The sequence below is a fragment of the Saccostrea cucullata genome, unplaced genomic scaffold, assembly GCF_032062105.1.
Source record: "Saccostrea cucullata isolate Sc308-1 unplaced genomic scaffold, CSIRO_AGI_Scuc_v1 ctg3866, whole genome shotgun sequence".
Taxonomy (NCBI): Eukaryota; Metazoa; Mollusca; class Bivalvia; order Ostreida; family Ostreidae; genus Saccostrea; species Saccostrea cuccullata.
In genome coordinates, this window is record NW_026932616.1 from 1 (window position 1) to 51979 (window position 51979).

Genomic DNA, 51979 nt, shown 5'->3' on the forward strand with positions numbered 1-51979 from the left:
TCTGGTATTCTGTATTTGTAACTCTTTCATAATTAGTAGAAGGATTAATGCTATCATAAAGAAATAATAATTATTATTTTATACAATATACCTTTAATTCACAAAAGCACTACTTTTCATTTTTTTTTCAAGTATAATAAATATTTCTATAGCTAAAACACTAAGCACGTTGGGAGATTAGTTTTGTTCTTTAAAGCTGGTGGAAATACCGACTCGCGGCCTCTTTGCGGGCGGTATAGACATGCATGGTTGCAGCTGGAGAGCAGGATCCATGATATAACGCTGCTTATATGAGCAGATTTTTAATTACCCAGGTTATTTTTACTTTCTTCTTCCTATAAATTTATAAACATAGCCAAGCGAATTCTCTCATTTGCAGCTTTGATTACACTCAAGCGAGCTGTCAGTATCGAGTCTAACTTTAATTTGAACACTCATCCACGCTAAATCTGACGTAATAAAAATTCACGCAGTAATCATCCCAAACGAAATCAATGATTGTCTAAAATTGTTAAAATCTGATTGAATGTTTCAGGGGTTTTTTCGATGATAACTGCACCAATCTTCAGATGAAAATTACACAATACCCATTAGTTTGTGCACATGCATGTGTAGAAAACGAGATTATGAAACTATGCCGCCCCGTCTATATAAATAGAAAAATATTTAAAAACATATCTGTACTAAAATTATAAATATCTCGCAGATAACAAATAACTGAATAGAAAATTGTTTTCTGTTACCGACACAGTTAATTGTTTATTTTCATTTGTGTATCAATCTCTCGTATATTATGACCATAACCATATTATGACATAATCTGTGGACTAATCATCGTAAGACATTCATAACAGGTCACAGGTGATCGTCTTGTAAAAACAATCAATCCGGCCAGTGTTTTGATAACAATTATCACCCAGTTCAGGCGTGAATGTCGACAAGAATGGAACTTGGAAGAACAAATTAAAATTTACCGTCCGGATAAATGAATCAAATTATAAAGTAAAAATACATTTTGTAGTAAAAAAAGAGCCGTCCGGATACGGAACGCGGAATTCCGGTTAAATGAGTCAAAATTACGTTGAAAAAATCTGTTCCCGAGAAAAGTCGTCCGGAAGGTGAAGCGTCCGGATACCTGGCGTCCGGATATCTGAAGGTCCACTACAATCTGACTTTTGGTCTTATACAGTATAAGGTGACCTCTGGTCTCCTTTCTGCTGTACAATATAAAGTTGACCTTAAGTTTCATTACTGAAATAAAATATAAGGTGACCTTTGACCAACCTATTGATGTATAATATTAGTTTACTTCTAGTCCATCTAGTGACGAACGTAAAACAAACCTAAAGGTTCTGTCCCCCTAGTGATGTACAGTACTATGTAAGGTGTGTCCCCTACTCCCCCTCCTGATGTACATTAAAATGTTACCTCTGGTCCCCCTGCTGATGTACAGTATAAGGTGACCTCTGGTCTCCCTACTGATGTAAAACATAAGGTATTGACCCCAGATCCTCCTACTTATGTACAATACCGTAAATCCGGAAATTTTTACGTCGGTTTTATTTTGCGAATTCGAGTCAAAATGCTGTTGATTAATTTTTACGTTTCAAAATTTTGCGAATGACAACTGCATTGTTTACATTTTCTCCTTGGTGATTTATTCTTAAGAAAAATATTTTTGCGAATGCAATGAACTCGCAAATTTGCTTAAAATTTTTCTACAGCAAAAACTTCCAGATTTACGGTATAAGATGACCTCCGGTCCACCTACTAATGTACAGTATATGGTGACCTCTGGTCTCCATACTACTGTAAAATATGAGGTGACCTCTGGTCCCCCTACTGATGTCCCCTCCTTATGTACAAAATAAGGTAACCTCTGGTCGCCCTAGTGATGCACAATTTAAGGTGACCTCTGGTCACCCTACTAATGTAAAATATAAGGTGACCCCTGGTCCCCCGACTGGTGTACAATATAAGGTGACCTCTGGTCCGCCTAATGATGTCTCCAACTGATGAACAATATAAGGTGACCCCTGGTCCCCCTACTGATGTTCTATACAAGGTGACCTCCAGTCCCCCTACTGATGTACAATATCAGGTCTTCCCTGGTCTCCGTACTGATGTACAATATAAGGTGTCATCTAGTATCCCTACTGATGTACAATATAAGGCGATCTCTGGTACGCCTAATGATGTCTCCAACTGATGTACAGTATAAGGTGACCTTAAGTCTCCCTACTGATGTAAAATATAAGGTGACCCCTGGTCCCCCTACAAATCTACAATACAAGATAACCTCTAGTCCCCTCTACTGATGTACAATATAAGGTGTCAACTGGTCCGCATACTGATGTACAATGTAAAGTGACCTATGGTCCCCCTCGTGATATACAATATAAGTTTACCCCTGGTCCCCTACTTATGTACAGTATAAGGTGACCTCTGGTCAACTGATTTACCCTACTGATGTACAGTATAAGGTGACCAATGGTACTCCTACTGATGAACAATATAACGTGACCCCTGGTCGCCCCACTGGTGTACAACATAAGGTGACCGCCGGTCCCCTTACAGATGTACAATATAAGGTGTCCTCTGGTCCCCCTTCTGATGTACAATAAAATGTGTTCTCTGCTCCCCCTGCTGATGTACAATATAAGGTGACCCTCGGTTCCCCTACTGATGTACAATAAAAGATGTCCTCTTGTCTCCCTAATGATGTACAATATAAGGTGACCTCTGGTCCCCCTACTGATATACAATATAAGGTGACCTCTGGCCCCCCTACTTATCTACAATATAAGGTGACCTCTGGTTCCCCAGATGATGTACAACAGAAGATGACATCTGGTCTCCCTTTTGATGTACAATATAAAGTGACCTCTCGTCTTATTAGCTTTTTGTTACCTCTCGTATCCGCATAAAGATTATGGGAACAAGTGGAAGGCTTATATTGTACATCAATATTGATTTCATACTTCACAAATTGTAGTACATGAATGAGACAAAGGTTATCTTAATTTAAATATAAATCAAAATAATAATAAAATAAAAATATAAAATAAAATAAAATATTTGAATATAATTAATTATTACGATGTGAACGTTGTAAGTAGGCAATAATTTAAAATTATGGTATATGTGTAGAATTATTTTTTAAATCCTCTCCAAAAAAAGTTGCGACCCTATTTTTTTGACGGGGAAAAAGTGCAAAAATTCTCTAAATGTATCTCTGAAAACAGCGGTTTTTGGAAGACTAGTAGACTTGTTTGTCTTCAAATACAGTATATGTATCCCAAAAGTAAATAATAATTGGACCATTTTTTAAAGTTTTATTTTTTAATGTAGTTTTGATTGGTTTACGAATTTGATGTGTTAATTCCGGGGAAATTGGAGGAGAACTCCATGCAGCCCCAAACATCGCAATACAGGGGGTACATCTTCTTTGTAAGATAAATAAAATTAGGGGTTTACTAAAAAGTGTTAAAGTGATTCGGTCGCTTATCGAAGCATATAACCTCATAAGGAAGACAATGAAGACATGAAATAATTTGTTAACAAATATTTTTTACCATTGTCTTAAAGGATTGGTGATCCCTTGCCAAATGAAAAGGTAGGGATGGTAGGGGGCAAGATCTTCATCCTCCTCCTGCTTTTTAGAGATATGTGAATGCAGAGACTGGACGTCGTTTACTCTGAGTCGCTTACTTTTAATAAGGAGATCAGAGGTAAGGCACTGTGTTATATAGAATCTATAACCGTACATGGAACAGTAAAATCATAGAGGAGACCACAGGTCACCCAACATAATCCATAAATGAGAAACTCTTATATATCACATATCATAATATTGCAGTTAATGTTGCTCAGCCTCCCCCCTTTTTCTATTTTAATACCTATCAGATTGTTATTCCTTGGACGAAAATTAATCTTCTGGGTTTTTTTTCCACTGTAAAGGCTTCACTGTACTACGATTTATTCTATTTTCACTTTACGTATCCAACGCACTACATTTTGTAGCGGTGTAAACAGGCCAGATAGTCGTGAACTGAGCATGGGACCTGTGAGGTCCTAGTTGAGAGTACGTTTTATCCTTCTGCACATCACACTGTGTTGCGTCACCCATTATCATATTTTTGATTAAGCACCACTCGGCACACCTCGGCCGATTCCCAGTTCATCTGATAAGGCGACGGAATCGACCAAGGTTTACCGAATGGATAGACCACATGCTGTAGTTTGGTGTGCACTGGATTAATTCAATTTGTGTTATACTTGGATTATATTTCATGAAGCTGACAGGACCTATGACAGTTGGTAAGTACAAGTTCAAGTAAAGATTGGGGTAAAATAAACCGAAATGATTAGGTTAAAGTTCAAAAAGGGTCTAAGGTCATCGCATGCCACGCTAGACAAATTTCATTGTAAAGTTATCTCCCGTTGATGATGTGACATTCAGTTACTGCCAATACTGGTGCAGATCCAGATTATTTTTTTCGGTAGTGGGGAGGGGGGTTCACATCTCAGTCAAAAAATTCAAGCCCAGAATTTCCTGAAAACAGGAGAAAAAAATGAAAACCAATAAACAAAATAAAATCAATGATAGTGTGGTCCTGGGGTCAATGTTTTCTAAGTAAGGGGGAGGATATCAATAGTAATTTTTTATCGGCTTCATTATATAGTCTTATTTAAACAACAAATCAAATTCCAAGGGATGGGATTAGGGGTGGGGATGGGGGTTGTGGGGGTCCTAACCACTGCCTGTCCCTGAAATAACAATCTATCTTGTAACTCCAAAAAAGTAGATTTTAACCTTGCCCATAAGTTTTAAGTAGGTTGGGATATACACATATGGCTTCCATATTTTATAGGTTAATTCCTTGTGATCGCTTGACCTTGGAGTTGTAGACATTTTTACAAGAAAAAAACCAAACTTTAAACTTGGTCTTAATTTGATCAGTAGGTGCTAGGACTTTCATTATTTACATTTGTATTCATTGTGAACTTTCAACAGGTATAAATATAGTTGACCTTGATATCAGAGTTTGAACCACTTTAAAAAAAAATAAAGCTTGGCAATTAACTTTTGAAGAGGAAGTGCTAGGGATTGCTTTTGTCACATTTGTATTCCTTTTGACAAAGATTCTTCTGATATCAACAATTTCAATCCTTTGACCTTGACCTTTGAGTTTGACATATATTTGCGAAACTTCAACCTTCACCATAAGCTTCCATACGATAGGGGAGGGGGGATCATGTGTTCACAAACACATCTTGTCTTCATTATTATTTGGTGGTTTCTCTTTATGAGGGAAAAAACTCCCAAGAGAGATGTTTTCATAACAAACAAACGAATTACTAAAGAAAATATAAAAACATGAATATATTGGATATATCTCTGCATGAAAAAACAGCCTTTCAAATATTGTAACCATTGTAACCCTTTCAAAACACTTATTTGAGCTTTTCTAGTTTCCTTTCATATAACGTCTGTTGTGACGTATATCGATTGTTGTCCATCTGTTTGTCTGATTTATTTTTTACATCTTTAACTTCTATAGAACCACTGTGCCAATTTTACCCAATTCACATAGAAATATGTACATTTGTATGTCAGCCTGTCCATCCGTCTCATTAAATTTAACATTGATCATCCCGGTCATATCTATTGAATGAGAAAAGACGAGGCATTCATGTGGCGATTCACAATCGCACGGAAATCTTCTTTTTATAATTTATTATGACGATTAAAGGCAATAACAAATCCACAAGGGTTAACAATATCAATACCACATTGGCTAAGATAATCGGATGGTTTCTGATATGTATTCAATATTTCTTCAATGTAAAATCAATACAAAATCGATAAACTCAATAGTAATCGATCACAAAAACTCTCATATATATAGTATCGAAGAAACATCTAGAAATAGAAACTTCTATAACATTCTAGGTCATCACATTCTTAAATATTCTAGAGACTTCTTGATAATTAGTTCACGAAACATTTAGAACATTCTAGATTATACCTGTACATCATTCAATTTCTAGAAAACAGTTATAATTGCGACAGTTCGCAACACTCCCAAGGCCAAGGAAAGTTAATAACGAATATAGTTCTTTTGTCACTTCTGATTCATCAGTCCACACTTTTTCCCGAATCTTCTTTGAGAACAACATCCAGTGTCTTGAAATTGTTTCTTTCAAATTTATAGGATGTTTTTTCTCTCCATGGACAAGTAATTCGATATCTGCTATTTTCTGTAATTTGAAAGTTTTTCAAGGTCTTTTCATCATCTGTCGATTGAAAATGGTCTTCAGTTACAGTTATCAGATCCTTTGACGAAAATTTCAGGGGTAGACATTTATCAATTGACGAATCAAGACAATATTCTGTACTACAGTTGTTTCTGTTAACAATTGGTAACTTATGTAGCTTATCTTTGGATGCCTCAGAATTTTCCTGTATTCTTCCAGTGAGAATCCATCCTACCTTTGATGAAAGTAAGTATAATCCTTGGTTAACTTCAATTTTTTCTGATAATATCAAATCGAGGTAATGATCATTTCTAATTAGGATATCGATATTAGAATTTTCTGGAGTTTTTGGCAGGGTATCAGCAAATTGAAAATGTTTATATTGGTGTTGTACTTTTTCAGAGATGTTAAGTGTTAACGGTCTTCGTTGTATGGATCCAGTAATTTGAGGCACAACATTCGCATAAATTCTCATGAAGTGTCCATCCTTTAGTTTAATTCTTAAAGAGACTTTCGGTGTTTTCATTGTCTTGGGCTTCTTAACTCCAAATGTGTTAATGGATATTTCTTCTGTTTCTTTCCTCTGCAAATTTAATCTCGTAAACAATTCTTCGGTAACATATGTCCTCTGAGACCCAGAGTCCATCAGAATTCTAACAGATTCAATTCTCCTACCTTTCAAATCAGATGCATCAGTTCTTGCAGTCTGCATTAGCACCATACTACTTGAGGAGAATAGACTGTTTTCTGGAACATTGTTAACTATTTCTGCATCATATATTTCTGATGTTTGAGGGAAATGTGTGGATTCTCTCGAAAGCGGGATCTTCTTATTGCAGAGGCTTAGGTGATGTTTCTTTGTCTGATGGCAGTGAACGCATGGTTTGTCTTCTTTGCAGTCTTTGCTAAGACGACCTGGCCTAAGACAAATGTAACATCTTCCTCTGATTTTCTGTTTTCTCTCATCAATTGTCCTGAATGCTGTGCATTCATCACCCCAGTGATTTTGTTCACAAAAGATACGAATATGATTTTTTCTTCCATATTTGTTCCTTGTCTGCGATCCTTGAAATAATGTTGTTAGGGCTTCTGCAGATGTATGTGTCCTTTCATTCACATAAGACATTTCAGGTGGAGAAGTGTTTCTAGCAGGTTGTTCTTCATGACCAGCTACGTTTTCTGTATCTGTAGACTCTCTGGCTGCTATGTAGTTATCAAGAAACATTCTCAGCTTTTGCACAGTCCACTTATCTTTCTTTCCTTTCTATATTTCTAATGGTAATCTGGCTTCTTTTGGTAACTTTGTAATAATCATGGAAACAAAGACATCCTGGTTTACATCTTGTTCCAGTGCTTCTAGGCTGCGCATATGCTTTTCTAAATCATCAAATAGTCTACGGAGACTGGAAGTATTATTGAGTGCAGGCTTAATGTTTATAAGGTCCATGTAATGTTTGTTAATTACAGACTGCACATCTCCGAATCGTTCCTTCAATATGGAGAGAGCTACATCATAATTTTCATGAAAGAGCATGAGGCCGGAAATAGCAGATTGTGCCTTTCCTTCCATTTTACTTTTCAAGTAGTTGAACTTTTCAACATTGGAAAGTCTTGTGTTTTTGTCTACTGAAGCTTCAAAGGAGTCCCAGAACTCTTTCCACTTTAATTTGTCTCCGTTGAATGAAGGGAGCTCAAACTTTAGTAGTTTAACTACTGGAGTTTCTTTCTCTTTGCATATCTTCTCTTTTCTGTGCAGTTCCTGAATTGGGAGTTCTTGGAAATGCATCAGTTGTTCCTGCATTTTTGTCTGCAGATCGATCATGTGGTCGATTCGTGGGTCATTTGGTGCTTCAATTTTCATATAAGGTATGTCCGCTTGCTCCAATCTTTTTTCCAATAGTAGAAGTTCTTCTGAGTGCTCTGTAACATCTGTGAGCAATTCAAACAACTTCTCACTGTCTTCTGTAATTTTTTCAATTTCAGACTCATTGTCTTGTTTTGCTTCCAAGGCAATGGAAAGTTCTTTCATTGATTCTTCTAATTTATCACCAAAGTCCTTTAACCGTCTCAAGGAAGATTGAATCTGCCTTATCCTGGTTGTCAAATCCTCTTCTTCAGCTTCTGAACAACAATTCATATTAAACCTATGTATTAGTATTTACCTGTGAGAATGGTATGATTTTTTTTACCTGTGACCTAGAAGTTTGACCTTGCAAAAAAATAATTACATTGTTTTAAATTCATCATTTTGAACATAATGAAAGGGAGAAGTTAAGGCATTCATATTATACTTGAATGTATATCATTACCTGTGATAAGTCTTTCCAAATAGATCATGAATTTTAACTCTATGACCTTGACCTCGAAGCCTTACCCACTTTTCAAAAATGTTGCATTTAATTATATCTTTTGATTGAGGAGATATGACTTTCACATTTGACATGTACATTAATTACTCATTAGAATTCAAGATGTTTCCCAGCATACGATGCCTTTTTACCCCTTGACGCTGATGCTTTACCACATTTTTTAGATATTTAACTCTCCTAAGAGTTGATTAGGCTTCTGTGTAAAATGTAGGAGGAGTTCAGGGAAGACCGAGCCTTTTGCTTGAAAAACATCATTTTCGACCCCCAGGGCAAAATCACAATTCCGAAGCCTTACTGCACATGTACATGACACCAACAACCATCTCCCAAAATATGATTAGGCTACTGTGTAAAATGTAGGGGGAGTTCAGGGAAGAAAAGTGTGACAGACGGAAGGACGGATATGAATAACAACAATATAATCGAATTTTCTTTCTTTACTGTGTAAAATGTAGGATGAGTTCAGTGAAGATGGGGCTTCTTCATAAAAAAACATCATTTTTCGACCCCCATTTGATCTCCCGGGGCAAAATCAAAATTATGAAACAATAATGCACATCTACATGACGTCACCAACCATCTCCCAAAAGATGATTAGGCTACTGTGTAAAATGTAGGAGTTCGGGGAAGACGAGGCTTTTGCGACACTCATTTGACACTCCGTGGCAAAATCAAAATTCCGAAACCTTTCTGCACACCTAAATGACACGACCAACCATCTCAAAATAGATGATTAGGCTTCAGTGTAAAATCTAGAAGAAGTTCAGGGAAGATGGGGTTTTTTGAGTAAAAAAAAAATATAATTTTTCACCCCCATTTGACCCCCCAGTGCAAATCTACATGACACCAACAACAATCTCCCAAAAGATGGTTAGGCTTCTGTGTAAAATGTAGGAGGAGTTCAGGGAAGAAGGGGCTTTTTGCATAAAAGACGTCATTTTTTCACGACCATTTGACCCATCAGGGCAAAATCAAAATTCCGAAACCTTACTGCACATCTACATGACACCACCAACCATCTCCCAAAAGATGATTAGGCTACTGTGTAAAATGTAGGAGGAGTTCAGGGAAGAAAAGTGTGACAGACGGACGGACATACGGAGGACGGATATGAGTAAAAACAATATACTCGAACTTTCTTTAGAAAGTGAGAGTATAATAACAACCCCCTCCAAAAAGCGTCACTAATAAAGTATATTTTACGTTATAAGCTCTTCATAAATCTCTCAATGGTAAGACCAATGACCTCTAGCTTGGCTTTCTGACAGAAAGGTTATAAAACTAAAAAGGAGAATATTCCCGACAAAAATAAATACCGCTGCCGCCCGACGAAGAAATAAGGGAGGTAACTAGAAATTCAGATCCGATGGTGTCTCATTTGCTAATTCTACACCTAGGTCACAGATAAAATAATACAAATCACAGAGCTACAAATTCGAAAATAAAAATAGTGTGCCGCCACACTCAAAATCACACAGACGCTCAGCTACAAAGTATAAGACACTGACTTAATATGCTAATGTGTCATTACAATCTCATGTGACATTTGTCTGCAATGTACCACAGTTTGGGAAGCTACAAGGTGAAGGTAAAAAATCAAAAAGAGAAGAGTTTGAAGCCAAGGAAGATAATCACCGAGCTCTCCGCTGGAGCACATCTGGAATAGCTGGATGTATAGTGTGTTCCCACGACGTCGTCCATGCTTAGCCGATCCCTCGAGGCAGCAACAAGGAAAACAAGCAACATTAGACGTAAACAACAGACGTAAACATTAGACCCAAACTTAAGTCGTCAACATTAGACATCAACATCAGAAATCAACATAAACACTAAATTACATGGCACTTTAATTCTTTACACACAAATCAATTACTGTATCTGCCCTTTTATGAATAATTTTAGAGCAAATACTATATACTAAGCATTATTATATCTTCCTGGGAAAGAACAATGTAATTAGTATATTTCGTTAGAGATGCAGCATCCATTCAACCGGGGTAATATGTGACTACACAGATATATACATGTATTGATGATATTCTGTTACTGTCCACAACCTGATGTTTTAAGCTACAAGGTTGTGTAAATGTCTGATTATAAAAGCTGACTAGCCGCCACAATAAAAAAGCTTAACACAAACATGTTCATTTTCAAAGGGACTGTTCTCTTTTTCTTCACTCTCTTTCTGACAAAATTCTTCGTAACTTACATCAAGAAATATGTTGAAATTTGCCAAAAAGATGAATCAAGAACAAAAATAAACATAATTGCAAATGAAATTGGGATATTTCATGAGTATTTTACAGGAATTTTTGAAACTATTAAAGTTATGTCAAAATTACAAAGTTAACATATTTGTGTTTTGCTGTGAGTGGAGTATTACGCTGGTACTATATGTGCATGGGAGGGGAACCAACCATCCTGTCCCTCGGCGGATGAGGAAATCATGGGAATCGACACGGCAGAGGAAGCAATGGTGTCGTTAATCCTGTCCCTGTACGCCAGATAAAATAAAAAGCCATGCCATCATGACAACATACACAAATCGTGAACAAACACAGCTGATTCACGTAACAAAGGAAAAGTATAGCAATGCCCTAATGGGACAGGCTCAGTAAGGCTGTAAAAGTATTTCTGAGGAAATGGTTCCTCTATCTAACCTGGAGAATAGTTCGAGTTCGAAGCTGTACTTGTTTTTTTTTTTTTGTGGGGGGGGGGGGATGAGAGTTGAGCCTTTTTTTCTCTTTTATTGATAACAAACAATGATATAGATATCACACAGATAAACTACATTGCACATTGACATTTGATGATTATTTTTACATAGAATAAAGGAGATTCAAAGAAATAAATTTAAGTTTACTTAAAAATTTTTATTGTAATCAATAAGTGTCCTCCTTGAATGTGAAAGTCTGAAATACTGTAAAGCTGTGCTTTGTAATGTTAATTTTGTTCCATGTCTTACCGTGGTAAGAGAGGCAGAGATTGACCAATCAAAATCTGACCAATTAAAATCTAACAAATGAAATTCTGACCATGCGGTGCGTTTCTCTGCCTTTTCTCCCATCTACATCCTTGGAGGACGGAAGTTGTTTCAAAGTTTGTTATTTAGTTTGTTATTTATTTTATCAAGATTTTGGTGAGTAAATTTATTTCATTATGTCTTCTATGAGTAAAACTTCAGTTGTCATTCTTGGACACTCAATTGTGCGTCGTTTTCATGAATTCTTGAAATATGGTGACATTAGGTATTCTGCGAGCCTTGGTCTGGGAGAAACGCATTCCGTTCTGTAGAGTGGTGTGGGTGGAAGAAAGGTTCGTGATGTAATATCTAAGGATATGGAGAGCGTATTTGCTTTAGGTCCAGATGTAGTTGTTCTAATGATTGGGGAGAACGATATTAGTCCTAGTACCGACGCTACCTTGTTAGCTGCAGAAATTGAATCTGTGGTATCGGTAATGCATCGCCGCTATAAAGTTGCAAAAATAATTGTTTGTGAATTATTGCCACGATTTGGTGTTCGTTTTGGGTACAATAATATTGCAGACAAAGTAAACGCAATATTGAGAGATGCGTTGCCAGCACTGGGTTACTGCGTAATTTGGGAACATGGGAATTATTTCGTTTCTCCCCGTGAAGGAGACTGCAGTCGTAAATTTGTTCACGACGGAGTTCATCTGAACAGTCAGGGGAATGTTCATTTATATAGGAGTATAAGGGAAGCTTTAATTTCAGCGAGAAAATAGATATACATCTAAGTTATAAAAGTTTATCACCATTTTGTTACTTTTATTGTTCGTCAATTTTTCAGATAGATATTCTTTGAAATTATACAACATTTTGTTATTTTAACATTACGATAGGCATTTAGGATGTCTAATAATGTAAAACGGATTTATCCTTTTTCTGTGAAGAAAATTCGGTTGGAAAAAAGTATCAGCAAATTTGATTGTTTCGTTGTTGGTTTAATTTTTTACAGTACTTTAGGCAGATACTAAGTACAAGTTTCAGGCAGTTTTTGGTACCTGCCAAGTTTCAACCCATTTGGGTTTTTTCATTTTGGTTTCGGCTTTTACCATGCAGATGGCGATTTTTTCCATCGTTTTTCTATTTGATATCAAGGAATGTATTTTAAAGCATTCCAGATTTATCCTTTTTCTGTGAAGTAAATTCGTTGGAAGAATGTCTGCCAATTAGTTTGTTTCGGTATTAGTCGATTACTAAAATATTGTGAAATTTTACAGTACTTTAGGCAAGTCCTAAGTACAAGTTTCAGGCAGTCTTTTGTACTTGCCAAGTATAAACCCGTTCGGGTTTTTTCATTTTAGTTTCAGCTTTTACCATGCATATGGCGATTTTTTCCATCGGTTTTTATTTGATGTCTATAAATGTATTTCAATGCATTCCAGATCGACTTATCCTTTTTCTGTGAAGGAAAATCGTTGGAAATTGTCTGCCAATTCGTTTGTTTCAGTATAAGATGATTACTAAAATATTGTGAAATTCTACAGTACTTTAGGCAAGTCCTAAGTACAAGTTTCAGGCAGTCATTTGTACTTGCCAAGTTTGTACCCATGCGGGTCTTTTCATTTTAGTTTCAACTTTTACCCCGGCTATTTATTTTCCATCGCTTGTTTATTTGATAAGTTTGATGTTGGTCTTAAGACTGATTTTCTTGTGTTACAATAAAAATTAAATATTAATCAAAATATACTGAAAAAAACTCAGTAAGAATTTTATTTAGGGAGAAAAGGCACCGGATTGGGGGGGGGGGGGGGGTAATTATACTGAATAGCAAAAAATATATTTTTAAACATGTTAAGGTACGGAGAAAGAAGGAATTTTTCTTTTCAATGATTGACTATTTTAAACAGTTGGTCTTTTCTAATATTTAAAACCACACCATCAATTTAATTAGCTCTAAAGATATTTAATTAACTGAATATTTGCAGTACAGGTCATAATTTTTAAACCTACATGTAGTTTAAATACGTGTTACTGTAGGAATAATTTCTTTTATGTATTCTTGTCCTGTAAAAGACTTGGATTAATTATTATACATCCATTAATAATTTGTCCTCTTTAAAATTACTTCAAATCGATGCCGTGCATGAAGCATTTGTACATTGCCCTTTTTTTAATTTAATATTTTAGCATCGTTTTACATACATGTAGGAACTTAATGTATTAATTATTTTGCAGGGAAAATTCATGAAATAAGTAAAAGCTGAGTTATAATAATAGAAATATGAATATCATGGATAAATTTTTCAATGAAGTAATTATTCTTTAAAAACGATATCTAAGTTATTTAACTAAAAAAAAACGTGTAAAACTTTACCATCAAGAAGATAAGTCCTTTCACTTTTGAGTTCCGAATGACAATGCAGACTGAACGATAAGTGAACGGTGAACGCAAGGTGAACGCAAGGTGAACGCAAAGTGAACGCAAAGTAAACGTAACGAAGAGCGAACGGTGAACGTTTTGTGAACGGTGAACGCGAGCGCACGGTGAACGGTGAACGCAATACTGTGAACGAAGAGCAAACGGTGAACGCACGCTGAACGAACGGTGAACGAATGCTGAACGAACGGTGAGCGAACGGAAAAATGGGAAAGTAGAACGTTTCAGGAACTGTAACATGCCTACATGTACTGACCCTTAAAAAGATTTTACCTAACTCGGATGTGTAGTTTACAAGATCACTCCAGGACAAAAAAGTACCCAAGAAGAAGAAGAAGAAGAAACTGAGTAAAATATGTTCCCCAACTTCGTTTGGGGAACATAATTGACATAACGTAAAGATATGTTCACATCACGAAATGATAAATTGACATCATAAATGCATAGTAAGTTGTATGCTATAAGGCAGTGATGGCGTTCCATAGTTTTCAATGTAATCAAGTGTTATTCAGTAAATAAACTTACCAGTCCTTGATCATGAATTTAAGACGTTCACACATTGAAGGAAACTGAATCCCAATCTTTAAGACCTGATTCCAGTCAGGATGATCATTGCTGTACATGATTTTAGATTGCATCTGTAGTAAAGAAATACTGTGAAGTTACTGCCGTGAATTTAGATTGCACCTGTAGTAAATCAATGCAGGACAGTATTTACATTGCATCTGTAGTGCAAAAATGATGAACTGTAGGAGTAATTCGTCATTTTTGCACTACAAAAAAAAACTGTAGAAGTACTTTTTTCTGCACGGTATAAATTTACGATATGTACGCGATCAAAGATTTTCCGCTGAAATTCTACCATCGCAATAAACAGAAATAAAGTTTCCTTGGAATTATGACCCCGTGGAAAAAAGTTCTTCTACAGTATGTTGTAAGTACTTCAGAACATGATTTTAGATTGCACCTGTGAACAAATTACTACAGCAAAACTCGTTTAGTACGAACACGGATATTGCGAATTTACGGATATAACGAAGTCATCTTGGATCCCCAACTATATGAATTTAATGAATTTCTTACACAGTTATAACGAACTATGGATTTAACAAAGTAATTTTATAGGTGCCAGTGACTTCGTTATAACCTAGTTTTGCTGTATTAGTAACTGCAGTAATTAAAAATTGTTAGATTATTTTTGAAAGCTTCATAATGACTCTTTTTAATTCCCGTACGAAACAGTTTGGGCTGCTTAGACACGGCTCAGACAAAGAATCCGTCTGCAGAAACCCGTGCTTTAGCATTCCGTGCTCCTATGTGAACTTTGATTTGTATGGAAAGCCGTGCCTAAAAGTGGTCAAGGCACGGACACGGCACAAGATATTGGCCGAAATATTTAAATGAGATCACACGGTTTTACAAAACCCGTGTCAGAAAGCCGGGCTAGTTTCTATATATGGACTCACGGATTCTGTAAACCCGTGTCTGAAACCCGTGTCCTTATCTATATATGGAGACATGCATTTTTTGGAAACCCGTGTCAAAAAAGCCGTGACGTATACCATATAAGAAGTCACGGGATCTGTGCATTTGTTTTGATCTAGGTCATGGCCTTTAGAGAACCCCAGATGTAACTGTGGGTACCAAAATGGTGACATAAACCAAACTAATTTCACGTTGCTTTACATTAATGCTTAGTTTTATAATTTTTAAAGTTAAAAATCTTATATGAATATGTCCATTTACTTTCTGTTAAAGATATACTTTATCAGTTACATCCATGATAGTTTATAATTTTGATTTTAATGATAATGTACAATATTCAATTGTAATTTAATCTAGTGCCTAAGTTAGCACAAACCGAGAAAGAATTTAGATTAAATAAGACTTTCACTAGCTAGCACAGTGATGTCACATAAAATATATACTACAAAGGATTAGTGAAAGTCCAATTAAAGTCATTCAAATAAACCTAAACTATTTCATCATGTTCATTGTCAACATTGCAATACCGGAAGATCACGAAAAAAAATGACTTATTCATACTAGATTACACTAACTGGATTTTGTTCAAAAGTGAAGAAATTATCCGAGACTGACATAAATACAATTCCAAATGACATCTTTTAGTTTAATATCCTTTAACCACTGTTAACTTGAGCAAAAAGACTAATTCTTAGCTCAAGACATGCATGAATCCCTCCAATTTAATATTCAAATAAAGGAAGTTATGATTGAGCATGCTCAGTAAAGCGCCATCAGATATAAATGAAGAGTTTGAAGCAAAATCCGCGTGAATTAAAAACCGTCTCCCTGGGACACGGATTCCGTGCCTCCACACGGGTTTTTGTGAGTGAGGATTCCTCACTTTCAGACACGGAAGCTGTGTCCGTGTCTTGGACATGCAGAACCGGTGCGGCTTTTTAAAAATCCGTGCGAATTCTGTGTCTTAACCTTGCCAAAGTCGTGCCTAGTCCGCCTCGAACTTTTGTACGGGTATTTATCCTGTAAAACAAGCTTGCCTCTTTTCCTGCAAAGCTGAAGACAAAGTAAGGATCCACAAGTTCTTTTTGTTTGTCTCCAACTCCAAACTCTTTCTTCACTCCTTGCATAAAGAATGAGTCCACAGACAAAGACAAGATCATCCATATATTATTACAAATCCAAATAACCCAGGTTTAAATCAATTGAAGATCTAGCCCCGGGATTATGAAACATCTTAAGCTTAAGTTAAAATCTTTATTTCTTAAATAAAATTTAGAAGTCAAGCAGACCACAATTAAAATATTATGAATATTATTTCAGACAGGTGTCGTTATCTGCAAATTTCTAAAAAAAAATCATTGAATGAATATCTTAAGAGGCGATTGAAAATTTGACTTCAGTCTCTAAGTTCGTGTCATGATCTCCGGGCCAGGAACATTCGAGTGAAATTTATAATTAAGATCATTTATCTATTAAAAACTAAAGTTCTATATCTGTAATATAAACACTTCATGTGTAAGAAAAAAAATACCATTTTCCTGCTTCATACTAGCATAAATCTACATTAGATTGATTCAATTTTGTATATATAATTATTCATCTTCTTAAAAATTAAAAGACAATAATTAACGACTATAGCTCAAATGAAACTATCCTGATTTTGCTATAGTAATGGTATTTTAAACAAATTTTTTTTTCATAATGATACTATATTTTAACAACATCTGCTTACTCCTTGGGATATCCTCTGCACGGTAAAGTTTAAGGATGAAGGCCGCGGGCTGAAACTTGACGCCAGTTGGACGGAGTAAGTTACTAAAATAAACAGAGATACAATGTCAAGACAAACGTGGGAAACCAATCATCAAAAATCTGAACTTCAAAGAAACTACATGTACTACCTTTGAACAGCACCACCCTCTTTTTTATCTTTTTTTTTTTTTACAAATTGAAACTTTTTTATTAAAATCCAGGTACACTTGAAATAAGGCTTTTACGATGTAAAATTTAATGAAATCTAAATTGTTACCTTTCAATGTCATCTGTTTCTTCTCCAGCCACTGCTTTAAAGCTCTGAAAAATAATCAGAGTAAAAAACAATTGGATAAGACTCAAGATATGAATACTATGGATACTTTATCACAGGAATGGATGGGGAATATATATGCCTGTAACTAATAACATCAACAGTACTCAATCTACTCTTATATAAAGGAAGATACAAAATCACCTCCTGCAATTCAAGATGATTTGTTCAAGGAATCACATCAATTTTTTTCAGCAAACTTGTCAAAACTTCTTTTTAGAGCAGATTTTAAAACCCTAAAGGATTACATTGTTTGTGACTAGCTGACGCTTTGCTTGTCGAGAACTTTTAATTCATCACATTCTCGCCACATCAGAGGAAGTAGCCGAGATAGCGTCTCCCCAACGCTAAAGGCGGTCAGCTGCAATGCACATCACCGAGGTTTAACGGGTTAACAAAAGGGGACAGAAAATGCAAATCTTATTAAACAGTTAAAAAGAGCATTATTTATATTATATGCATTTTTAGAGTCGATAATAAATTAAAGGCCGTGAAAATTTAATTTTATAGCATTTACCGTTTGTGTATGGCACGGTATACATGCGATATAAAATGATGTACATGATCAATTTAAATTGCTGGATTTAAAGTATTTTCAAATTACAAGTACTGTTGATGTGAAATGTTTTTTTTTTATTCTGTGGAAAAGAGAAATATTTCGTTTATGTGTCAAACCATGAAGTGAAAGACTTGAGAACTAAACTACGCTTGTATACATAGTTTTTTTTTATATACATGCATACCCCAAACAATCGTAGTATACCAGTATAATATGTACTTGTACTTTAAGTATCCATACATAAAAGAACATTTCTGTCAAGAAGAGAATTAGGCCTATTCACAATAATTCATTATTATTATTTATTGTCAAAAATTATATCAAAATACTAAATTAGAACGGGTGCAGAGTTTTGCTTCAAAAAATACACACGTATAATAGCTCTCTCTCTCTCTCTCTCTCTCTCTCTTTCAATTTCTGTAATCAGTCCTCTCACCAGGTGCCTCATTTTCATTTAGATGACTTGTAAATTATAATTCAAAGTGTTTGTTTTGTGAATATTGTTTGATTGTTTAACATCCCTTCTTAGAATTCCCCATTCATATTGAGACATCACTACTTAATTGCTGGTGGAGGGCTGGAAGTTTTAAATTTGTACTGGGCTTTCAGAAAATTATTGAACAGTGAGAGATCTGTTTTGTGTCATCATTATGTTCCCCAAACGAAGTTTGGGAACATATTGTTTTTACTCTGTTTCTTCTTATTATTTTTCTTCTTCCTGGGTACTTATTTGTCCGCGAATGATCTTGTAAACTGTTCATCTGGTGTAGGTAAAACCTTTTTAGGGTAAGTAGACATGTTCTGTAGATTTGCGGAATCAAGGTCATTTTGCGCGCACGTGCTTGCAAGAGCGCGCACGTGCAACATGTAAAATGACCAATATAATTGATATAACCGTAACTTTTCTATTTTTTGATGAAATGTGTTGAAACTCAGAATATAAGAATATATTTGTATTATAGATAAGAGGACATGGTCAATTTATCATGAACGCACGCGCATGCACGTGCGCTTCGATCTGATTGGCTGAAACAAAAATCTCAATATCTTATTTGTTTTTTGACAAAATATTTTGAAATTTAAAACATAGTCATACATTAAGATATCCTACGATATGATATAAAATAATTTTCATGAAATCACGCGCATGCACGTGCGCTGCAATTTGATTAGCTAAAACTTTAAGTGGCTATAACTCCCTTGGTTTTCAGCCAAACAGAATGGGATTTAGAACATAGATTGTCTTAATGGACCCCTATAAGAAGTTATGGTCATCATGCACATGCATACACGTGCGTGCACGTGCAATGCGTATAATTACAAATGCACTTGATTTAGCGTATTTTCGAATACTTTTTGATTAAATGATTTGATATTAAGTACATTAAAATAAATTCATAGTGTATATACAATGATATAGTCATTCCGCATATGCATACAAGTGTGCGCACGTGCAATGCAAAAATTTGCTATATACTTCGTATACTTTCGGAAAAACGTTGTTTAAGTTTAAAATGCATAGAGTTTAGTTTATTTAATGAAGCTTAGAGGGAATGAGGCACCAAAATGAAGTTGGGGGAGCGTTTGGGGAACATCTGTAACGGTTCCCGTTACAATTAGCACTAGTTTATTGTGACATAGTCCTCAGTCAGGCGCGTGGCACCGTTTTTGAAAGGGGGAGCAGCCAGAGATTTTTTTTACTTAACTGAAAAAGTTGACAAGCAAAAAAAAAAAACGGGGGGGGGGGGGGGGTTGGGGGGGTTTCCCAAAGTTGAAAAACCTATTTCGTGCGGGGAGGGGGAGGGAGGTTAACTTTTTCTTAGTGTCAACTACTTTCAGTACCAATTCTAATGCTACATTATCGCACTGAGAAGTGATAAAGAGGACAATAACATTTGACTTACTATATTCAATTTCTTCTTTAATTCCAATTAAACAGATATGAACTGATTCGGAAACAGCAAAAAGTCTAACTATATTCTTTTTTAAGAAGTTCAAATACGTTGGAACCGTCCTATATTGCTCAAGTAGTGTACATGTATACAGCCGTAAACCTTTCTTTTTCTGCTTTTCGTTTTCTGTGGACTTCTTTGCTTTCAGGAGAAATTTATCAATTTTACCACCAAAAACAAATGTTTAATTATGTCCACAAAAATAAAATGCCCCTGACTTAAATCCATCAAAGTGACACGACTATCTTCATACAAAGATTTTTGAATCGCCTGAAATGAATCTATATATTTTGTTTGAAAACTACTCACTGTAAACCGTCACCTGACAGGTAGATTTTACCCCGAGGGTATAATTATCATATCTGGGCCTGTACAAAATGGCAATAGTCAGGGTCAAACGATCCTTATCTTGATTCAATGATAAGAAACAAACAAAGATTTGTAATCAAATAGACAGAGACACAAAGGGCTTAATTTCTCGTGTGAAGCATGTTCTAAGCCAAGGAGAAAAAGAGACTCTGTTTCGGGTGGGGATTGGGGGTTGGGAAAACTATCCAAGGACAGCTTATTTATTTTCTTGCTGGTCGAGGATAGATTACTAGTATTTATTTTTAATTTTTCTCGAGAACAGTCTATTTATTTTCAAAATCTGCCAGGCCCATTTCTAGGAATCAGAAAATACATGTGTAATAAGATTTTGGCTTTATAGATATAGGCGTCGGAACCGGGGCTAGACTTAGTGTAGACATTGAACATTGCTGCGTAGGCATACGCACGAAATAGGATTTTCGTGTTTGGAAAATACACATCCCTTGTTTTGTTTTGTTTTTTTTTTTGTGTACGGTTTTTTTTGCTTCTCGGGTTTTTTTGTGAGGTCTAAAAATTTTTCTTACCCTTAACCCCCCACTTTAATTTGCTTCCGACACCAATGATTGATATTTTCCGTCGTTTGGTAATAATTATCCTGTACATACAACATTCGTTAAAACTTAAAAATAAATTGAACTTCAATCGATAAACTTTTAAGGTAAATGGACACGTCTTCCCAGGCCTTCCCTCTTTATCTTTTCTCTCGAATATACGCATAAAAAGGGCTACCATTTTTCACCAGTATAGTTTGTACCAAATTGCAACAATCTCAGCATGCATGACTTGGGTTGATACGTGTAACTAATAAATCCAATGATCAATAAATCATGCACTACTCGACTTTTATACTTGTATACGCAAATATGAAAAAAAGTAAATTTTGCGATAATAGAATCATGGTTTAAAAAAAACTTTTTTTTTAAATTCAAGGTTAAAAAAATAACTTTTAACTTTGCAGGTTACATTCAAGAAAACGATATCGGGACTGTCTACTCCATTTTTTGAACCCCGAAAACAAGCTGTATTTTTCAGCTGACGACTTTAGCGTGGGAGAGACGCGATCTCGGCTACTTCCTTTGATGTGTTTAAAGTTCTCGACAAGCAAAACGTCAGCTCGTCACAAACAATGTAATCCTTTAAGGGTTTTGAAATTTGGTATATTTGAATTCAAATGTTTTGGTACTAATAACTTAATTTTTCTTACTACACAAATTCAAACTAAGTTAAAAAAAAAAGATCTGAATACAGCTATATATACATGTTTATAGATATATAGGTAACGTACAGGTAACCCTTGTGTATAGATATGAAGGTAACTTACCGGGGCCTCGTCTCCTGGCCCTATGACACAGACGCATACTTTCAGGTAACCCTTGGCACCCGCCCTTTGATCCTTAGGGTCGCTTAGCAACAGCCATTTTTGGAGGAAAGCGTGGTTTTGTTCTTGATACACAATACCAACATCAAACTGTCAAAAGTAATCAAAGTACTAAAAGTACTGAAAGCTGGGCGGTATCGTAATGGTTAATACATATCTTACCTTTGGAAGGAAAAAGTTCTAGTAGATCAATGTCTTAGGCTTATATCTGAGGCAGTAAAGAATAAAATTTGTCCCAACTCAAGTTATATCCTAGCTGTTCCTCTTAGCATAATTTCCTTTCTCTTCAGGCATTTATTGTGAAACTTGTAACAGTACCCTAGTAAGTTATTTCTTATTTATACAGTAATAAAATGTAGATTTCCTATTTCCTTACCTTATAGGAGCCAATTAATGCATCCGATATCAGCTTCTTGGAGTTGAAGACCTACAAAGAGGAAATGTAAATGATATATTTTTGTAAATCATTTTAGATGTACAAGAAAAATATGAAACCTGGTTTGAATGAAAAAAAATAAACCATTTGACCAAACCAAAGTTTGAAGATCTGTGCTTTAAATGTAATCACATAATAAAACTTGAACACCTTTTGTTTTGCTAAGTAAATTGATCTTAACTTTTAATCAAATGGACAACAGTCTTAAATTCTTTCTTAAAAACGTGCAAGTATTCTTGTTTTCTGAATTTTTATGGATGAAATTTTGTTTATTTAGATAAAAAAAATTATTTTAACCTTGAATTCCACCAGCTCGTGCTTAAGTTCTTCCAGGGAGATTTTAAAGTTGAAGAAGAAAGCCTCGTTCCAGCATGGACTGTTGGTCGACTTTTTCACTCGAGTGTGCTTTGTTTGGTTGGCAACGGTTACCCTGGCAACAGGCTGGATGTTTCCCCCTTGTAGCCGTCTGGCCTCTATAACCTTGACCCTGATCTAGTGACAAGAGTCAAGAATTCTCTTACAAGGTTCAACAATTTAAGCAAAATTAATTTGTGAGAACTTTATTTTCGGGTTATTACAAAAAATGCATAATAAGAAAACGAGCTATAAAGGTCAAGGTATACATAGTAAAGGGTTTTGGTAAGGGAAAATGTAGTTTTTAGACTGACAGTGAGACAAAGGAGGTAACTAAGCAGTAAAAAGGTCAAAAATAAAAATTGCTATGGGTCTCAACTATATAAAGAGACCAAATTATAAATTTAAATCTGTTACAAGTGTCAGTTGACAGATTTTGAAAGAACAGAACAATTTGACGGGAATTTTATATAAATTGTCAATATTATCTTACATTATCTTGTATGCATTATCTAATCTTGTTAAATTAACCACACCAAAAACTGCATCAGCAAACACAGATTATTTGTGATTCTAAGTACATGTAAATACTGCCACAAATGCCACTCCCCTACAATCGAGTGGTGACTTTTATACGAGTTAATGATTTCTCGATTCAATTCACCAACTGTACCCAGGAATCGATTATCAGTGTATTATTTTGGTAGCAATAGCCGTCACCCTTGTCCTCGCAAGACAAACAGGGAACGTAACAATCTGTCATAACTGAATCATTATGATCAATGGGAGGCAGCACGTCCCCGTGTATACATGCTCTGTACACATCAGTCGTAGGACAAAAACTATGTACTTCTCAAAAAAACCTAGGAGTCAATAACTTGTTTTGATGTTTACCTTTGTATAGAAATTCAATTTTCATAAAACACACAGCTGGGGCAGTCAAAACAACTCTATTATTAAGCCTTAATTCATTTGATAAGAGTAAAAATTTGGTTCAGTTTTAAGCTTACATTTTTTAAGTAGCAGACATTTTTCTATCCATATTCAGTGGAAAATCACTTTGTTTGTTTTAAGGGGGTGTTTTAGTTTGCTACTTAAAACCTTTGAAGATCGGGATGCATGTGAATCTCTAAATGATCGAAAATTGACAGTAATAAAGGTGTTCTAGTGATCAATATGCTGTGTACTTGGAAGTCATTTTGATTGGTGGAGAGATTTTCCAGCAGTTTTCCGCGTCCCATTTTGTTTCCCCGCTTCTTTTTTCGTTTGGTTATGGGGATGGCGTGTCCGGTGGCGGGGTCAATCTGAGGAAGACCGGTGTCCACTTCCTCTTCTTCCTCTTCCTCACATCCCTCCAACAGGGAATCCCCCATCACCTTAGCTATAAATAACAATCATAATGTTACTATAAATAGATCAGTATCCCTCTAAAAGGGAACCCCCATAACCTTTAATACCTAAAAATAACATAATAATATCATTTTTTTACTATAAATACATCATTATCCCTCCAACAGGGAATCCCCTATAACCTGATCTATAAATAACAATCACTTTACCATATATAGAAAAGTATCCCTCAACAGGGAATCCCCCATAACATGACCTATAAATAACAATCATAATGTTACTATATTTGGATTAGTATCCCTCAATTAACAAATAAAAATCATGTTATTATATATCGGTCAATATCCCTAAAAAGGAATTCCCCATATCTGACCTGTAAAAAACAATGATCATAAAGTTACTATATATAGACCAGTTCTCCTCAATAGGGAATCCCAATAACCTGATCTATGAATTACAAAAAGTAACTAAACATATATCAGTCCGCCTAAAAACAAACACTTCCATAACTTGACCTATTAATAATAATCATAAGGTAACTCTGTTGTTCTCCAACAAGGAATCTGCCGTAACCTGGCCTATGAATAAAAACCATAATGTATATATATATATATATATATATATATATATATATATATATATATATATATATATATATATATATACATATACATATACATATATATATATATATATATATATATATATATATATATATATATATATATATGCAGGAACAGCGCCCTAGACCGTTCGGCTATCTACGCAAGTCAAAAAACTTGCTTTTTCGATGCCGATGGTATTCTCGCGGCGCTGCCCTACACTACACGGTTATTGAGAATTGAAGTGAGATGCAGTTATTTGGACATTAATTTTCAACGGAGGATTGTTACCAATACATTGTTATGAAATTTATATATTTTAAATATAATAAAAAACTTTAAAACACTAAACAAACCACTAAACACTATAATAACTCGATAAACCGCTACCTTTTGTAATTAAGAAACCATGGCGGTATAACGAATTTGGCGATGATTTGAATTTCCCATCTTATAGGAAACAAGAAGTAAAGTTACCGTTCTTAGAAATACCATTTAGCGTTTCTATTCTTATTTTTACATGTACATGTATATAGGGCCATCCTTAAAAAATTTATTTTTTGCGGTAACGCGCCTCATCATTTTAGGTGTGGGTAGGTAGGTAGGCTTATTTTTTTTTTTTTTTTTTGGAGACAAAAAGTCAGAATTAAATTTCGATTATATAGAGGTATTAACTATGTCTTAGACTTCACTTTAAGTTACTAATCAAACAAGAAAATTAGGGCATTCTTAATGAATCCAATCTTTTATTGTTCAAATATCAGAACACATCAGTTCTTTTTTAAAAACGGCGTCTACAGGTGCAATGGGGACGTAAAAAAAATGTCAATAGGATAAAATTAGAAAATGGATATGTAAAAAAAAAAAAAAAAAAAAATTTTTTTTGAACCCATAAAAAAAATCCAGTAGGGTGGATTTTGGTGAGTCGGTCGTGTTACCGCAAAAAAACAATTTTTCAAGGATGGCCCAGAAACATATTTCTGATTGAATATACTTCAAGTATTTTTTATATGCAGAAATATGTAAAATTTCACTAAAACAAAATGTTCAGATATGAAATAAAGATGAATGTAAATCTACATGTCTGAAATTGAAAAAAAAATAAAACATGCGCGGTCTATCGTCGTGATATATATTGCCGGTAGTACGTAAAATGAATTCTTGAATAAATTCATTGTTTATGGCATCATTGTTAATGAAACGTTCACAATTTATGCCGTATAAGTATTTTGTCAGCAAACTTTGCATTGTTTAGAGCGGAGATCGACAAAATAATATCATTATCGGCATACTTTAAAACAACCACTTTCGTGGCAAAGCCGTGACTAAATGATTTTATTAAACAGAATACAAAATTATTATAACAGTTCATGTTGATATTATTGTTTATTTAATTCTTGTGTAATTACTTAATTGCATGTACCTTGTCTGCCTTTTTGCATGCTTTACAACAGGGATAGCCTCATCCAATTAGCAGCGCTTCACTGACCACACGCACCTGTGGCGGTATATCGAGATAATTGACACTTAAAAATGAATGTTTTTTGAGAAAACAGCGGATGGCGGAATGCGAATTCGGCGTTACAGTCCCTGAAACGTTCTACTTTCCCATTTTTCCGTTCGCTCACCGTTCGTTCACCGTTCGTTCAGCGTGCGTTCACCGTTCGCTCTTCTTTCACAATATTGCGTTCACCGTGCGCTCGCGTTCACCCATCACAAAACGTTCACCGTTCGCTCTTCGTTCCGTTTACTTTGCGTTCACCTTGCGTTCACCGTTCACTTATCGTTCAGTCTTCATTGTCATTCGGAACTCCGAAGTGAAAGGACTTATCTTTTTGATAGTAAGGATTTACATGTTTTTTAATTAATTGACTTAGATATAACTTAGGTATCGTGTTAGAAGAATAATTATTTCATTGCAAAAATTATCTATATATTTATATTATTATAACTTAGCTGTTTCTTATTTCATGAATATTCCCTGGAAAATAATTAATACATTAAGTACCTACACGTATGTAGAACGATGCTAAAATATTAACTTTAAAAAAGGGCAATGTAAAAATGTTTCACGCACGGCATCAATTTGATATAATTTTAAAGAGGTTAAATTATTAATGGATGTATAATAATTAATAAGTCTTTTACAGAACAAGAATAAATAAAAAAAATCTAAATAAAAAAACTATTTCTAGAGTAACACGTATTTAAACGACATGTAGGTTTGAGAATTATGAACAGTACTGCAAATATTCAGTTAACTAAATATCTTGAGAGATAATTAAATTAACGGTGTGGTTTTAAATTTTAGAAACTGTTTAAAATAGTCTATTATTAGGGAAGGAAAATTCTTTCCTTCACCGTACCTACACATATGTTTAAAAATATGTCTTTTGCCATTCAGTATAATTAAGACCCCCCCCCCCCCCGGTGCCCTTTCTCCCGAAATAAAATTCTTATTTAGTTTTTACAGTATATTTCAATTAATATTTAGTTTTTATTGTAACACAAGAAAACCAGTCTTAAAACCAACATCAAACAGTCATTAAAAAATAGTATTTTAGTATAAACTTGTGCCGACAGTAGTATTTTAAATTGGCAGGGAATGTGTTTCACATTCAATTTAAAACTTAATCCTTCTAAGTATATATTCGAATTATTTTTTTTTTCTGCAGGAATGCAAAATTCAGATCTAGAAATGATAGGGGAAAATATTAAAATTTCTTGGAATACTAAGTGACTCTTTGCCTTCGGCATGTTCGGTGAAACGCGATTTCCACATCTCCACTGTGTCGAATTATTTTGATTGACAGCACAAGCACGCTACTACAAATGTAGCACGGACTTCCTGTGAACTGTGTGAACTTGATGATGGAAACTAAAAGCCAATGATTACTGTCAAATTGATTTGTTAATCTAAAAAAAAGATTACCTTTGTTGCTTGGAATATTTAGGAAAAATAATAAGAATTTTTATTTGATATAATATATATCTGAGAATCGAGGGGGTTATCTCTCTCTTACCCTCTCTCTCTCTCTCTCTCTCTCTCTCTCTCTCTCTCTCTCTCTCTCTCTCTCTCTCTCTCTCTCTCTCGTACATTTCTCTGTTCAATAAAAATTATGACAACACATTGCTTATTTAGTTTTAAAAATTATACGCATGTATTACAAGTAATTTGAATGCCTCTTTCCAACATCTTGACCGAGTATAATCACGGCCGGGAAATGTCTACAGATACATGAAGAAGTTAGCTAAAATAATCCTCATAAAAGAATAAAAAGGCACATAAATATAGAATACATGTATTTTGCAGTAGAATTGAATTAAAACGAGAGTTTTTATGCAGTACGATAACAGTCAATGTCAGCAGATAATTGTGAATTAAAAAACAAAGTTCGTTATTTTACTCAGAATCGCTTTGGCACGGAAATATATGTACGGTTGTTTCAACCCGGTAAAATGTAATTAATTCATTCTATAAGTAGTAGTTTTATCTTCAGAAGTCCACATTATTTTATTAGTGAAAAGAATAAGCATAATTATTTACTATATAAGTAGAATAATTTATTTTTTAACCACACGCGGTAACAAATACACGTTTGACGGCGATCAAAATCATGTTATTAAAATATCGATTCAAACATAGGTATGTGCAGAAAAAATGTTTTTATTTATTTATTTATTGATTAATTAATTAATTTATTTATTTATTTATTGCTTATCTCAATAGTAGTTTCATCTTCTAAAGTCCACATTATTTTATTAGCTAAAAGAATAATTATAATTATTTACTATAGAAGATTAATTTATTTTTCAACTACACGCGGTAACAAAAACATGTTTGACGGCGATTAAAATTATGTTATTAAGATATCGATTTAAACATACGTATGTGCAGAATTTTATTTTTATTATTTATTTATCTATTTATTTATTTCCCTTTTGTTTATCTATTGTTTGTTTATATTTATTTATGACATTTGAATTAAAGAATAAAAAAATAATTTCAATGCAAGGAAAAGACCAAAGGCATTCCGAATAAATCGTTCATCTTGCGTTCACCGTTCGTTCACCGTTCACTTTGCGCTCGCGTTCGCGCTCCGTTCGCGTTCTGCGTTCACTCACCGTTCACCAAGTTGCGTTCACTGTTCACACATCGTTCACTCACCGGTCGCTCTGCGTTCGTTCAGCGTTCGTTCACCGTTCGTTCAGCGTTCGTTCACCGTTCAGGTGGGAAAGTAAAACGTTTCAGGGACTGTATTAAGAGAATTTTATATAGCAGGAAAAAACGTTCCTGAGAAATCATAGTGGTGTTGGGAAAATGGCGATGAATCCAATGGCGATAATTCGAGAATTGACTGTATATTTACAAGTGTTTTAAAGTTTTTTTATTGTACCGACAAAAAGAGATATTGGATATATATATATATATATATATATATATATATATATATATATATATATATATATATATATATATATATATATATATATATATATATATATATATATATATATATATATATATAACACAAAAAACCAACAACACTGTATATTCTAAATGTCGGATCTACCAAGTAGATACAAGGTCACGGATGGAAATTTAGATAAAGCACTAAAATGACTAATAAAAATTGTCAAATTTTCGGGACGCCCTGTCCCTTCCCCAGGACACAGAAAAAAGTTAAAAGGTCATAAGAACAAAGGAAGAAGAAAAATGATACATCAGGGATATTTTAAAATATGAATTATGATCTATCATAAATTTCTAAATATTTTAGGACTGTTTTAGGTCCTAAAGAACCTTAGCGGTATCCTTCAAAAGAACCTACCAATTCTCCATTCAAACAAACGAATGGCAGAGGTCTGTAAGGAACCCCCTATTGGCTGCATACAGACGCCCAAGGAACCTTAAAGACATGGTAGTAAGAACCAGACTGGACAACCCATTACCTAACGGGGGTTTTAAAACTTGCTCTGACAGAAGATGTCTTATTTGTAAGCACAGCACTGACATGGAGAGTTTTAACAGCCCTGTTACAGGCCGCAGCTACAAAAAGTGTCGAGTCAAGTCGTACACAAACTGAGTCGTACACAAAAAGTCAACTCGTACACAAAAAAGTCAACTCGTACACAACCTAGAAGTCAACTCGTACACAACATTTATATACAAATGTTATGAATTAATCCTAGACAAATAATGGTTAATCTATAAAAAAGTAATTAAATAAAAGCGAAGAGAAGTTTTAATTTTCTTCTTTAATTCTTAATTTTGATAAATACTAAATTAATTCAACTTCTTAGGGTTTTATTTACAACTGTTAGGAATCAGTTCTATGTGAATAATGTATGATCCAGAAAAAAATAAAATGAAAACAAAGAAAAATGTTACTATTTATTTTTTTTCAAAAGCATGGTTAGTGGCTTGACATTTTAAATCTACCCGATTCAACCGTGGCTTCTCTTATAAGGTATTCATACAGTTATTGTTAAACCAACACAAGCGCTGCGGTTTCTTCGATCTGTTGGATCTGCGGCAAACGCTCATTATGAAATGCTCCTAGTTTGGCCCAAATTTCTTCATTTCTTAAGAGATGACGATAAACGTGTTTATCCTGCCGTATAACTGTCTTTTTAATTAAAAAAAAATAAAATTGATAGTTTTTAGAAATTGTTTGCAATTGTATACTATTAAAATCTTACAATGTATTTTGATCGCATTTACTATATCTAGCCTAAATTATGGATATAACGATATTCGTTATGCTGCCATAAAAATTCTAACTTTCCTATCTAAAGTATATCACGCTTTATTTATATCCACAAATAATACTTGCATTGATAAAAGAAGACTAATGTTAAATTTTCATTTCTTGTTGCGATGACGCTTATTAATTCGAAATTCTTCACACGTACACCCAATCAATAATTAATAAATTTTAAAAACAAAATTAACAGTCATTGATTAAATTAGAACAGTTATCTGTTTAGTTTAAGCTTAAATTTATCAATGAAATATTGTTGTTTGGTCCGCCGTAACCGTTCATTTTTCTCAGTAACTTTATAAAACGGAAAGACACTAAAACGTCCTTTACCGCATTGTTCAAAATGTTTGCTGCACGGAGTATTTCTTACGGAAGGGTCCCTTATCTGCTGTTTGTGTACTCTAACACGGTCGGATATTTTATTCCCTGTTTGGCCAATGTAATTTTATCCACAACTACGGCAAGTCATGCAATATATGACGTTCTTGGTTATGCAGGTCATAAGATGTTAAAATCGCAAGTTCCACAGCGTGGATCGTCACATTTGGAAACTGTAAATATTTCCTTTGTAGAAGTGGATTTGGCTTTGGTGAGGATTTTTTCGAATTTGGGGGTTGTCTTCTTGTCTAATCCGACACCTGAATAATCCGACACACTGTGAATTCCGACCTTAATTTTTTTTTCCCATTTTAGTATTTGCCTTGTTTTATACACTGTGCAATCCGACACCCTGTCTATTCCGACACAAAATTTGTCTCCCAGTGCATGTCGGATTAGACAGGTTGCACTGTATATATATATATATATTACCACTAGTGACAAGACGGTAACTGAGGCCATTTTGCGAATCGGTGAGGTCATCGGTAGGAAAAAAATTGTAGTTAAAATTCAGCGATGTCTCCAACGATGCGTCACATCGCTCCTCACCGGCAACCCATCATTAACGCATCTTTCACGGATCGGCCGTTGTATGGCCGAGCATCGTCCAATATCCATTGAATCTGAGGTCATCGGGGGTTTGAGTGGTGTTTAACGAATAACAACCAATCATTGGTCGATGTTCGACCACACATTGGCCCATAGACGACCTACGTATGAACAATATTCACCAATGTATGAACGATGTAATATGCATCGGTCGATTATCCTGGAAGATCGTTTTGTAATTTGCAATGCATCGCTGGGCCTTTGTAAGTCCGGCCGGCAACCTCACCATTTATATCATAAAACGCATCGGTTGTCCATCGTATACCCATTTCTGGATAATGTGACTGATACTTTAAGGACTACTAGGCAGATGTGGACCGATGTTGGGGCATCGTTAACACCACGGATTACCACGCAGCACAGTTAAGGTTACAAAAAGGAGGCAGAGCCTAATTTGTACGGGAAAACTTGACTATGACATCACACAATATACGTCATACATTTCTTTAAAATACCACAAAATGAGTTAATCTGCTAATTTAACCAGTAAGAAGTCATCAAACTACATAAAAACTTACTACAGCGTGTTGTTTTGTCGTGAGTTAAATCCCACATATCAAGTTATAAACAAGTCACTGATCGCAATACACTTGTCAATATGACGTCATTTCTTACAATATGAAGTAGTTTATATGCAGTGAGAGACAGATCAAGTAATATTTTCTCAACAAAATATGTATTCTCGGAATAAATAAAAAATCATTTACAGACATTCTATGGGCCAAAAACTTGAATTTAATGTCTTCTTCACTATTTTATTAATATATCTTCTGTACATTAAATATTGAATTGACACTACTGTATATTTGTATGCAAGTACATCGGAGGGTAATGTGGGGGGTCTTAATAAATCGATCTAGTGCAAGGGCATACACTCTATGGATCAAAGTAAGCTTTTACATTCCAACTATGGAACTATTAAGGTATCTGAAAAGTGCTGCTATCCTGATGAAATCTTAAAAACAATTTAATTACATCAATATTTCATGCCGCTGACCAGCAAAAAATATAGCATTCCGTCATACAAGTATAATTTTAACAATGAAATTGTAGAATTTAGACAGGACCGCAGCAATTTTTAAAAACTATAATGCGTATTGAAAATATTTATATACTAAAGTTGGAAATTTAACTTGGTTATGCCCTTACACTAGTGATATTTATATGTAACATCAATACTTCAAGTCAATGTACTAAAATTGCGTGACTGCTGCATCACGTGACTAGTCTAAATATAAAACATAATCGTCCTCGATATGTAGTTATTAATCATAATTACCATTAACCAATATAAATAATGTACTAAAAATAATCGCCATCCCGATTACGAATACATTTTTAAATACAAAATTTAGTCGATATTTCCATTGCACACCTGAACTGTACTGTTCACCGATTACCACCGGTCTACGGCTACCGACAGGGAAATGTGACCTAGGCATTACCTGGCCTATAAGTAACAATCGTAAGGTTACTGTAATTGCACTTTTCCTTAAAAGAGTTCCAAAATAATCTAACTTACAAATAACAATCATATATTACCATAATGTATATAATAGAATCCCTTTAAAGCTGTATAAGCATTTGTATTTTTTATGTAATAATTACATGTGCACTTCATGTGTGATATGAAGTGTTTATGCAGGTAGACATCATGTAGATTACCTGATTCAGTATTGGGTCACTAACTGACTGTGTAAACATTTATCCTCTGAACACCTTTTTCAATATCAAAAAATATTTGTGCATATTTTAAAAATATTAATTTTTAATTCAATAACAATCAACATAAAATATCGTTAGGGTAATAAGAAATTTAACAAAACTACCGATGTAAACTGTTTCTTAGCCGATATTTTTATTTACAATAACAATGCTTCGAACGTAATCGCATGCCCGATTTTCATAGTACTCTTCGACGGAGATGTTATACGGAAAAATTCAGAGCGTCATGTGATTAGCTTTTATCCAATCAGTAATCTACAAATTTGTAGCGGGATAAAAAAGAATATAACTACCGTAACTTTAATATTCTTGAAAAAATTCAACAGAGAAATGAAATTAATCGACGGTTAACTCCAGATCTTAAGAAATGATGAAGGCAATATCAATAGAGATTTAAAATTAACAGTACATTTTTCGATTGACCGTTAACTGTTTTTTTTTTACTACACTATTTAAACTAGAGGTTTAATCAAATATTATTTAAATATTATAAATAAAATATTAAAATAATTAAAGAGGGGGCTTAGTCAGGACCCCGTACAGCGTCCCTGACAGCTTCCCTACATATCAGCTGTACATTGCGATAAGTCAGGGGAATAAGTGTTTGGAAAAACTAATTTATTTTTAAAACAACCTTTTTTAAAAAAAATATCACACTGCACAAAATCTACTTTTTTTAAGATGTGTTTTTACCGTTCTTTTAATTTAATACATGTAAACATGTAGTTGGCCGTCTACAGACGAAACAATTTTTCATTAATAATATTTTGTTAGACATTACTGAAGCAAAAATGTTTATCTCAACAATCTACAACTATATATAATGATTTTATTGTCGTTTTGTACATAATAAGAAACCACAAGGGACAAAAATGCTAAATCTTTGACGCTTTATATCTCAAAAGTGGGACATATTTTGATAAGTAATATTGAACAAAAGATGTTCAAAATACTGTTTTTAATAATATGCAACCTTTCATTTTTCGCTAAACGTCCCTATTAAGGAGTTAAAGGGTTGACCTCTAAATGTTTCTTTTGCAAAGGGTCACCGGTCGGGGAATGCGATAAAGGCATTAGCTATATATCTCATATTAATAAAAGATAGAAAATTAATATTCAGTTACTCTAAGTGTGATCTTATAACCATTTTTAATGTCGAGTTTAAGAAAAATGAGCAGTTTTAAAGAAGAAGAGGAAATTCTTGCTGTCAAAGAATGTTGTTTGAATGTAATATCTATGTCCAAAAATGACAAGATGATGTTGATCTGATTGTCTTATAAATTGTGCCGAAGGTACGTTAGGTACCAAAATCCGCCAAGTCCCAAAATCTGGTGATAATATCAAAATAGTGTGTCTTGGATACCCCTGTTTAAAATCAATTTATTTTTTGAAAATATGTCAAACCGTTTTCCCTACACAACTCACTAGAAATGCAATGTTTTCTCAAGAAAATAACTTTTACGACGTCATGAAGTTCATATGGCGCTATCAAATTTCGACGTAATGATTCCGGTACAGCGTAAAGAATTGTACATTTCTCAACCTTAAAATTAATATTCTCTTAAATAAATTCATATTTAAGTCTATTTCACTTTATTTTTTTATTGAGTCTGTTCTAAGCCTTTCGGGGTTTTTTCTTTACATGAATTGATATTTACACTAACCGTGGGCCATTTAAGGAGATAATTTTATGAGAAAACTATTTCACCAAGAAAGCGTACTTATTGTAAGAATTTTTCCCCTCTCCATTTCCCCAAAATTCATGATATTAATTTAAATACTAAATTAAATTTTGAAAAACCAGTATACCATACAATCATACTTACCTTTTATTTACTTATTACATGTAGGTAGAATAAACATACATAATTATATGTATGTACGCTTGAAAGTGCAAGATGTGCTTTTACTGCGTATAAAATCTTGACTGCAACATAATTATCACATATTTTATGCCAGCATTTTCCTTGAATTTTTTTTCCTATTTAAGATTTATTTTTGATTAAGCTAAGGCATTATCTATGAATTACTTTGTTTCAGTTTTATTACTAAAGTATAGTTCTTTTAAAAAGTATATAATCATTATTGATATGAAGCTAAATAAAGTTACATATTTAAAAAAAAAAAAATAAAGAATTGACAAATTTATTTATCTTACGTGTCTGAAAGAGAAAATATTCCCAACAAAAAAAGCTATGTCACACTCTATCCTTTTGACAAACACGGATAATCTGTATTTTGTATTTGTGGTTCTCGGATCTGTTATCATCCTCTATAATAATGTACATTGCACATGTATTATTGTAACGTGATATAGTCACCCATCCAAGGGTTAAACAGGCTCGACCTTGCTGAAAACCTGACTCACTAGCGAGGCAGTAAAATTTACATATATAATATCCGCTACTTCCCCCCCCCCCCTCGCTTGGGGAAGCTTCAACCCTAAGCTAAGCATGAGTTCTCCCTGCGTGTCTGGACCTCTTCAGTACCGGCAAATAATGTCGTCCACGAATAAAAAGTCCGTACATGTACCTGGACACAAAGTCCTAACCTTAGAGCTTCTTGATTCTAGCTCTATATTATTGTTTGCAGTCGACTGTAAAGTTTTCCGTTACGTCACTATCTCGTTTGACAGCTCGCTTAAGGTAACATGTACATGCCTTCTAGAAGCAAGCTTTATGATCTGTAGTTTCTACTTATCCCTGATTGGTTGCTCGTGCAACAGACAATGAAAAACAAATCATGCACAAACAGGAAAAAAGTTGGACAAATGCCATTTAATTACACGTTTTCACATGTACATTTAACGCCTTTTCTTAGGTGGCACAGATTCATCTGAAATAAAAAAAACTTGAAATTATCAATTGGTAAATATAAAAGATTGGGTTTTTTTCTTAACATTAAAGTGACATGATTAAAATTATGTAAACTAATTATTAACTCACCCCAGGGACATGGTTCGTTTAGACTTGGGAGCCTTCCTAATGCCACAGAAAACCGCCTCCAGAATGGGCCGAGCTGGATTTCCTATGTTAATATTCCGAGGTCTGGACGTCCGCCGTCAAAATTCTTTATCACTGTGGGAAACGTGCGCGATATCTGCTCCAAGTTATCTGGTACCTTTCCGTGAAAATGTTTCTCAAGTTTTGCCGTATCGATGTTGACAATGCCGGATCTTCGTACGTATTGCCCGTTTGCAGTTTTAATTAAGGTATTCAATCCCTAATGGGAACAAATTCAGTGAAAATGAATACATAACTGATATGTAGGCACTGAACACTCAGTTTATTTAGACATTTTTCCCATTTATTACTATTAGGATGTATAGTGGGATGTTTCCTAATATATGACTTTGAGTTTTGGTGAGAGTTATCCCCCTCTTATTTAATTAATAAAGAAAAAATCAATTAAAAAATTTACCTGGTAAAAAAATTGTTTTCAACTGCCATTCTATTTTTAATATTTCAATGCATCTTTCCACCGCAGGGTTTATTGATATTCAAATTATTTGAATTTTTATTTTGAAAAAAAAAAAAACAAAACGTTTTCCCCCTAGACTTCAATGCATTTTTTGTTAATTAACTACTGCTTAATTAATGACATTTTTAAAAATTTCTCGCGGGTAATCCTTTTCCACTATAACATACTTTAATATAATATCAGTGTATTATGTACTTGACGGACATTTAAGGGAAGGGAATTAGGTCCCATTAGCGATGGAAATCCTTACGTAAATATTTTCCTTTGTCGCTGTTAATTAGATATCCCCTAATTTTCTGACTGAAAGGGTTTTTACATGTAACAGAGTTAATTGCCTTCACTTTTGTCTCGTGTTCTAACCTTTTATCTCTCATTTTTTTCTCAAACCGTTTGAGGTTTTCATTTAAACTTTCAACAATTGATTTCTCTTCCTGATGTTTACTTTTATCAATGCATTGCTGATTTATAACACATTTTTCAATAATGCACTGTCTTGCATTGTGGTCAAGTCGCAGATGGCAATTTCCGCATTGGTAACGGGTAAATTTTCCGATATTTGGGAAAGGGGGGTGTACAGTATTTTTCTTGTATAATACTCAATCCATAGTTTCCGAGTTTTAGTAAAAAATTTATTTCTTTTGTTTGTCAACTTTTTTTCAGGTAAGTATTTTTTTTTCTGCCCCCTCCCCAATTTTAAAAACGATGCTATAGAGTTACAACAATTCAAAAAAGTTTCGATACCGATATCTCCTCTCTATTTATACCCTAATATATATACCAACGACTGCAAATTGTTTTAATTGATTTTTTAGACTTGTATACCCCAAAATGCGACTGACTTCCTTTATCTTTGAACAGTCTGATTTTATGACCCGATTCTACAGGGTATAAAGATGCATTGGGAATAAATTTCAACAAAGCGAATTATTAAATTGGAATATCTTCTATCAACAATGTAGTTATTATTTTAATTTTGAATTTCAGAGAGACCATTAAGTATTTTTTTCCGGGACAGCGCTTATACAGGAAAACTTCTCTAAACCGGCCAGCTGCCGGACTGAATAAAATGGCTGGACTAGAGTGGTGGCCGGTTTCGCGAGAATCTAACATATTGAAGAAATGCAGAACTATGTGACAGATGCTAGGAAAAATATTTAATACTGGTTTCTGTTATATTTATCTGTTAACATGTTATTAATACATGTTGATTTTTGTAAAAAGAAATTAAAGAATAAAAACTGAAAAAAAAACATGAAAAGTTACTTTATTAACCAATTTTAAAAGAAGAAATAAACCTGACCCTTTATCTTAAGTAAACTCTATACACTGTAAAAAATGTGTTTAGATGATAGACACTTTCCTAAGCACTTTCTTGTCACACTTTTTGGGATGCGTTGAAATTCTAAACACATTGAATTTCATTACGTGTAACGGAAAGTGTTTAGAGCCAAAACACTTACATGTTTAGACTTTAAACACTTTACAAAACATGTTATGATACATGTTTACAAATTAAACACTTGGATGTTTTCGTTGTCTTCCTGCAAGAAAACTGAAAAAATAACAATTGTTTACATTTTAAATTTTATTCAATGAACATTCAAGCATGGATTTTTATAAAGAATTTTAAATATACATTATATTTTTTCACGCTGGTTTTAATTCTAACCAGATTAGCTAGCAGTTATTCCTCATGTCTGTATCAAGTTTAACTTCCAGCAATTTTTCACTGAGCAACACACGCATAATTTGTTTTCATCTGTGACCGTCAGTAGGTAATCCACTTGTTATTATTTGAGAATATTTTAGGTTGTTCAAAGCTATAACGAACAGCAGACTTCACAAAACTCAGTTTCCCCTAGAAAGTAAGAAGTGTGGACTTGGAGAGTCAGTTTCTCTGATACGTGTATTTCTGCTTTTAAGTTCGATGTGGACCATATCCTGTAAGAAAGAAATTCAAAATTTATCAAAATATGCTCCTCACTGGATGGATTTGTATTACCTTTTTTGTTTACATGTTTGATAGTTATTATTGTTTTACTTTTATTGAACCTCGTCTATATAACCACTATTCAGTATTGATACTGTTATAGATATTATTGATATTCTAATATATAATGTACTCCTTTCTAGATTTCAGGAATGCAATATATAACCAAAGGTAATCTTGATCTACAACTACATGTGCAAATGCATGTCTATTTACGTAGCCCATCTTGGTCAATTTATGTAAAATAAAAATAATAGTTAACATACCTTTTATCGCAGTAATAAAGCAGTTTAAATGCATTTCACAATCTCTTCATGGTTATCACTTTGATTAGCATTCACTTCCTTTAATCCATCTTCTTTAGCTAACATTGGGATTTCCTTTGTTTCGATAACCGCTCTATTTATCATTCGAATATATATGCGTCATTTCCGGGAAGATAACTCTGTACTTCACAGAAAAGTGTTCAATTTCTAAACATTTATATCTAATCATGTGTTAAATCTTAACGTCATTTAGATATAACACACGTTTAGACATAAGTGTTTAGCCGCTAAACACAATCTAACACACGTTTAGACCTAAGTGTTTAGCCGTTAAACACAATCTTATACATGTTTAGGTCAAAACACGTAATGGAAGTGTTTATTTTCTAAGCGCATTTTTTACAGTGTACAGAATACTGCATGTGTATCTGTGTATCGCTTACGTCATTAAAAAAATGTTTCTACTTCAGTTAAAAGTAAGTAATTAAAACATTTCTGAGCAAAACTTCTGTTATTTTAATTATGAAATGTCTATTTTGGTAAACATTTTATTTTATTTTCTCAGCATTTTTTAACAGTTTCCAAATTTTAAGGCCCCTTATGTGTATTTAAAAAGATGATGCAATATGGCGTGCGAGAATTTGTTGATTCATTCTGTGATTTAGATTTATTAGTTGCATGATTTTTTTTTATTAATTCAAGGTTAATTGATGTTAATTATATGTACACAGCTTATACCGGCCATTTACTTTGTCTGGCACGATGACTACCCCTTCAAGACAGCTAAACAATAGAAAACCCTATGAGGCCATATTCTGTTTTTCACACCTCTGAATTATCGTGGGTAGGCTATTTTTCACAACTCCGGCCGGTCATTATTACGCCTCTGGCCAATGACAGTAAAATTTCTTGTAATCAAAAAGTGGCCGATATGATGAGGGGAAATTTCCTACGTTTCTTAACTTTTGTTCTTGGAAAAGTGGCAGGTGTTACGAGAGTTTATGTGAAAAGAAAGGTTAAGAATTTTGCCGGGACTTATGAATTTGGCCGATGTTCAGGGAGAACCGGTTTCCAGGGGGACCGATTTGGAGAAGTTTCACTGTAATGACAACGAGTCTGTGTTTTTAAAATGTAAAATCCAAACCTTTCATTGTCCAAAGAAGACACTCTCTGTATTCATTTTTAAAAATAAATTATTTATACAATTTAGGTTAAATACTGGAAATATTGCGCTCTTCGCTTTTTACATTAATAAGAAATTTCCTACCAATGAAAACAAAACGTAGGATGCATAATGAATTTCAGTTTGCATTAATTATAAAGAAATCAAATTATATACCCTAAGAGTTTCTATCTTTTATGCCTCCTATAAGAAAGATCAGCCTGATAGTGCAGTGAAAAACAACCAAACACAGATATACAGTTTTGTCGATTATGTCATTTTATTCAATGACATAAAGTAAAAGGTAAAACAAATCATTAAGGGGGATCACCTAATATCAAACAATACAGGTTACATGTACAAAGGTGAAAGGTACAAGTGTGATCCCCCTGAGACTGACTAGAAATTTACACGCAGTGAACATATCAGAGTACATGTAAATATGCATAAAATATAACATAAATGAGTAAATCATTGGAGGCGTTCAAACAATTGCGCCAATCCAAGAAACGAATGACAAGTTATAAAATAATATAAAACCAAAAACCCCAAAAAAGGGTGGGTGGTGGGTTTTTTTTTTCAAGGCACTACCAGGCTAACAAAAATGGCGCAACAAAATCAAGGATTTTGATTGGTTTACTGTCGAGAAGGGAAACGCTTGCGCTTTCGCAATGAAAGGTTATATGATAACTGCGCTGCACTAAAGGCACATATCCTGCAGACTGCGCAGGGAGATACGGACTTATCCTAAGGTGTAAAAGATAATATATTTCTCATAGAGGCATAAATTTAATTATCTGCAATAATATTGTTTTATATAATATTTGTTCATAGAATTCAATTTTAATATCCAAATATCCAAATACTGATAGCGCATAAAGATTGCGATGTTCTTTTTTCTCTTAGACTACAGTGTAGTCGCCAATTCCAGGTCGTCTCCAATTCTGGGTCACTCGGGTGTATTTTATGCCTAGTGTTAAAATTTAAGCGCAAAAAACTTAATGAATACGCTGGTCATAAAGAACTGGTCTTTCTGTATGTGATTAATTACAAAATTTTGAATATAAAATTTAAGTGAACATCCGACAATCGAAATTCTGAAACGCACGCATTATAGACTTGAATGTCTCTGTTGCTGTGACGGGCTACTTTTTTTGTTTTTTGTTCGCTTCAGAAAGGCTGATCTAAAAGTTAAAGATAAATAGATGATAATTCGAAAGTACGGCAAATGCATTATTAAATCATGATTATTAAATCAAACTGTAGTAGTTTCTCCATTTGCGGGTCACACAATCTCGTGGCATGAACATGTCAAAATTCTATGTACAAAACCAATCGACAACCATGTATTTATCTTGGTTATCATAAGTATTCTAACTGGAAAATATTTTTTTCTAAAAATTAAAATCGAGTTAACCCTTCAAATGCATTTTTTAAATAAACGAACTTAATTGTATTATTTTTAATCCTAATACATTTTTAATTCATCATGTTTTGTTGTAATTGTTTTAAAAATAATTTAAACATATATCTGTGGTTGTTTTACTTTTTTTACAAGCTGCATGAATTGTTTTATTTTTCATCCTCATAAAAATCGTGCTCCGAAACGTTCCATGAATAGTACACGACTGTAAAGTCACATGAAATGGAGAAAATGATTCGTAACTGGGGAAGCTAGGCCTTGCTGATATACCCCTGTAAATATTGTTCCCGTGCAGCTGCTTTGAAAACAAAAGGGTTTTTAGATGACTCACTATTTGTATTTAAATTAAACAGATTTACAAGATATCAAAGAAACACCCTGACGTGACCCGGAATTGGCGACTTCACTGTAATACGATGATTTATTTCTTGATAAGCATTAAACAATGTTCAAATATTTAAATTAAAAAAAAAAACATTCTGAGTTGTTCGTCCGAAATTTCATGTAATACTTGACTCTGCCTAAATAATGAGTTGAACAATCAAAGAGATCTTATGTCGGGGCATGTATTGTTTACGATGGACGCATCGGTCAAACTAGATCGTGACGTAACGTAAAACTTTACAGTCGACTGCAAACAATAATAAGACCTCCTGAAGCAAAGTTGCCAAAGCAGAGTCAAGACGCTGCCATAATTTTTTTTATGATTTTCTGCGATTTTTGAATAGTTACGGTAAGCACTTATCATCAATCGGTTGCCAAAATGTACCTGCATTTACACGTATTTCCCTCCTTACATGTGTACAATTGCACACACGTACGAGACATAATATACTATGAATTTATTTTTAGAAAGTTCAATAATTTAAAGAATGCCGATGTTTCGTACAATTACCGATCAATAAAACCAGTGTAAAAGAGATTACTACAATTGAAACAAAAAAAATAAACATCTCTGAAAATTACTTAAGACAGTGGTGATCAAGGAAAAACAGATTTTACTTAGCTCTCGAAATTAAGAGGTACATGGTAAAATACCGTAAGAGGCGGAAAATAAAAAAAAACATCATCTCGGAAAAGCAGCTAAACTTGTTTAGGAAACGCAAGATTTTTGTTTAGGAAAAGTTGTGTGGAATCGGAATCGCAGAAAAGAGAAACTGTGAAAAGAACATTTTTGTGTGACTCCACCATGCTACAAAACATTCTCGCAGCTTTACATTAATAACATACAACTTAGTGTGTGCAACTGCACATATAGTCAATTTTAAATTTGTGGTGTGGTTTCAGAACTTTTAGAAGTCTTCTTGGGAAACTGAGTGACAAGGTTACATCATAGAAGAGAACACACCCCTTCCTCCCCACTACATCCCCCCCCCCCGCCCCCAAGACACAATATTTTTGAAAACCGTTCCATACATTTAATATATTCATAGCAAAGCTAAAACTAATGTCTTTTCATCACGTTTAATACAAAAAATATTTTAATTTTGACATATTTGATATAGGAACGTACAAGTAATTTATATTATAACAGAATATAGTAAGTCAACATCAATAAAACTGAACTCTTAGTTATTAATTAAGGGACGGTCATTTATTTATTTAAATTTATGGTAGGGATCGGTTCTTTTCAGATAATTTACTTTTATACCGCTGTATGACAGCACGTGTGTTTCAGAGACAATTTTATTTCCCTGTAAATTTGACAAGCATGACAATCAAACCTACATACAGTGTTTTGGACTGGTGTTAATACCCCCAGTCAAGGTCAGATTAGACTTCATTACTTCATTCCCAGAGGAGGATAGCATATTTATTTGCAATATATATAATGGCGATATGCCTGTTTGTTTGTTTTTTGAAAACCTGCTACCCCCTTTCGAAAATAAAATGCTCGTTCGTGTAAGAAGCTGTAAATCGATAATATTTCTCATAATTTTAGCGATTATAAAACAAGTTTTATTACTGACAATGCAATGTGATAAAAAAAAGTTTTAAGCACACTGAGGTTTCTCTTTCCTAGCAATAAAATTAATTAAGTTTATCGTGAAAATGGAAATCTGAAGTCGGCCTTTCGCACATTTAGTCTAACAAATTAATAGACTAAATGTGCGAAAGGCCGACTTCATGATTGCCATTTTCACGATAAACTGAATTAATTTTATTGCTAGGAAAAAGAAACCTCAGGTTGTTACAATCTTATCTCGTGCAATTGTACTTGAAAAGATTTATAGAAGACAGTTCACCCTTTTATGCATTTTCTTTTAATATCGTCAATTGAAATTCAACTATATTTACTTATTTACCGCTGTCTGTGTTGACCAGGAAAGTCGAAAGAAAATTCCGAATCCAATTTACAATTGATAGGTAAAATAAGGAGAGCAAGTAAAATAAGAAAAAAATGCAAGTGCAAGCCAGTTAAAATGAATATTTATTCATCTGTTCATTTGCACCCACTTATATACATACATACATACATATATATATATATATATATATATATATATATATATATATATATATATATATATATATATATTAAAAAATGGTAAAAAGAAAACACAAAAATCCTCAGTTAAGCTTAATTTTAATATTGTTATCCGATTACTGAGACACTATTTAAATTTTGGATATATATATATATATATATATATATATATATATATATATATATATATATATATATATATACAGACCCTAAACCGTGCTACTACACCTCAAAAACGAACCGTACCGTTCCGTGCAGAAAGCGTACCGTACCGTGAACAACACGTACCGTTCCGTGCAAAAAGCGTACCGTTCCGTGAACAAAGCGTACCGTTCCGTGCACAAAGCGTACCGTATCGTTCTCAAAGCGAACCATTCCGTTCGCAAAGCGTACCGTACCGTCCACAAAGCGTACCGTTCCGTGCAAGAAACGAACCGTACCGTTCTTTGGTTAATTATACAAACCACACCCCCAATGATTTTTGAATCATGTAATGACCAAATAAGTCATTTTGGTTTATTTCTCGCTACAACGCCTGTGAAAGGAGGACGGGGGTTAACGTTGTGTCTGCCTGTTCGAAAACCATTATCGAGTATCATGCATATGCTTCTGGGCCTTCAACTGTGAAAATAAGGAAACTACTCGAAGCAAAATACAACTTTAAAACAACTGGACAGAGTGTGAGACGATTTCTTATTTGCTATAAATTAGATCAACTGGTTGTGTTTGTGGCCAAACGTACAGTGCAGGCCAGGAGTTTTCCCCGTAAAACACGTACGGGGCATTGTGGACCTCGAACGATGTCGGTGTCTTTGAAGTCTTTCATTTTCTTTATATTAGCAAATTAAATCAGTTTTCTTTTGAAATATTAGTTTTTTGATAATCGTAATTTTTAAAATTATACAGATATTTAAAATAAAATTATAAGGTGCCCCAAAATTCAATATTATCGTGCTCGTGCCCGGGGAAAAAATCCTCTTTCAATGTGTACATGTACATTCATGTTTCATAATCCTATAATTATATTTGACATAAAAATATGTTCAATAGACTATAATACCAATAAGAAAGAACACGCTATCATGAATTTATTCCCTGGTGGTCTCTATTTTTGATTTTAATTTTGCTCATTTAAATTATTAAATCTTATCGGATACAAGATTTTTGTCGTAAGTATGCATTCTTATGTAATACATATCAGATGCGTGATTTTACTAATGAATTATTTTGTAAGAATTATAAAACATAGATTAACTGTCTAGAGTAAAAATTTTAAAAAGAACCGTATTAGACTCTCACATTAATTCCGTTAAGATTTTTACTAAAGGCGAGTCATTGGTGCAGTTTTACTTACACTGAAAATCTGTAATCATGTAAAATATGGATTAAAATATTACATGCGGTAAACGTGAATATTTCTACTGAACTGACAGAGATGATAATCTTACTAATAAAACTGTGATAAACTTTCACGCTGCACATACAAAAATCGCCAGCCGAATTTCTTGCAAATAAAATGTGCAAACTGCAGTATAAATATTACTTCATTCTGAAATACATCTCATGAAAAATGAAAAAAAAAGTTTGCGAAAAAATAAAGATATCATAAGGTTTGTTACACTGTATCCCAATCCCTTTGTAGAAAGCAATACGAATTAGCTGGTCGAAAGTTCTTTAGAAGTCTGCAAAATCGTACGTTGTAAGTAAAAAAATAATAATCTACAGGAAACATCCTTATTAGTGTCTGAAAAAAGATAATTTACTAAATAAAATGAAATTTAAAAAATATCAATCCTGTTTCAAGCCATTCGAGTTATGTTTGTTACACCCCCCCCTCCCCTCTAGAAGGCAATACTTATGCAACTATATGAGACTTTAAATTGTGCTTAAAAAAAGAAAATTATAATTTAGGGATACATGCTTCATTTTTGTCTGAAAAAGGATAATGTAGGAAGTAGATTTATAATCATTGTTGTGGTGAAAGCTGGAAGATGAGTTTGCTGGATGTCAGCTAAGTTTTTATATACACTTGATGTGGTCAGAACTAAATAATTTGAAAGGACTGGTGTGTTTTATTTGCACCCCCGCCCCTCCGGCTGTGACCCAACATTTTTTTGAACAGGTGTGACTTATGAACTGACCATAAGAATGAATCAAATCACAGGAGAAATTCTTCCTGCGTAAATAGACTTTCCGGGTTACAAAGCGTCATACCATTTTGATTGACAGGTGATGCACGAGAATTTCATGCGTACAGCATGCATGTACAGAGAACGGATTATTCATTGAACAATAGTTGTAAAGGAGTTGATTAAATTGAATCATAGACTGATTAATTGTGACTTTGGCGATGTAAATAAAACGAAGAATGGGAATAAATACAAGTTATTTTTTTTTTTACAGATAATGTATTAAGGGATTGCATCTCTCTCTCTATCCCCCCTCTCTCTATCTCTCATTCACGATATCGTTTTTACAGACTTTACAAGAAGAGAATAACTTAATAAAATAAAGAAAAATAATTACTTAATACACTGAAAGGATTATTGAAAACATAAATACTTGTCTGTAAAAAGAAGGTTTTCTGTAGCGATAAAGCGCCCGGAAATTATTGTATTGATTTCATGTTTCTGCTGCCGATTTTCGTATTTATTTTGTTTACTGATATTTTTCTTCTGAAGCTAACATTTGAACGGTAGATCTATTATTTTAAAAATTAAAAAAAAACAATGTACATATCTAATTACTAGGAATAAAAATGAAGCAGGAAGAGTCCTATTTATTTCTATAGATCAATGAATTAAAAATAAGTTACATATGTGCGTAGCGTTATATGTATAGAACAAGTATATACCCGATATATATATTAATTCCTTTTAATTATCTTACAACTTTATTTGAAAGTGAAAAAAAAATATTTATTAAATTTTTTTCCGTTTTAAAATGAATGTTCAGCATATGTAAATAATAAGCACAGACATCTTTACGAGTTCTATATATATTAATACATATCTATACATAATGTCAAAAACATCGATGGGATGATGTTTTTCCTTCCTTTCATTTTTTTTCATTTTTCCTCAATCACCCCTGTAGTGTAAATTAATGTTTAAATTGAAACCGAGAAATTAATTTGTTAAAAGCGGAAATATAATTATATACGTGTATTAAGTACTTCAAAAGTCATTTGAAATGATTTAATTTTTAGCAGCCAATCAAAAATTAAAGCTAACAGGCTCCGCCCACTTCATTTGCATACCGTCTCCCAAAGCGTACCGTTCACAAAACGAACCGTTCCGTGCAAGAAACGAAACGTACCGTCCACAAAGCGTACCGTTCCGTGTACAAAGCGAACCGTTCCGTGAACAAAGCGAACCGTTCAGTGCACAAAGCGTACCGTACCGTTCACAAAACGAACCGTTCCGTTCTTAAAGCGTACCGTTCCGTGCACAAAGCGTACCAAACCGTACCGTTCAAGTGGTGTAGTAGCACGTTTTAGGGTCTATATATATATATATATATATATATATATATATATATATATATATATATATATATATATATATATATATATATATGTATAACTCATTTGTATATAACTCATTTATATAACCCCCAACAACTCTGTTGCAATGTATGGGGGAAAAACAACAATACGGAGTCAGTTCAAGTGCCCTGCCCCCCCCCCCCCCCCCCCATTTTATAATTAAATTAAATTATATACTTAGAGCATACTTACAGTGTAATGAACTTGTAATATGTACAATGTGTACCACTTAATATACACAAAGGCATTGGTTTTTATTTATAATACCATTTTATGTAATACACTAAAAATAATGATGCTCACTTATATGATCTTTATGCAATCGGGTATACGAGATATTGATATTTACGTAGCGACAATGACTAGATCTGTTGGACAACTTTCCTTGAAAAAAAATAAATCTGTCATATTTTCTTTCTTTTTTTGGATTTCAGAACGTATTTAAGAAGGAAAATGCAACAATGTGTTTGTTAACAATTTTACACAGACATTTGTTTTATTTTAAATAAGTGGATCGATTGATGTTACTTGATCAACCAGACACCTCCATATTGAGGGTGAAAACAATTAAATTTTCTTGTCCACATAATTAGGGCCCCGCTCGGCGGGCGCCCTATAGTGATCAGTCTGTCCGTCCGTCCGTCCGAGATCTCTTGTCCGGGGCATATCTTCTCTCTCCTTGGCCCAATCTGGCTCATACTTCACCCACAGAGTGCCTTTGGGTAACCGGTGTGCAGTGACCTTGAACCAGATTTCTAGGTCAAAGGTCAAGGTCATAGCTGAAGTACATGAAAAATCCTTGTCCGGAGCATATCTTCTCTCTCCTTGGCCCAATCTGGCTCATACGTCACCCAAAGAATGCCTTTGGGTAAGCAATGTTCAGTGACCTTGAACCAGCTTTCTAGGTCAAAGGTCAAAGTCATAGATAATTAAATGAAAAATCCTTGACCAGAGCATATCTTCTCTCTCCTTGGCCATATTCAGTTCATACTTCACCCACAGAGTGCCTTTGTGTAACCGATGTGCAGTGACCTTGAACCAAGTATCTAGGTTGAAGATCAAGGTCATAGCAGAATTATATGAAAAATCCTTGTCTGGAGCATATCTTCTCTCTCCTTGGCCATAACTAGCTCATACTTCATCCAGAGAGTGTCTTTGGGTAACTGGGGTGCGGCGACCTTGAACAAAGTTTCTAGGTCAAAGGTCAAGGTCATAGCAGAATGATATGAAAAATCCTAGTCTGGAGTATATTTTTTCTTTTGTTTGCCCAATCTGGCTATTACTTCACTCATAGAGATCCACTGGTCAGTGGATCTGCAGTGACCTTGGTCGAAGTTTCTAGGTCATGGTCAGAATTACCCTTTCTGTTTAAAATCTTTGTTCGGTGCCTAATTCTTTGCCTTTAATTCAAGTAAATTTATATAACTTGGGATACAAGATAACTTCGATAAATATTATTAAATTTGCAGTATCCATGAAGTCGTACTAAATGACTTTTACTGTATAACACAAATGTTCCTCTTCAAAATAATCCCTTTTAAACGACCTTACATTTTCAGGTTCATTGTTGAACGCGGGGCCCTTTGAGATGGCCACCATCTCAATGATATTTAGTTTCAGGATCTCTTCACAATTATAAATTGTCATATATCTTTCAAATTACTTTTCCTAAGGAATTGTGAAGTTCTAAATAAATATTATTAATGACAACTAAAAAAAAAAACTAAAAAAACATGAATTGTTTTACACGATCAATTGTGACTTCATCTATGAGTTTATTGCGTAATATTCATATTCGTACATGTATAATATTCATAATCATTTCCAGGCGAAAAACAAACAATTATATCAGTTGCAAAAAAAACATTAAAAAGGGTTAAAAATCTTGATTATTTGCACATTTTTCTTATCTGCGAACTTTTACAACAATATTTTTTTCTTTATATATATATATATATATATATATATATTTTTTTTTTCTTTTTTGGGGCGGGGGGTCAGTTGATACTTCAATCGTTTAGCATGCTGATCTAAAGTTATCCCTATCGGTAATTTCTACCTGAAGGGTGGCTAAAATATATTGTCTACCTAATTTATTGTTAAATCTTTGTTCTTCAAGATAATGAGTCGACTTAATTACTCATTCTGAAAACTTTTTAATTTTTTTTACATAAATTACGGTGCCTTTAATTAAAAAAATAAGTTCACATTAGATTCCTCATCTAGATACTCAGAATAACACATAGACATAATTTAATATTGGCCACAACAAACGCGATTCACAAGGTGTTGTAAAATCGAAAAATTGTTGCGTTTTAAAAAAATATATATGTAAGTTTCATGAATCGCGTTCATTGCGGCCACAGTAAATTTTGAGATCAAAGATATAAAAACTGCCATTTTTTAAGAATATATTGATACATTGTATGGTTTTGAAATTTACGTAGCGTTTTTGTAACTTTTTTTACATCCGTGATCAGATAGACCAGATCGTGTACAAGATATATCACACTTTATTTCTGAAGATGTAATAGTTTATTTTTTTTTACGAATTTACTAGGCCGATAGTGGTTACAACCGTATTTTGTTCTTTGTGATTTTTCTTGGTTATTTATTTTTACTGGCAGTTGGTTTTTTTCACAGTTTTTACATTTTGACTAATACATTAATATATTTAAGTTTTGATAAAGTTTAACCAGTATTTTGAGGTATCTATCGTTTAAATTTACAATTACTTTAAAGACAGATTTGAATCAAAAATGGGAAAGGAGAATCAATTCCTGTTAGTGTGGTTTCTGCAGATCTTAATCTTTAGTTTTGCTTTTGTTCAATTTGTCTTTAGTTTTTTCCCCTGTTTTGAGTTAAGTTTGCTTGTTTCTTTTATCAATAAGTAAATGTACATGAACTATGAATCTATGACATTACAAAGTATACATTTTACTCAGCAAAACTGCTACTTCCAGCTTGAAAAGATGATGAAGGGTATGATGGAGAGGGTCTGCCGCACGTCCGTCTGTCTGTCAGTTTCGCTTCGGGGGTTCCCATCTCTTATTCGCAACTCCTCTTATTCGCTTTACCACTGAGTGAAATTAAATTACACTTTCACAAAGTCTGTATTACATATTGCCATTGTGCCCCTCCTATTTTACTTTTCGATCCGACAGGTATTTTAGGATTTTCATGGCAAAAGATTGACATTGCGTTTATATTCTTACATATGACGTGAGATATGGCGGCTTCTGAATAACATTAGGGTACCACAAGTCATTTTTCTTTACACATTTCCGTAAAACAAAATCGCAAAACTTGTACAGTATAAGAGATTGGAGGAGGGGGGGGGGGGCTATAAATATTTATTGAGCTCATTGCATATAGCACACGTACCTCTAGTTTTATTTTATTTCACAAAATATTAATCATAGACTATCTTTTTATAAACTATAATTTTGAAGTTCATTTTGATTTATTCTTATTTTGTTATATTTATATTCATAATATATGTGCTGTTTGTGTTTTGATACCTGTTATCGTAATTTTAACTGTATTATGTGTGAATATCGTTATTTATTTTTTTTTATCTTACTTATATTGTCAGTCAAAAGCTGTGGGAATGATAAACCCATACTATTTTTAAAATTAAGTAATTGACGGCAGGCCCTAATTTTGAATATTTTCATTCATTAATGTCATAAATTGTGTGTGCAGATGTATTTTCTTAAAACGTTTTCCATCAATATCAAAAAACTTCCGAAGTCATTTGGGCTTAAAGATAAATAAATAAAAGCAAAAACTGTGAAATGAAAAATGGAAGCTTTCTGAAACAAGTGTTATCCTTTATATGACAAAATATGAAACAATTTAATTTTCTGATTTATTTTTCTGAAAATGTACAGTAAGAAAGGATGTGTCGTGATAAGACTTATCAGTGTCATGGTATTACGTTCTGAATTTAATTTCAACATAACTCTTTCATATAATATGAACCATTGTTAATTTTATACTTTTTGAAAATGCTTTACAGTTTTTTACAGAAATGGAAAAATCATAATCAAGACATGATGCACCCATATTTTCTTCAAGAAAATTGATTAGGATACACATATATAATGTAACTATTGGTCTCGAAAAGATGCTTACCTGCTTTTGTTTTACTTTGGAAAAAAAATTGTTGTTCTTTTTTGGATTTATTCTTCGTCACCTTTGGTTCACTATGGGCACAATATGTAGTAATAAATTGTTCGTGTTTTCTTGTCCACTACATCCATCTGTTCTTTTTACTGTATTGAAATTGAAGGTTACATGTATTCATAGTTTTTGAAGATCAATCAATATGGCAGTGTATTGATTGAGGGTTTCCCACAGAGCGAATTTACTGGACACGGTGGGACACCGAGGACTTTTCAGAAGGGTAAAACGTACGCTTAACTAGGACATCAGGTCCCCCTGAATAGTTCGTCAGTTTGCGTAGTAATAAAACATTTTAGGAACTCTTCAGGCATTAAAGGCACAAAGGTATATTAATCGATGTCAATGGGGACCT

The 51979-nt window shown here is 33.8% G+C and overlaps 2 protein-coding genes and 1 pseudogene across 2 annotated transcripts; all 3 read right to left on the reverse strand.

Moving 5' to 3' along the window:
- Positions 1–6655: 6655 nt before the first annotated feature.
- Positions 6656–7486, reverse strand: LOC134235596 (uncharacterized; the record flags this gene model as incomplete). Its single annotated transcript, XM_062717735.1, has 1 exon — positions 6656–7486. A coding segment is annotated over exon 1 (831 nt), but the record flags the coding sequence as incomplete, so codon positions are not given.
- A 39-nt stretch (positions 7487–7525) lies between these two features.
- LOC134235597 (uncharacterized) lies at positions 7526–8398 on the reverse strand. The gene has a single exon (XM_062717736.1). It carries the CDS (start codon positions 8396–8398, stop codon positions 7526–7528), a length of 873 nt encoding a protein of 290 aa, XP_062573720.1.
- Positions 8399–16999: 8601 nt separating this feature from the next.
- Positions 17000–38924, reverse strand: LOC134235598 (dysferlin-like; annotated as a pseudogene).
- Between the last annotated feature and the right edge of the window lie 13055 nt (positions 38925–51979).

Excerpts from the sequence above, each read along its gene's own strand:
- LOC134235597 (XM_062717736.1), bottom strand. The coding sequence starts at position 8,398 with ATGAATTGTTGTTCAGAAGCTGAAGAAGAGGATTTGACAACCAGGATA.